The sequence below is a fragment of the Nannobrachium achirus genome (assembly GCF_963921795.1).
Source record: "Nannobrachium achirus genome assembly, chromosome: 24".
NCBI lineage: Eukaryota > Metazoa > Chordata > Actinopteri > Myctophiformes > Myctophidae > Nannobrachium > Nannobrachium achirus.
The window spans coordinates 38,633,246-38,705,334 of NC_137831.1; the positions used below are offsets into that span (position 1 = coordinate 38,633,246).

General features: G+C 40.9%; 2 protein-coding genes across 2 annotated transcripts; one reads left to right on the plus strand and one right to left on the minus strand.

The window, feature by feature from the left end:
- Positions 1–20,735: 20,735 nt before the first annotated feature.
- LOC308280274 (zinc finger protein 775-like) lies at positions 20,736–32,689 on the minus strand (the record flags this gene model as incomplete). The annotated part of the gene is made up of 5 exons (XM_080720534.1): positions 32,649–32,689; positions 27,358–27,492; positions 26,981–27,061; positions 25,761–25,871; positions 20,736–20,770 (listed from the first exon to the last, which is right to left on the minus strand). Exons 2-5 carry the CDS (start codon positions 27,464–27,466, stop codon positions 20,736–20,738), a joined length of 336 nt encoding a protein of 111 aa, XP_080576660.1. The 5' UTR covers positions 27,467–27,492; positions 32,649–32,689.
- Positions 32,690–36,591: 3,902 nt separating this feature from the next.
- On the plus strand, positions 36,592–49,073 carry rrp36 (ribosomal RNA processing 36; the record flags this gene model as incomplete). Its single annotated transcript, XM_080720535.1, has 8 exons — positions 36,592–36,603; positions 37,670–37,946; positions 40,082–40,223; positions 41,592–41,658; positions 43,436–43,540; positions 44,717–44,791; positions 46,211–46,328; positions 47,185–49,073. 8 exons carry the CDS (start codon positions 36,592–36,594, stop codon positions 47,349–47,351), a joined length of 963 nt encoding a protein of 320 aa, XP_080576661.1. The 3' UTR covers positions 47,352–49,073.
- Positions 49,074–72,089: the final 23,016 nt, after the last annotated feature.

A 72,089-nucleotide genomic window follows, 5' to 3' on the forward strand; every position in this document is an offset into this window, starting at 1 on the left:
ACCAATCAGATTTCTTAGTAGTCGGAACTACCAGTTCTATAATCTAAGCTTCGGGAGCCTTTTGGCAGAGCCCTGCAACGGGTCGGGGCCCCGTGGGTACCCGATGGGTACCCGTGTTTGACGGGCGGAGACGGGCGGAATATATACTATTATAGATATGCGGGTACGGGGACGGTGCGCGACTAAACACGGGCGGATGACGGGCGGGCCTAAATGTTATAAGAGCGCACACAGTGAGCAGCAGGACAGAACCACGGCATGCTTACAGCAGCACTGTTTCCACCTAAACGTCAAGTCACACACATGGAGCGACTGCCGGCTGGAGCGCACACAGTCAGTGAGGAGGACACACAACTGAATAAAGTGGGCGCGCGCGAGTGAACTGCTTGCCTAGCGCGATATAGTTGCCCAAACTAATATGATTTGGGCTTTAGCCTACATCTCATTAAACCTTAATATGTTTGATTGAAACCTTTATTTATTCTCGAAAAGAGCATTGAGGTTCACCCTCATTTGCAATGCTGACGAGATTACAATACAAAAATCAACAATTAAGACATACAAATACACAACGACAACAAAAAATAAAATAAAACATCATAAGGAAATAGTAGGTTAAAAACAATTGCATACTGAGGTAGGGAGATTTAAAAGCATGTTATTAAATTGACCATACGATATTGGAGCATTAATTTTTAGCATGCATTGTAGATTGTTCCATGAAACAGGAGCATCAACACAGAAAGCTGTTTTCCCTAGTTCTGACTGAACAGGTGGAACCTTAAGTGAAAGCCAGTCACTTGAGCGAGTCCGGTAAGTTATTGTTTTCCAGTCAAGTAATAAAGTGATATAAGGTGGTAACTTCCCATCAATAGCTTTAAAAATAAACTGGTGCCAGTGCCTTGTTCTTCTCTCAGCAAGGGATGGCCAGCCTACGCTCTCATAGAGGGTACAGTGATGGGTATAGTAGCCTTCACCAGTGATAAATCTAAGTGCTGAATGGTATACTGTGTCAAGGGGTAAAAGGGTAGTAGGGGCAGCATTTCTATAGATAACATCCCCATAATCTAATACTGACATAAAGACAGCTTCCACAACCCTTTTCCTGCAGATCATTGGGAAGTTTACTTTATTTCTATATAGGAATCCAATTTTCTGTCTTAGTTTGGTTGAAAGTTCTGAGATGTGATGATTAAATGTAAGTTTATCATCTAGCCAAATACCCAGATATTTATATTCTGCAACTCTATCAATGGAGGATCTACTTAGAGTATCAATATGAAGACAGTCGGTATTTATATTTTTGGCTCTTGAAAATAGCATAAATTTAGTCTTGCTTGAGTTTAGAACTAGTTTAAGTGAGATGAGAGCATCTTGCAGGGCGTTAAAAGCATTTTGTAATTTTTCCATTGCTACTTCAACCGAATTGGCTATACAGTAAATAACAGTATCATCTGCATATAAATGGGATTTACAATCTTTTAATTTGTATACTATATTATTTATATAAATAGTAAAAAGGACTGGACCCAGGACTGAACCTTGGGGCACACCTTTAGTGACTTGCAAAAATTCAGATTGGGAATCCCCTCCTCTAACACATTGGCGCCTCCCTGTCAAGTAATCACTAAACCAACGATGGGCATTAATATCGAGGCCAATATTTTTCAATTTCTCCATAAGAAGTCCATGATCCACAGTGTCGAATGCCTTAGAAAGGTCAACAAATATAGCAGCACAGTGCTGTTTATTATCTAATGCTGTGGCAATATCATTTTTCACTAAGGTGACTGCTGAAATAGTGCTGTGATTTGGTCTGAAGCCTGATTGTTGTGGGCTTAAAATAGAGAATTTTGAAAGAAATGGTTTGAGTTGGTTATTTACTAGGGATTCCAATATTTTAGCCAGACAGGGTAATTTTGATATTGGCCTATAATTGTTAACGTCCTCCCTATCACCCCCTTTGAACAGAGGGGTCACATGAGCTGTTTTCCATAAGCTAGGGAAAACACCTTGATAAATTGAAAGATTAAAAATATGGACAAGAGGCACTGTAATAATTGGGGCAGCTAATTTGATAAAAAATGGATCCAGGTTATCCTCACCTGGTGAACTTTTTGCATTCATTGATGTAAACCTAAAAGTCTGAGGGACTGTGTTTGTTTTATGTCATGATGATGGGCGCAAGGAAGGATGACTTGCCTGCATGCAATCAACTTTTCCAATTAAACCACATCCATTGCTGCGATCAGAAAGGTGCATGATTGTATAATATCCACGTGATTCCACGACTATTAGGAGTTCCGATCCCTTTTTTATTATCGTCACATGGGTCCGGTTTGGTTTAGATTAGCTCGGGCTGTTTATCATCATAACAGTAGCCTAAGAGATGTGCCCGTCTTTTACACAAGACCGTGATTGGAAATAAAGGATGGTTATTTTTCCCTAAAATCCAAAGGTAGGCGGATGGCCTTGAGCAGACTATAAACATCCTAAATGGCAGTAAAACAGTTGTGCTATTGCTTGTCATCATTGGTTAATCAGTAATCAGTTCAAAATGTTTCTGCCTTGTGAGTGGATGATTGCTGGGTATACGGTATAAGTCATTTAATTATGTTTTAGTCAGTGAAGCTGTGTACACCAGAGAGAGCACATATCAGTCTTTGACCATTACATGCTGTATTTATTTGTTAGGAAATCGACAAGAATATATCCTACTATAAATGCACAAACTCTGTCTGTCCATCCAGTAAAGACTATGATTAAAACTAGATCAAAAATGTATGTCAAAATCAACACTGCTTCACTCCCTGATTAATAATTTCCCTGAGCCCATGAATGACTTTTTTACATTATTGGCAATGATGATGTGATGTGTAGGCCTCTATCCTGTTTTAACAGCTCTGTTAAAATGTATTATAACTCGTTATAGTTACACAAGACGATCTAGACCATCAGGGATACTCAAATAGCTGAACCTGTGGGCCACATAACCACATTACAAAAATGTCAGTTGATAAAATGACAAGATGAATGATACTAACAAATGAAACTATTTTCTGGCAAATTAAACATGTGGCATTGCATTTGCATGAGCTGCTAAAATGAAAGTGAAAGCATCCATCCATTTTGGGTTTAATTGCTGGTTCCCGGTTTGGGTCTGAGGCTGAATGTCATCAAATTGTGGTCCGTGGCTCATGGAAAAAAAGGTTGAAAACCACTGTTCCAGTTTGGTATGTAAACATTGAATATTGTATTACTTAGAGGACGATTTTTCCACGTTTCAACCCATCTTCTCACTAAAGTTCATAATAAAATAGCACAATTTGTTTCTACTAGGTCCAAGTCTCTTTGGAGAGCTGTGGGAAGATCAGAAAACCATCATCTTGTGACATCATCGTTTGACAGATTTCTTTTTTATATACTTTTTAAAAAGAAAATAGATTTTCATTATCGCAACAATGAACATTGCAACTTGTCATGAATTAGAAAGCCTGCATTTTCTATTAGCTTGGATTCCCATCGATGATGTCACAAGATGATGGGTTTCTGACCTGCCCACGGCCCTCCTCTGTGACACAGTAGAAAGTAAAAAAAGTAGAAGAATATGCTATTTTATCATGAACATTAGTGAGGACCAATTATATGAAGATAGGTTGAAAAGTAGTGAAGTCGTCCTTTAAAGCCATACTGTGTAAGATGCCCAACTAGTGGTCATTAGCCCTATAGCAAACCGCGGTCGCGTCCGCGTCTTTCGGACGTTTTTCGTACCTTCAGACCCCCGCGTCTGCCTCCACCTCGCTGAGATCTATCTTTTAAGGGGTCCCTTGTTCCTGTGCGTTCAGTAATTCCAGAGATACGGACTCCTTCACGGCTTCACCCTGCCTGGTAGGCGAAATTACCTAGAGAAGGGATGGTACAAACGGGCGACAACAAATATGGCTGCCATAGCGACCCCACTTCAAGATGCGCTGTGATTGGCCGGCAGTTGTATAACCCTCGCTGTGATTGGCCGGTAGTGTGATGACGCAATTTTGGCGCGAGATCCGGTCCACGGCAAGGATCTCAGTTTACATACAGAGAAGGCTTTACAGGCTGAAATTCACGGCGCGGATCTTCTAAAACTTTTGTGATTTAATAGTTAGGAGAATTTTAAGATTTGTTTTATAAAAAAAGTTACATAGTACAACTTTAAGTAATGTCATGGTACATTATATATAGGCTATTATGGCTTCATTTGTGATGTGTTGTTTAATTAAATAGTTATTATTTATACTTCAATGGTTTCCTATGGAAATAAGCTTAGTCTTTTCTAGGATCTCCTTTTAGTAGACCGTGTACCAGTGAACTGTACCGTCATGAAAATGTACCTTTTCCTATGCAAACTTCTAATAAAGTCTTCAATCAATCAATCAATCAATCAATCAATTTCTCTACATGTCTTCATATATTATGCACTAGTATCATACAAGGGTGTCACACGTAAGTAGTGAAATGAGCAGATCTATAAGCACAGCTATTTTCACTATTTATTTCAACTCATTCAGTGTCACCAAATGTTGTATTATTTCTGTAGCCACTGCCAGGGTTATTATTTGTTTTTACTTTATTACCATTACCATCTGTCCTGGATCGAGCCGCTTGACCTTTATGACCCGCTTCTCCTGCTCGACTGGCTTTTAAATTTCCAAAAGTTCTGTTTCTGTGACCTTTCTGATTGGTGTTGGTTTAGTTTTTCTTATTTTAATTTTTCTGATTCGTGTCGGTTTAACTTTTGTTATTTTAATTTTTGCATTTTTTATCTGCTTTTTTAGGAAGAGCTCTCTAAACCCTGTCACCACTATTATGACATCCCATAAAATGCCAACTGAGAATGAAAACATGTACAGGTTTTTGTTGCAGAATCGTGTGTCTGCAGTGCTGTCTGTGATGGTGTTGTTGTTGGTGGTGGTGGTGGTGATGTTGGTGGTTGATGTTGGGTGGAAGCAGGGTTTGTAGATTCCGAAGGTCAATACATTTACTGTGGGGCAAAAAATAAGGAATTGTCACAATGATGAAATACAGCTTAGCTTGCATTTATAAAGCATTTAGCTGTTTGATCTGGGTTACAATATCTAGGTGTTATATGGGGGCAGAGAACAAGTGCGGTGAATGACATCATACGACTTCATGTCATTCGTTGATATGTGGGTTCCCTGCATGACCTTGACGACTTAGTGCCAATGGTCCAAGCCGCCATGTGACGTCTTTGACGAGTTCCTTATTTTAACCCTGGATGGCTTATGGATCACCTATTATTTCCAGGGTAACTGGAAGGTCACCTGACACGTTGATGACGAGACCGGAACAAAATGAATGAATGTGTATGGGGAAAGGGGCCGGGCGCAAGCTCAACGCGGAAGAGGCTATCTTTGGAGTGGATCATTGCGAGTAGACAGGAATTACTGTCCAATTCCAGGACACTCCAGTGCGCATATTTTGCGGGCTCCCACAAGCAAATCGGAGCAACACAGAATATTTTCAAAGGTTAGTGAAAATCTCTCAGACACTGAAAGGGCCACACATTCTCACAATAGAAATAAACTCTTGAGTTGTTTTGTGTTTTATGCTTTTGACAGAAATGTATAAATTATTTCCATGTATATCGATTGTTTTCAATAACAACGTGAATCAAAAGCTGATAGAGAGTGTTTATAAAGAGGGGGTATCGATTCGTGGCCAGAATAATTATTATAACAAAGTATTCATTCTACGCCAACAGCGGCTCCAGAAAATTGTGACTGGGGGGGCTATGGAGGAGCTGGCTTTTTTAGACGTCAATGGTGAGCTCCAACACCGTCCTAAGACGCGTCCTACGATGGGGACGGGAGGACGGTAGGACAAGACGGGAGGACGAGAGTACAAGACGGGAGGACGGTAGGACAAGACGGGAGGACGGTAGGACAAGACGGGAGGATGGTAGGACAAGACGGGAGGATGGTAGGACAAGACGGGAGGACGAGAGTACAAGACGGGAGGATGGTAGGACAAGACGGGAGGACGAGAGTACAAGACGGGAGGACGGTAGGACAAGACGGGAGGATGGTAGGACAAGACGGGAGGATGGTAGGACAAGACGGGAGGATGGTAGGACAAGACGGGAGGATGGGAGTACAAGACGGGAGGATGGTAGGACAAGACGGGAGGATGGTAGGACAAGACGGGAGGATGGTAGGACAAGACGGGAGGATGGTAGGACAAGACGGGAGGATGGTAGGACAAGACGGGAGGACGAGAGTACAAGACGGGAGGATGGTAGGACAAGACGGGAGGACGAGAGTACAAGACGGGAGGATGGTAGGACAAGACGGGAGGACGAGAGTACAAGACGGGAGGATGGTAGGACAAGACGGGAGGATGGTAGGACAAGACGGGAGGATGGTAGGACAAGACGGGAGGACGGGAGTACAAGACGGGAGGATGGTAGGACAAGACGGGAGGATGGTAGGACAAGACGGGAGGACGAGAGTACAAGACGGGAGGATGGTAGGACAAGACGGGAGGACGAGAGTACAAGACGGGAGGATGGTAGGACAGGACGGGAGGATGGTAGGACAAGACGGGAGGATGGTAGGACAAGACGGGAGAATGGTAGGACAAGACGGGAGGATGGTAGGACAAGACGGGAGGATGGTAGGACAAGACGGGAGGTCGGGAGTACAAGACGGGAGGGCGGGCACACAAGATGGCAAGACGAGAGGACAGGACGGCAAGACGCGCCGTTTTTCTTTTCCGGCCGTAGCGCGTCCGGGGAGCAACCCATGAACATGTGGGAGATACCCACGCATCCGTCTCTTCGCCCTCTTTTTAGAGCAGGGGCTAAGGAATTTTGTCAACAAACAATAAGGAATAATACCAATATACAACAAACAAAACTCTCTCGCTTAGGGTATGGATAACTGAACAGACCTGATTATGGGCAGATGCCAGGTCCAAAAAAGCCCCCTCTAGCCCTCCCCTAGGCCCCCCTGGAGCCGCCCCTGCACGCCAATGCATATCATCTGAAACTGTAGCAGGGTGAACAAGCTCCTTTGGACATTGACTGATCCTCTATCCAAACTACTGCTAGAATTATTGAATGCTTTAACCAGTGAAAAACAGCAGATATACAAGCTGCTATTTTTGAAAAATCGTGAAAATTAGAATTTTGACCCGATTCTATAAGTGTCTTTTGAATCCTTCTAAGACTTTTTGAAAAACCTATGTTTCCATGTCAGCAATCTGGCCAGCCATCGTCAAAGAAAAGGTCCTTTTCACTTAACTGGAGCTCAGTTAGTCTCTTCTTGAGAGACTACTATGTCAGTGGTTCTCAGACCTTTTCATGTGAAGGACCCCCAAAATGATATGTATTTGGCCACGGACCCCCATCTCAAAATATCTAGTTCCAGGGACCCCCCAGAAGGAAATTTGAGTTACAAATGTTCGCTTTGAAAATACATAGTCAAAGATTTGCACACATTTTCACGGCTTTTTCAAAAATAGCAGATCTACAAGCTCGCAGTACTGCACTCGGTGCCGCGCTGTGAGCTTGTATATCTGCTATTTTTCACTGGTTAAAGCATTCAATAATTCTATGCCTAAATGGGTTAACAGATCACACATGAGTCGATAATACTTACTAGAGATGAGTACAGTGATTACATTGGCCGCCAGCACATACGCCATGTTGGTCATGTAGGTTGAACAACAGTCTGAACATTGTTTCATCAGGAGCACAAGCAGCAGGACCAACACAGCACAGCCAAAGATGCAATGCATGACGGGAAGGGCAGGCTGAGCAGTGCAGTCATAAATGTAACCTCTACCTGTATGGAAATTAGGGATAGACCGATTATCGAAACGGGCGATTATCAAATTCGATATTCATATAATTTATTAATATCGAAAAATATCGATACCGAAAAAGAAAGGATTTTATTTATAATAAAAATAGCTAAAAACTATTCAAGATTCCAATGAAAAATAGCAGACCTACAAGCTCAAAATGTGTTGCACTGTGACGCGTTTTGAGCTTGTAGATTGGCTATTTTTGCTTTGTTTAACTGTATATGCAATGTGGCCCTCTGGAGGGAGTCAGTGAGTGTGAAAATATAGTGGCCTCTCCATCATCAAAGTTGCCCACCCCTGTTCAAAGGTGATGCGGCGACTAGATGTGAGCCTCTAGAACAATTAGAATGAGAAAAATATATAAATGAATTAACCACCTAACCACCATTTAAAATTGGGGGATTTACGTTATTTTGTTTACTTAAAATGCACACCGGTTCTTTGATGACAACAAATCGATATCGAAATCGAACATGAAAATCCCATATCGGTCGACCCCTAATGGAAATATGAAATTGAAAATATGATCATCCCAAGCAGTGTTGATATTAAAAATAAAATGTTTCGAGACTTTTTTGAAATTGTATTATTTACTGTTATTTTTACTTATAGTAAGTAAGAATATAATTCTTTGGTTTTGGATCCTCAACATTGTAGAAGCAATAATAAACGATAAGTGGGTTAAATTGCTATTCGGGTAACAATCATTGCTATAGAGTGTTGTTCAGTAACAGGGGTCTCCCTGTCTCTACAGCTCTTTAGTAAACATGGGATACCAATTTTACCCAATCAGGGGAGTGAAGTGAACTCATGCACAGGATACAGGATAAACAAGTGAAAATCTAAGTGATGACACAAATACATTAGTAGAAAGAAATTATAATGAACCCACCTGAAACTACTGTACTGTATTTTGTGTGTATTAAAGAGATGGAAAGAAGGGGAGACCCCTGTTACAGTACAGTGCAAAAATAACCTTTTACATTAGTTAATTCATTAGAGGTGGACTAATATTTGACCAGGAGTATAGGCCTACTGTATACTTTGACTTGAATTGAGGACAAAGGACCCCAATGGAAACAAACCATAGGCTTTCTTGGGTGTAAAATCCCTTTAGCAGACTTTGTATTGAACTGTACGTTCAATACTGACAGACAGACAGACAGACAGACAGCTAGACAGGCACACACACACACACACACACACACACACACAGGGTATAGCTGCTCAAATTCACCGCTCCAGTTCGAACCGATCGTTTGAATTTCTTTTGCAATCAATCAATCAATCGCTCACTCACTCACTCAAGTATTGGGTTGTGTACTTCACAACTGGGTTTGCTTGTCTACAAAACAGACTAACATGGAAGCAGGCCTACATCAAACATACTGTACGCAACTATGCACATTAAATGCACTCGCTTTAAACTATGGGTTAGTGGAGTTTATAATCAGGAAGGGAAGGATTTGTCCAGCACTTTGTACCACCAGGGAGCCAAAATGGCGCACTCTCACCCATGAAGAAATGGACCAAACACATTGGACTGCTCCAGACGATCAGGAAGACTTTGGAATCACAGACAAGAGAAAGAGAAGAGAAAATGATTAAAGTCAGCATAAAGTGAGGTAAAGTTTGGTAGGTTTGGCTTCTTAACATGAATACAACTTTTCTACAACTTTAGGAGGTCCACTGTTATCGTTCCTCACACAAGTAAAACTAGACAACTTACTAATAATAACTAGAAGTTCAGCTAGGCCCCCACTGCGTAGTTGTGTACATGTAGTGAGTAAGACAGGTGTTGGTTTGAGAGTATGAATGATGCATGTGGACAATTGAGTATAAATGCATATGGGCAGTTGATGATGGAAATAAGGTATCATTTGTTGTTGGATGTCATGGTTTATTGTCATGTTATACACCGCCCACTATGTTATATCCATTACTGTCAGAAAAGCCTGTAGGGTTCAGTATAGGGATGTAATGATTAAGTTTGACTTTGTACCATACTAGTATAAGATGCCTCAGGCTCAGGGCGAAAAGCGACCTCGCCCTTCTAACCAGTGTGGCTGGTTCTCCATATACAGTATGGGCATAAAAGGTATTGTATGTGGCCGATGTGGCCTCCATACGTATATGGGCATTACCATATGAAGTCCTGTTAGGGGAACCACAACAACAGAATCCCTTTTATGCCCATATATGGGGATCCCTGTCTGTAGAACCAGCCACACTGGTTAGACTAACATGTATAGTTTATAGGTTAGACTGACATGTTTATATTGGCATTCACAGATATGGGCTTAATATTGATGACATCAGGGATCTCCATATATGGACATAAAAGGGATCTTGTTAGTGTGGTTACCCTGACACCACAGTGATGTCAGAGCGTGATAGTCAATCAACAATAAAAGATCAAACCAAGATTTACCCAGACAGCATGTCCGTGTATTTGCCATAAAATCACTGTTTACTTATTTATATCCACAATAAAAAATATCCCTTCAAAAACCTGCACTATCCACAAATTTCATACAGAAAATAGCGAATCATTTACTGTATAGATTTTAAAATGTTTAATTGTTGAATCATATCATATTGCCATGAATGAACCAACATTATCCTTGTATTGTATCATCAACCATGTACCATGTACCATGTATCGTCGTGATGCATATGGTATCGCTGTTAAACTGTATCGTTACACCCCTAGTACAATGTGTCGGGAGGGATAATAGGCATAACAATTGGGTTGGGAGAAATACATTAAAAAAAGAAGATTTACAAGTAATACATATTGCATACCTAAGCACTTGTAAACATAGATATTTGTAATTGAAGCAAATGAAAATCTGTTGAATTATCCTGCTTCTTACCTTTGATATAAAGGATATAATCTTCCAAACATCCTACAAAGGAAGATAAAAGACAAATTAGATTTGTGTGTTCATGATACACTGCACCTACACATACTGTTTGTCGTTTGTCTTTTACCAATACGGCATAAAATTGACTTCCTACTATCTATCTAATAACATCCTAAATTATTATTTCACTTATACATTATAAAACATGCACGCACGCACACTGTTATTACTTTTTATAATCATAATAGCTCAAATCTGTTTGTCGGTTTGTATTGTCCTTTGACCAAAAGCGGTTCAGAACAATTAGTCGCAAAGCAATGGCATTCTGAAAGCACTTGGCAGTTGGTCAAATTTGTGTGATATCGAAAAGCAATTGCTCTGTGTCTTCACATCAAGACTCATCTTATAAGACAAAAACATTGATACAGTATTCTGTCTTACCTCTGTCCATATTGCTTTTAGTTACTGCACAGGTTTCAAAGCTTTGTGAGAGAAACAGTCTAAACACACACTGGTCCACTGTGCTGACTTTATGCTCAAGCTTTCACTTTCACTGCAGGTGAGAGAGAGAGGGTGGTCCTAGTTCTAACCCAATTAGACCTGGAACACATTATATAGTTCCATATATAATACATCCAAGCCCTAACACAATTGATGGATTAAACATTGATCATTAAAATAAACATGGCTTAGTGCTTTGATGGCATTTTACAGTAGAGAGGATTCCAGAGCATTGCACACTATGCATTCAAATGATACACATTTTAGAAAGTTAATTTCTAATTTAAGCCAATGTTATTACTATTGCCTTCCTCGCACTTGTGCTCACCACTCAATTCTGTAGGGTCACCTTTTCAAAATGTCTCATTTCAAGTAATGTCCTTATCAATTGCTATATCTTTAAATGCCATACCTTTAAATGTCTTATTTCTCCAATTCATATTAAAAACTGTTAGAAGACGTCAACTCAAACAAATCTGATCTTACCCAAGTGATTTCACTGATGAATATATATATATATATATATATATATATATATATATATATATATATATATATATTATTTTTTATGAGGTATAGACTACCATTAAAATTGACTCAAAACCTTGGTAAATGTTCTTTATGATCTTGTTTTACCACTCTTATCTTTTGTAGCCTATCTCTTGTACTTTTCTCTGTCTGTACTTTTGCACTCTGTAAAGCACACGTGAATCCCCAACCCACCAGGGTTCAATTATAGGTTCTTTTAAAGGAGCACTTGCTTTCAGTGGAGATGACGGAGGCGTGCCGTCTCAGGCGACTATGAGCCACTTGCTTGGTGCCAGACTCTATCACACACACTTCGTCACCACTACCACCAGGGGGTGGTGTTGAATGCAGTCTGGTTTATTTAACCAGGCAAAGGTAAGGGGGGGTGATAATGAGGATCAATGCCTCTGCTTTTGATTATTGATATCCCCCTATTTTAATTTTACTACATAATACAGCATTGTTGTGGCCGTAGGTCGCAGTTTACTATGAAAACCGGCACTTCTTGTCTGTCAGTCAGACCGTCTGTACGTCCGTACGTCCGTACGTCCGTCCGAAACGCCTCAATGTCTATAGCTGTTCTGACATAAAATTGTTGACTGTCAAGACTGCTGACTATCATCGTCTGGATATCCATGCCCATATATGGAGATCCCTGATCAATAATAAGCCCATATCTGGGAATTCCCATATATCAAGCCCATGCTATTTTCACTATTTCTGCCTCTAATATTTGACAGTTTGGCCAATGTTTAATTTGTCATTTTAGAGGTATTAAAAGTCCTTCAATTGTCACTTTAGAAATGTGCTGATAGATACCCTCAATACACCTACCGGTACACTTTAAGTTGACACCTCAGTATCTATAGCTATAGTTCTGACATCACATTGGTGACTGTCAAAACAGCTGATTATCATCACTTGGATATCCATGCCCATTTATGGAGATCCCTGATGTCATCAATAATAAGGCCAGCACGCGCCCATTGTGTGCGACCTCGCCCTTAGGGTGTCTTACTAGTATTATACACGTACATCAGTTCATCAATATGCAGTCGTTCCAGAAGAGTGCAGTTGGTGCATATTGTCACTGTCTGGCCAAAACCTCTTAACTCCATTTTTGACATAAATCAGGGCTATTGAACACCCTTTACATGATCGGAGTGTTGGTTAAAATAATATTGAACCAATGGAAAGTAGTAAAAAGCGCTTGGGACAAAACCTCCAACTCCACACTTTCTGCCAAACGAGCTAACTCCACCCGATTGGCCCTGTCTTTTTTTCATAAATATGTGCTATTGAACACCCTTTATGTCTGTGTGTTGGTTAGAATAATATTGAACCAATGAAAAGTAGTAAAAAGCCCTTCGGTCAAAACCTCCTAACTTCACTTGAACTCAGTTTCCTAATTTTGGAGTTAGGAGGTTTCGGCCCGACAGCAGAGATAATATCTAACTGTTTAGGTAATGTGCATATCTAATCGAATGTGCAAAAGGGACAAGCATAATAGCAGTAGATACATACATTTAAGTAATTCTCCAAAAAGCACAAGCAAAGTTCACACTTTCAATACTTCAGGTAAGCAACTTAACAAAAATAAATAACTTTGACATCACATATCTGGCTGTAGTCTGTCATTCCTTCTAATTGTATTTTTTATATTCATTAAATTATGGAAGTTATATCATTCGATCTACTACATGAACATTTTCTTCAGTAGAGCAGAGAGGAGCAGACATAAGCAGACTGAACCAGAAAACAGTTATGGTTTAGAAGATTGTTTATTAAAAATACAAAATAAAAATAAAATAATGTAGCTCACGGGCAAAGCAAGGCAGAAAGGATGCCCCAAACAGGCAATAAATGATCATGAAACATGTCAATAAGAAAACATGCTGGTTGTAACTAAACTATTCATTGTATTTCTATCTATCAAATCAAACAAGCCATTAACTTGTTAATACATAATGGAAATGTTTGCAAGCAACTCAACACTCAACATATTATTGGGATACGATAATGTATCTGCAAAATGAAAATGCATGAGCCAAAAAAAGAAAAAGGAGAAATTAAGAATGAATTAGGTGTTTAAACTACCTGGGCAGCACCTCTGCAGACCACTGGTAGGTGCTGAGGCCCACAACGTTGAGAATAGATGCCAAAAAACAGTGTGTTTGAAACATTTTAGTTCGAGAGCCCCCCCCCCCCCACCCCCTCAAAACTTTTGTTACACAGCTAAAATTGATTTCAAAAACAAAGATGAATATATATTTTAAAACCATGTCTATATAACCAAATTTGAAATCCAATATATAGGAAGAGAATATTCCTCCATCACTACTCTCCAGTGTGAATGCTTTGGTGTCGTTTAAGAGTAGACGTTTGTGCAAAGCATTTCCCACACTGGTCACAGCTGTAAGGCTTCTCTCCAGTGTGATTGGTCTGGTGTGATTTGAGCTCCCACTTTGTAATGAACCTTTTCCCACACTGGTCACAGCAGTAAGGCTTATCTCCCGTGTGAATACTTTGGTGTCTTTTCAAATTCTTAATTGAAGTGAAGCTATTGCCACATTGTTCACAGCTGTAAGGCTTCTCTCCAGTGTGAGTTTTTTGGTGGCATAAAAGATGGCTCACAAAAACAAAGTCTTTCCCACATTCTTCACAACAATAAGGTTTCTTTCCAGTGTGGAGGTACTGATGGGTTTTCAACACATCACGACGAGCAAAAACCATCCCACACGTTACACAGCCGAAAGGCTTCTCTCCAGTGTGTATTTTCATGTGACCTGCAAGGCTACTGGTGCTTGTGAAGCTTTTCCCACATTGATCACAGCTGAAAGGCTTCTCTCCAGTGTGAGTTCTCTTGTGGACTGCAAGGTGAGATATCACGCTGAAGCTTTTCCCACATTGGAGACAGATGTATGGCTTCGCTCCAGTGTGAATTCTCTGGTGTAATAGAAGGCTACCACTTGTGGTGAATCCCTTTCCACACTGGTCACAACAATAAGGCTTCTCTCCACTGTGTATTCTTTTGTGTACTTTGAGATATGACTTTGAAGTGAAACATTTCCCACACTGGTCACAGCAGTAGGGTTTCTCATCAGTGTGAATTCGTTGGTGTACTTGAAGGTGAGGTAGTTGAGTGAAGCTTTTCCCACATTGGTCACAGCAGTAAGGCTTCTCTCCAGTATGGAGTCTCTGGTGTTTTTGGAAATTCGACCTGTCAGTGAAACCTTTCCCACACTGGTCACAGCAGTAAGGCTTCTGTCCAGTGTGTATTCTTTCGTGTATTTTGAGATGAGTATATTGTGTGAAGCTTTTCCCACATTGGTCACAACAATATGGTTTTTCTCCAGTATGGGTGTAATTATGTGTCTTTAAATATGCACGTCTGGAAAAACACTTCCCACATTTTTCACATCCGAAAGGCTTCGCTCCGGTGTGAATTTTTTGGTGACTTTTGAGATGACTAATTGTGGTGCAGCTCTTCCCACACTGGTCACAGCAGTAAGGCTTTTCTCCTGTGTGAATTCTCATGTGTATTTTGAGATCACCACTTTTAGTGAACCTTTTCCCACATTGTTCACAGCAGTATGGCTTCTCGCCAGTGTGCATTCTCTGGTGTATTTTGAGATGAGTCGGTGTAATGAAGCTTTTCCCACACTGGTCACAGCAGTGACGTCTTGGTTTAACCGAGGATGGGGCAGGACAGGTATCTGAGAAAATGTAGACATGATAGAGTCGGCTTCGTGCATGCATCAGGCAATTCAAGGCAAAAATAACGTTAACCCACTATTTTCCTATCATCATTTGCATAAAAGATTGAAGCAGACCTTTTACTACAATCACTTGCATTGTTAAGAGAGGCAGAAGATATTTCATGATTTGCATCAAGCAATGACACTGTTTTGGCCAATATTTGTATATTGTTCCTGTAATGTTCCTTATATGCAATAAAAACTGCAATGGGAGCTCAATTGTTTGTCTCTTATTTCAAATCATGAAAATAATATTCTACTTTATCACAAATAATTGTAAATCAAAAATTCAAGATTTGGGGATATCTGTTTCTATAATTTATAGTTTTCTTCCAAACAACAATTGTTGTGTTGACAATTTGCTCGCTATGTCTAGGCCTGTCACAATTATTACATAATGGTCTAATCGCAATTATTTGATTATAATCGTCATAATCGTTTCCATGTTGAAAACTGTTCGTACATTTTCACACATTTCAAAAAAATAGTGGAAATAGCAGATCTACAAGCTCACTACACATCGCGGTGAGTCACGTTGTGAGCTTGTAGATCGACTATTTCCACCATCAATGTTTTTTTCAAAGTATAAAGTTGTGAAACATGTCAGTAATTTCTTTGTATATTTAGGTTATGCGTCATATCTGCCACATGCAAATTAAAGCCTAAAAGCCGAACAGAAATGTAATTGTCAACGACAAAAACACAATTAAATCCTTAATTGCAATTATTTGAGTGACAATTAATCGTTGTCTTCCTGTCTTCATTTCAAAATAATAGTCAAAACAAAAAACAGGAAAGTGCGCTCCTCTGAGCTCAGGTCAAAAAAAACATTCCCCAAAAAAGGACCCCACTTTGAGAACCAATGCTCTATACTTTGAATCAAGCCTTCAATACTTTGAATCAAGAATGACCTCAGAAGTTAAATGAAAACCCCTTTCTACCATGCATCAATTTTTCTTTTTCTAAAAACAAAGAATGTTGGAGCTTACACAAAAAATATTTTACCCACTTCCGTGATGTGTAACAAAAAATTGATTCTCGAAATAGAAATAGTATGAAACTTACCGAGGTCCTGTTTAATAGAAACAGCCCTGGCTGGGTCTGGAGAGTTCATCTTCACCTGAAGTCTGGACTCCATAGACTGGTCTGAAATGAAGGAATTGAAAATGACAGGCCAGTTCAGGATGAATTAACACGTTTTAGCCAATCATTAACTCTTCCTTACTAGACTTTCCTAATATTCTTCAAGCAGACAGTAGGGAGTGTGTGTACAGTCACTTAAAGCCTAACGTATAGTTGTATACGCCCCAAATACCCTAGATTTACAAGCTTACATTGCGTCATCATAGTTTTGGCCCAGAAGTTCTTCTCTGTCCCCTAGTGGTGGAAAAAAGTAGTACTGTATACATACCTATCCTGTACAACTTTACTACAGGCTGTAGCTTTGCATCAAGCAGTCCAGGTCCCTGGTCCATCTCTTGCTGTTCCTCTGACGTCGTTGAATATGTTCTGGAGGCCATCTTTCACGTTACAGTAGATCTCTGGTCTGTGGAAGACACCAGGAAAAAAAAAAATAATTAAGGTGTCCTTCAGTTTAGTCATGATTGATTTGAACAAATTGATGACATAATAATCGCAGATGTAAAAGCGGACGACAGCTGTAGCTTGTTGGCTATTGTCTTTACCAGTGTAAATGCTTTACCCCAGGGGTCTTCAACGTTTTCAGTCCAAGGACCGCTTAGTTTAGAGAGAGATGAAGCAGGGACCCCCACAACCTGTTAATATAGTTTCATCTTTTGACAGCACAATCATCAGTGTATTTTGGATTCATGTCAATTTGTGTTTTCAGATATTTAACCACTTGAACCGTCAATACTTAGTAAACTTGACCTTTTACTCTGTACTCTGCTCTTTCCCCCCACTACACGAAAGCTCTTTGCCGAAAATAGCCGATCTGCGAGCTCGAATATGGATGCTGGGGTTGAAATGGTTAATATAAAAACAGAAAAAAAGGTTTCTATCACACAAAAGATTTGGAGGACCCCCTGTAGTCACTCTGAGGACCCCCTAGGGGTCCCAGACCCCCTGTTGAAGACCCCTGCTTTACCCTACTGCCAGTGCCTACTGTAATGGAAATGTGAAAAGCTGCAGCATTGTAGAATGAATACAGGAAATTGAGGCTGGGGGTTCAAGCCCAGGGGGTCCCAGGAACAATGAGTTAAATACACATTAGCATCAGTTTCACAACTTTGACGGCTTTTGATTTGAAAATAGACGACCTGCAAGCTTGTAGATCAGCAATTTTTTCCTTAATCTCAAAGTTTGCAGTGTAAATAATCCGTAAGGCTTTCTTGGATCTCCTTTTAGTTGACCATGTACCTGTCCTGTACGAGTGAACTGTACTGTCATTAAACTGTACTCCTATGCAAACTTATCATTTTTGTATTATGTTTTATTGTGAATAGAATCACAATGTGACCTTACCTTGCACACAGTTCTTTGACAAACAATTAAAAACTTCCACAAAATTAGGGAGAGAGATTAGTCGGCCTAGAGGGTGTGGAGAGTCGGCCCTGGTGCTCTGGAGGTACCGGAGGCTGGGCAGATCTCCCCTGCCCCTGTCCTTTGAAAAATCCTCCCGCACAAAGTGGGAACACCCTCCATCACGGAGGTATAGAGGCCGCTGCTGGGTGGCGGACCCCCCAGGAGGGTGTCCCAAGTCGGGTTGAGGGTCGGGCACGTCGGCCCTGGTGCTCTGGGGGGTCCGGGGACCCCCGCCGGTCCCTGGGCAAGCCTCCCGGTTTCCCTCCTTTGAAATTCTCTGGGGCGGTAAAAGCAAGGACTAGCATTAGCTGCTAGTCCTTGCTTTAGCTGCTAATGCTAGTCCTGTGTGTGTGTGTGATTATTGTGTAACTCCGTGGTTTGATTGATTGATTATTTTATTAGACAAAAAGGCAGGAGGAGGCTAAAGAAAGAACAAAGAAAAATAATCTACGAACAGTAAAACGCAAAGCAGTATAATAATCACACACACACAGGACTAGCATTAGCAGCTATGCTAACACAACACGCGATAAAGGCAGCGTGTTGTTGTGAGACACAATATAAAAAGTCAATTAAACTTTAACTTTGTGACAACAAAGCCGTGACAACAACCAGCAGATCAACACAAGCCATTCTTACCCAAGAGTAAAGTTAAACAACAACTGCTGCTGCTGCATCCACTCAGATTCCACAGTGCCGTTGAGTCAGAGTCAGATACTCTGTTTACATTGGACACCAACGCTGAAACATCAAAGTTGATGTTAGCATCAAGCTAGCTTTAAAAACGCTCCTTGCTTTAGCTCCGAGTCTGAGAATAGAATGTTTTCCTCCTGAGGCTCTCTGAATGTCCTCTCTCTCTCCACTCCACTCCAGAGGATTTTTCTCAACTTTCAACTACGCGATAGAGGTGGGACGTTCGCGAACGAATCGAGTCTTTTGAACGGCTCTTTGAAATGAACGATAGGATTCGGTTTACAGTAGGGAGCCGTTCCTTTCTAAATGAACTGTGGTGGGAAAAGTACTCAATTTCTTTACTTATTAAAGTAAAAAATATCAATACTGCAATAAAGTAGAAGTTTGGAATGTTAACGTACTTGAGTAAAAGTAAAAAAGTATTGGTATCAAAAATATTAGAATGTACTCATTATGCAGCAGAATGTCTTGTTTCACAGGTTTTTCAATGAGTAAAACGTTGAAAAATTATTTGAAAATAGCAGATCTACAAGCTCACAATGCGTCGCAACCAGGGTTGTCAACATTGGACTGTCAGAATCCAGGAGATTTATTTTGGGGGGGTAAGAAATGACCCCCCAGACCCAAACCGGGGTCTGGGGGGTCCTCTCCCCAAAACGTATTAATAGATATATTTTCCTGTGTTCTGTTGAATTTTGTGCATGTTTGATACATTTATCAGGCTTACTTTACTAGCATGTGTACAATTTCAGCCTAATATGCCAAATGTAGGTGTACAGATCTGATGACAGAAGCAAAGTAAGACATCTTTAATAATGACGTCTCATCTGTAAGTCATTACTTAAGTGAATATCTATATGATCTTGCTAAAGAGCAAATGCAGTTGTAGTTTTCTGTTAATTATTAAATGAAGCTATAGAAGATATTTCATATAATGTGACTTTCACATGGAATACAAATAATAAAATACCAAGACATGACATGAAACCCTTATGGGTTTATTTTTGTGTCGTGTACACATAATGGTTTAAATTAGCACTGAGGAACTTACTTTTTAATGTTGAAATGTGAGAGCTCAAAGACTGCCACATATCTAGGGTCACGAGAAAGTGTGTGTGTGCGTGCGTGTGCGTGCGTGCGTGCATGCTCCAAATGTGTGCGTGTGCGCGTGCATGTATGCGTCTATTTATACGGCCTAACCCTAACCCTAGCAGATAGTAGCCTAGTGCAGGTGGCTTTACTGAGGAGTTAATAATTGGCAGGGTTAGGGGTTTCTAGATGAGGTGAAAGGCTATAAATACGTTTTTTCACACCTTTAGAGCATAATATACCGGTATGTGGCCATAATATGAATATGGGACAAAAAATAAATCTTTATTACTTTATGCATCAAGTGAAAATGTGCTGCACAATGATATAGGGAAGAACTTCTGAATAAATATGAATCTTCCATGACCTAAATGTTCTAGTTAATGGGAGAAACTGCAGATGTTAAGTGTTCTAGATAAGGTTTAACACAGTTAGGCCTATGTGTTTTTCATTAGCTTTTTTGGCTGCTTATTCTGTAATTATGTGATTCAAGCTGACATATGAACTACAGTATACAACCTCACTGGATGACATTGAAAGGAACCAAACTGACCCACTACAGTAACTAACTTATTAATCACCTTACAGTACAAAAACAAAAGAAAAAAAATCACCAACAAATGATAAATAACCTAACCCAATTCACCACGTAAGTGATAAATATCCTAACCCAACTCACCAACTAACTGATAAAATAAAAGACTAAAATAATGGGCTTTACAATTCCTTCACAGCAAAATCCAGAGTGTTTATATACATACTGTAAACTGTGAAAAGTGTTTCAGAGTTGTATTGACACACTGTACATGTAATGTGTTATGAAGAATGATACTCCTTTACCTTTCAAATGAGAGTGGAGTTGTTTGATGAGGATGAACGTACCGGTATGTCAGGTAGCTGATGTTGTCTGAGGGTGAATGACTCCTATATTGAACAGAGGAGAGGAAAGGAGAGGATAGGAGCACGGGAGGGAGCATGAGAAGGCAACCGGATTTGGTGTGTGTTTTACCAAGGTTAGGGTTAGGTTTAGACAGCTGTTAAAGAGGAGAGCTTTGATCTCACCGCAGACTGGAAGTGGCGTCGCTGGAGCCTGGTGACATACCTAACAAGCCTCTGCTGCTCTTCAGCCTCATTGTAACCGAGGCATTTTTACTCGCTGGTAGGTAGACTAAATCACATATTTTTACCCCTTTTAACGCATTCACGGGCCTCTCAAAGTTTGGCAACATTATTATTTCACGTACTCGGCTCTAGTTAATGTTTAATGTAAGAAAATGTACTTTATTGACTTTTAAATTGTTATTGACTTAAATTAACCTGGAGAGGCCTGTGAATGTGTTAAAAGGGGGGAAAAGACATGATTTAGTCTACTTACCAGCGAGTGAAGATGCCTCGGTTACAATAAAGGTGGACAAGGCTGAAGAGCAGCAAGAATATCATCAGACTCCAGTACGCTAAATAGTGACGTCACGTCCACTTTCCACGCTTACAATGGGAGTCGACGTAAGTGTCAGAACTCTCTCTCTCTCTCTCTATGGGTCTGGGTTTAGGCATATAGTGCAAAAACGACAATCAAATCCAACATCTGGCCAATCACAGCAGGGTTTGCCTAGAACTGACGTGGGATCCATAATAACGCCTCACGGTACAAATAAAAGCCTGAAGATGACCAGTGTTCCTAAAGCAGTGGTTCTCAAACTTGGGGTCGGGACCCCAAGTGGGTCCCCATTTAATTTTGTGGGGTCCCCAGATGATTAGCTTAATGGTGTTTTCTCACTCAATGGTAAACAAACCAACACACAGTAGACTATAAGTGTATACAGGGTATCTGCACATTTCTAAAGTGACAATTTAAGGACTTTCGAGACCGTTTTAATACCAAACTGTCAAATATTAAGTAAGGGTTAGTATTTATCTACACATTAATGTAATACCTACAATTCCAAGTGCTTGACAGAGTGGGGGTCCCCAGTTCAAATATGTTTATTTTGGGGGTCACAGCCTAAAAAGGTTTGAGAACCCCTGTCCTAATGCATCTAATGCATCTGCAAGTACAGATCTAGGGTCAGATTTACTGAAAGCCAAACCAGATTCCGAATCAGCAGCCAGGGAATTTAGTAAATGATCAGACTTTTTTCGTGATATGGCAAAATGATCGCACATTTGGGCAATTTTGGAATCATTAATCGTACATCGTACAGAGGGCAAAATGATAGCACAAATACAATAATTATCATACATCTGGCAACACTGATTGATTGATTGATTATTTCTTTAGACAAAAATGGAGAACAGTATAGTCAATGCAATTAAAATGTAGTACAGTACAAGTACAGTTAAACACCCTGCCTAAAAGGAACATCCCAAATAAGACTTTAATTCATGGACGTAATAAATAGCAAGCAAAGAAATATGTACAGGATCGGGGAAACAAGGGGGTGGGGCTAAGGTAAGGGGGGGTGATGAGGATCAATGCCTCTGCTTTTGATTATTGATATCCCCCTATTTTAATTTGACTACATAATACAGCATTGTTGTGACCGTAGGTCGCAGTTTACTATGAAAACCGGCACATCTTGTCTGTCAGTCAGTCCGTCTGTCCATCTGTCCGTAACGCCTCAATGTCTATAGCTGTTCTGACATAAAATTGTTGACAGTCAAGACTGCTGACTATCATCACCTGGATATCTATGCCCATATATGGAGATCCCTGATCAATAATAAGCCCATATCTGGAAATTCCCATGCAATTTACCATATATGGATGCTCCATTTATGGCCAAGACAGAATTCGTTTGCAAATCAAGACTGCTGACTATCATCACCTGGATCTCCGTATATGAAGATCACGACACTGACCTCATCAAACCCTGGATATCCATACATGGATATGGATACATCATCACCTAGATCAGTGGTTCTCAACCTTTTCAGGTCACGTCCCCCAAAATCATCACATTTTAACTGGGGGCCCCCACCTTGACAAGCACTAAGAGTTGAGGCATTACACTTTGTATAACACAGTTCTATTGTGAAAATAGCAGATCTACATGCTCACAACGCCTCATATTGCTGCTATTTTCACTATTTCTGCCTCTAATATTTGAGAGTTTGGCCAATGTTTAATTTTTCATTTTAGAGGTATTAAAAAGTCCTTAAATTGTCACTTTAGAAATGTGCAGATACCCTCAATACACTTAAACTTTAAGTTGACACCTCAGTATCTATAGCTGTTCTGACATCACATTGTTGACTATCAAAACAGCTGATTATCATCACCTGGATATCCATGCCCATTTATGGAGATCCCTGATGTCATCAAGAAGGCCAGCACGTGCCCATTGTGTGCGACCTTCGCCCTTAGGGCGTCTTACTAGTATTAGACACGTACATCAATCAGTTCATCAATATGCAGTCGTTCCAGAAGAGTGCAGTTGGTGCATATTGTCACTGTCTGGCCAAAACCTCTTAACTCCATTTTTGAGGTTTTTGACATAAATCAGGGCTATTGAACACCCTTTACATGATCTGAGTGTTGGTTAAAATAATATTGAACCAATGGAAAGTAGTTAAAAGTGCTTGGGACAAAACCTCCAACTCCACACTTTCTGCCAAACGAGCTAACTCCACCCGATTGGCCCTCTCTTTTTTCATAAATATGTGCTATTGAACACCCTTTACCCCTGTGTGTTGTTTAAAATAATATTGAACCAATGAAAAGTAGTAAAAAGCCCTTCGGTCAAAACCTCCTAACTCCACTTGAACTCATTTTCCCGAAAATTTAAATTTTGGAGTTAGGTTTCGGCCCGACAGCAGAGATAATATCTAACTGTTTAGGTAATGTGCATATCTAATCGAATGTGCAAAAGGGACAAGCATAATAGCAATAGATACATACATTTAAGTAATCTTCCAAAAAGCACATGGAAAGTTCACACTTTCAATACTCAATGCTTCAGGTAAGCAACTTAACAAAAATAAAGAACTTTGACATCACATATCTGGCTGTAGTCTGTCATTCCTTCTAATTGTATTTTTTATATTCATTAAATTATGGAAGTTATATCATGCGATATACTACATGAACATTTTCTTCAGTAGAGCAGAGAGGAGCAGACATAAGCAGACTGAACCAGAAAACAGTTATGGTTTAGAAGATTGTTTATAAAAAATACAAAATAAAAATAAAATAATGTAGCTCACAGGCAAGGCAAAAAAGATGCCCCAAACAGACAATAAATGATTATGAAACATGTTAATAAGAAAACATGCTGGTTGTAAGGAAACTATTCATTTTATTTCTATCTATCAAATCAAACAAGCCATTAACTTGTTAATACATAATGGAAATGTTTGCAAGCAACTGGGATACAATAGTTTATCTGCAAAATGAAAATGCATGAGCCAAAAAAAGAAAAATAAGAAATTAAGAATGAATTAGGTGTTGAGGTGCTGAGGCCCACAACGTTGATAATGGCTGCCAAAAAACAGTGTGTTTGAAACATTTTAGTTCGAGAGCCCCCCCTCAAAACTTTAGTTACACAGCTAAAATACATTTCAAAAACAAAGATGAATATATATTTTAAAACCATGTATATATAACCAAATTTGAAATCTAATATACAGGAAGAGATATTCCTGCATCACTACTCTACAGTGTGAATACTTTGGTGTCGTTTAAGAGTAGACGTTTGTGCAAAGCATTTCCCACACTGGTCACAGCTGTAAGGCTTCTCTCCAGTGTGAATGGTCTGGTGTGATTTGAGCTCCCACTTTGTAATGAACCTTTTCCCACACTGGTCACAGCAGTAAGGCTTATCTCCCGTGTGAATACTTTGGTGTCTTTTCAAATTCTTAATTGAAGTGAAGCTATTGCCACATTGTTCACAGCTGTAAGGCTTCTCTCCAGTGTGAGTTTTTTGGTGGCATAAAAGATGGCTCACAAAAACAAAGTCTTTCCCACATTCTTCACAACAATAAGGTTTCTTTCCAGTGTGGAGGTACTGATGGGTTTTCAACACATCACGACGAGCAAAAACCATCCCACACGTTACACAGCCGAAAGGCTTCTCTCCAGTGTGTATTTTCATGTGACCTGCAAGCTGACTGGTGCTTGTGAAGCTTTTCCCACATTGATCACAGCTGAAAGGCTTCTCTCCAGTGTGAGTTCTCTTGTGGACTGCAAGGTGAGATATCACGCTGAAGCTTTTCCCACATTGGAGACAGATGTATGGCTTCGCTCCAGTGTGAATTCTCTGGTGTAATAGAAGGCTACCACTTGTGGTGAATCCCTTTCCACACTGGTCACAACAATAAGGCTTCTCTCCACTGTGTATTCTTTTGTGTACTTTGAGATATGACTTTGAAGCAAAACATTTCCCACACTGGTCACAGCAGTAGGGTTTCTCATCAGTGTGAATTCGTTGGTGTACTTGAAGGTGAGGTAGTTGAGTGAAGCTTTTCCCACATTGGTCACAGCAGTAAGGCTTCTCTCCAGTATGGAGTCTCTGGTGTTTTTGGAAATTTGACTTGTCATTGAAACTTTTCCCACACTGGTCACAGCAGTAAGGCTTCTGTCCAGTGTGTATTCTTTCGTGTATTTTGAGATGAGTATTTTGGGTGAAGCTTTTCCCACATTGGTCACAACAATATGGTTTTTCTCCAGTATGGGTGTAATTATGTGTCTTTAAATATGCACGTGAGGTAAAACACTTCCCACATTTTTCACATCCGAAAGGCTTTGCTCCGGTGTGAATTTGTTGGTGACTTTTGAGATGACCACTTGTAGTGCAGCTCTTCCCACACTGGTCACAGCAGTAAAGCTTTTCTCCTGTGTGAATTCTCATGTGTGTTTTGAGACTACAACTTGTAGCGAAGCTTTTCCCACATTGTTCACAGCAGTATGGCTTCTCGCCAGTGTGCATTCTCTGATGTATTTTGAGACTAGTCGGTGTAATGAAGCTTTTCCCACACTGGTCACAGCAGTGACGTCTTGGTTTAACCGAGGACGGGGCAGGACAGGTATCTGAGAAAATGTAGACATGATAGAGTCGGCTTTGTGCATGCATCAGGCAATTCAAGGCAAAAATAACGTCAACCCACTATTTTCCTATCATCGTTTGCGTAAAAGATTGAAGCAGACCTTTTACTACAATCACTTGCATTGTTAAGAGAGGTCAGAAGATATTTCATGATTTGCATCAAGCAATGACACTGTTTTGGTGCAGCCAATATTTGTATATTGTTTCTGTAATGTTCCTTATATGCAATAAAAACTGCAATGGGAGCTCAATTGTTTGTCTCTTATTTCAAATCATGAAAATAATATTCTACTTTATCACAAATAATTGTAAATCAAAAATTCAAGATTTGGGGATATCTGTTTCTATAATTTCTTTCTTCCAAACAACAATTGTTGTGTTGACAATTTGCTCGCTATGTCTAGGCCTGTCACAATTATTACATAATGGTCTAATCGCAATTATTTGGTTATAATCGTCATAATCGTTTCCATGTTGAAAACTGTTCATACATTTTCACACATTTCAAAAAAATAGTGGAAATAGCGGATCTACAAGCTCACTACACATCGCGGTGAGTCACGTTGTGAGCTTGTAGATCGACTATTTCCACTATCAATGTTTTTTTTTTTCAAAGTATAAAGTTGTGAAACATGTCAGTAATTTCTTTGTATATTTAGGTTATGCGTCATATCTGCCATGTGCAAATTAAAGCCTAAAAGCCGAACAGAAATGTAATTGTCAACGACAAAAACACAATTAAATCCTTAATCGCAATTATTTGAGTGACAATTAATCGTTGTCTTCATGTCTTCATTTCAAAATAATAGTCAAAACAAAAAATAGGAAAGTGCGCTCCTCTGAGCTCAGGTCAAAAAAACATTCCCCAAAAAAGGACCCCACTTTGAGAACCAATGCTCCATACTTTGAATCAAGCCTTCAATACTTTGAATCAAGAATTACCTCAGTTAAATGAAAACCCCTTTCTACCATGCATTATTTTTTCTTTTTCTAAAAACAAAGAATGTTGGAGCTTACACAAAAACTATTTTACCCACTTCCGTGATGTGTAACAATAAATTGATTCTCGAAATAGAAATAGTATGAAACTTACCGAGGTCCTGTTTAATAGAAACAGCCCTGGCTGGGTCTGGAGAGTTCATCTTCACCAGAAGTCTGGACTCCATAGACTGGTCTGAAATGAAGGAATTGAAAATGACAGGCCAGTTCAGGATGAATTAACACGTTTTAGCCGTTCATTAACTCAACTCTTCCTTACTAGAATTTCCTAATATTCTTCAAGTAGACAGTAGGGAGTGTGTGTAATGTCACTTAAAGCCTAACGTATAGTTGTATACGCCCCAAATACCCTAGATTTACAAGCTTACATTGCGTCATCATAGTTTTGGCCCAGAAGTTCTTCTCTGTCCCCTAGTGGCGGAAAGAAAAACACTTCTGGGAACTCAGATTTGAGTAGTACTGTATACATACCTATCCTGTACAACTTTACAACAGGCTGTAGCTTTGCATCAAGCAGTCCAGGTCCCTGGTCCATCTCTTGCTGTTCCACTGACGTCGTTGAATATGTTCTGGAGGCCATCTTTCACGTTACAGTAGATCTCTGGTCTGTGGAAGACACCAGGAAAAATGTTTAATTAAGGTGTCATTCAGTTTTTATAAGATCACAGACATCATTAGTCATGATGTCTGTGTCCCTATCTTGATTTGAACAAATTGAAAACATAATCGCAGATGTAAAAGCGGACAACAGCTGTAGCTTGTAGATTGGCTATTGTCTTTACCAGTGTAAATGCTTTACCCCAGGGGTCTTCAACATTTTCAGTCCAAGGACCCCTTAAGGCCCGTACAGACTGGGCCGAACCCGGGACCGATTCCCCGGGGCCGATTGTCGGGATGATCCCCCGGGGAAATCGTTCGGTCGGCCCCGGAATCGGTCTTGGGTTTGAACAGTACCCCGACACGATCGGATTATGTTAATTAGCTTTTTATGACCTCGGGACTCGTCGGGAGCGCTCCCGATAATATCAAAAAAGCTTGATATTCTCGGGTCATCGGGTAGGAATCCTTTACTATTATTGTCGTCTGAATGAGCGCACGGGATTGCTTCAGATTATATGAAGCCAGCTCCTCCCTAGGCTGCGCAGAGTGTAGGCTATTCTGTCACCTCACAATAGAACAGCCTACACTTTTATTATTATTATTAGCCTACTTACTTTTTACTTTAGCCTACTTTCTCCCTAAAATGTTGTAATCACTTGTTCAAAAACGTTATAGCCTATAGCGTTCTTTTTTTTTTTCTTTTTGGAGCTGTGTGGAACACAAGCTCCCCTATACGTGGCCGTGTGTGTAGGTATGTGGGTGGGTATGTATGTGGGTCTGATTGTAGCCTGTATGTACCCTACGTGGCCGTGTGTGTAGGTATGTGGGTGGGTATGTATGTGGGTCTGATTGTAGCCTGTATGTACCCTGGGTGACCAGAGAGGTGCTGTTGAGTCTAGCCTGCCCTGAGCATCAACTGCATACACACACACACACACACACACACACACACACACACACACACACACACACACACACACACACACACACACACACACACACACACACACACACAGCTCCACTTCGAACAGAGGTTCGATTTTTTGCTCCACTTCGAACAGAGGTTCGATTTTTTTCTTCTGCGCAGTCATTTGGCGACAAGGCAGTGTATACTGTAGCCTATTCTATCACCTCACGAAAGCCTTTCCCCACGACAACACATGGGGATATATAATATATTTTTTATATTTATAAAAGATAATAATATATTGGGCTATCATCTTGGAGTTCGCTGTGAAATCATCTTTTCTCCGACTGCACGGGAGTTGCAATGTAGAAAGTTGGCTGGTAGGTGGGCTTATTCCATGTCGTCTCTCCACTGAAGTAGCGTTCGCAAAGTGAACCCTTTCATCATTATCCATATTACCATATAGTTTGAGAACCGCTGCCCCTTTCAAAATAATATAACAGGCTAATAGGTCTATCTGACTGGCATCACACTGACTCATCCTTCAACAAGTTTCAGTGTATGAAAAATAGCCGATCTGCAAGCTCACAACGGAGGAGAGGGAGAGAGCTATAGGAGGAGAAATCACAATAATATATCCCGGGTTAATTTGCGTGTTTCTTCCCCTTTTAATTAATTGTATTATGTAATCACGATGTAGCGCATCGTTCAAGTTCAAACTCTCTCACGCAACATGTACTCAAAGTCAGAGACATTCCATTGCATTCCTTCTTTTTTTTTTTGGAGCGGTGAAAGCGCTCCCAATAGACAGGTATGTCCGTGGGTATGTGGGTGGGTGGCTGGCTGGCTGGCTGGCTGGCTGGCCGTGTCCGTCCGTAGTCTGGCAATACCTTGAGTGGCCACACATGTTAAAGGAGGGGCGCTGTTGTGCAGGCACAAACACACATACAAACACACACACACACACACACACACACATACAGATTCACCGCTCCACTTCGAACCGAGGTTTGATTTTTACTTTTACGCGCGGGCTGCGGGCACATCATTGCGCCTCTCCACGTGCTGTCAGTTTGTTCATTGGTCCTCAAAGAGCACCGCCAGTCCTTGGGGAGTTCCAGGGGGTCCCCAGCTAAATGATATTGAGGAACCTAGGCCTATTAGTCCCTATTCTATGCTTGGATGAGGTGGTGGGACAGTAAAAAAAGCGAGAGGTTAAACTTTTTTTTTTCTGCGACTGCACGCCCACAACAGCGAGGTTTGGACATTCATACCGTAATTGCCGGACTATAAGCCGCGGCTTTTTTCCCATTTTTTGAACCCTGCGGCTTATACAAAGGTGCGGCTTATATAACGATTTTTACAGCTAACGGCCAGTTTGTTAGTTTTACAATGGTTTTTAACAAGGATTTATATATTGATTTATACAGCTAACGTCCACCAGGGGCGCTCTAGCAGGAAGCAAGAAGGACCCCTGCGGCGTATAGTCAGGTGCGGCTTATATATGTATAGATTTGTTTTCTTTTCTAAATTTAACTGGTGCGGCTTATATTCAGGTGCGGCTTATAGTCCAGCAATTACGTTATTGCTATTAGCTGATTAAGCTCATGTCTGTTTAATGTCTGGCTGGTTGCCGTTAAAATGCTGGTTGATGCTATATGCAACATTATTATTCATATAATGTCATCATACTCAAAGTCAGAGAGACATACATTCCTTGGGATTTTTTTTTTCTTTTTTACTACGTGCGGTCTTTTTTCTTGTTTTGTTTGGTGTTGTACGACCACAACTCATTAACACCACGCAATTTAGGCTATTGTTCAAAAAAGTTTATCATTCCCACGTAATATTACAGTGCACACAGGATTATTTGGTCATCAAAATGCGCAGCATGGTTATGTTCCCAAAATAACAGATCTGTTCTCTGTAGACGCAGCCATGGCACAGTGCATTGTGAGCTTGTATCTGCTTTTTTGGCTATCAACGAACGTGAAGATGGATATTACATGACTCAGCCTAATATATTAGTAAATTAAAAGGGTTCTAAGTCGACCTATACAAGTGCTACTCTGACAGTGTTGGTTGAAGGCGCTTAAGGTGGGACAGTCACAGACCGAGTTCAAGTTTAACTTGGCCTATTGAGTGCGGAGAAAGGCTCACTTTGATGTAATGGGCAATTTCCTATATTGAACATGCACACCTGCAAGCATTCTCAATGATGAGAAGCTTGGCCACTTTTGAGAGCGGACCACCACCTGGAACTGATGCGCTAATTATTTATCTGGCCTAGTTTCGCGCAATGATGTAATGATTAATTTGAGCTCCATATAAATGAGTTCCAACCTGCATCTTCGAGGTGGCTTTTGATGGCGTTTCACCTCGCTATTTTTTTTGATTTTCACCTTCAACAGATTGGCAGCACTGCGGGACGCATTGCATATGCAAACAGAAGGTAATAAAATGTATTTGGGAGCATAGCCTAATTTGTGTCTCATAAAAAACAATATATATTTTATAGTTGAAGGTCAAATAGACGTTATACACAGTAGTATGGTCGTCAATGTGCGAGCCCATGGCACCTTCCGCGACCCCACGTTGGGTCGGGACACATAGTTTGAGAACCGAGGCTGGAGCCTTGTTTCTTTATTCAATCAACTGCCAGAAAAAATAAAATAAAACTTTTTCCCCACTCAACTCTGGCCCGAGATCGCTAGGGGTGGTCATCCAGGATATCTGGCTCATTTGTAATGGTCTGAGATATTTCACTTGGCACAGCGGGATATACTTTGAAATGAACACCGATAAACCCCCGGGGCCGAGATCTGATCTGATGCAACATCGCATCTCGTGTGAGAGGCCTCTTAGTTTAGAGAGAGATGAAGCAGGGACCCCCCATAACCTGTTAATAGACTCCATATAGTTTCATCTTTTGACAGCACAATCATCAGTGTATTTTGGATTCATGTCAATTTATGTTTTCAGATATTTAACCACTTGAACCGTCAATACTTAGTAAACTTGACCTTTTACTCTGTACTCTGCTCTTTCCCCCCACTACACGAAAGCTCTTTGCCGAAAATGGGCCGATCTGCAAGCTCGAATATGGATGCTGGGGTTGAAATGGTTAATATAAAAACAGAGAAAAAGGTTTCTATCACACAAAGATTTGGAGGACCCCCTGTAGTAACTCTGAGGACCCCCTAGGGGTCCCGGACCCCCTGTTGAAGACCCCTGCTTTACCCTACTGCCAGTGCCTACTGTAATGGAAATGTGAAAAGCTGCAGCATTGTAGAATGAATGCAGGAAATTGAGGGTGGGGGTTCCAGCCCAGGGGGTCCCAGGAACAATGAGTTAAATACACATTAGCATCTAAATCAGTTTCACAACTTTGACGGCTTTTGATTTGAAAATTGAAAATAGACGACCTGCAAGCTTGTAGATCAGCTATTTTTTCCTTCATCTTAAAGTTTCCAGTGTAAATAATCTGTAAGGCTTTCTTGGATCTCCTTTTAGTTGACCATGTACTGTCCTGTACGAGTGAACTGTACTGTCATGAAACTGTACTCCCCCCTTTTTTTTGTTTTAATTGTGAGTAGAATCACAATGTGACCTCACCTTACCTTGCACACAGTTCTTTGACAAACAATTAAAAACTTCCACAAAATTAGGGAGAGAGATGTTGATGTATTGATGTAGGGTAGGCTATTATCTTGCTTATTGTATTGATGTATTACCTTACCTTGCTTGTTGTAAATCACTCTGCTAAAGGCCTAAATTATAAATTGAGGAATAAATGGAAAATCCGGAAAATGGTGTAGCAGAATAAATTAAAAACAATAATATTCCCGTAAACGCTGTAAACTGTCATTAAATTACAGCCTATTGTGCCTATCATAGCTTCACAACTTTATTCTAAAACGAGGCCGGAAAATAAACTAATACAAAAATAAAAATAATAAGACAACAAGCTTACAAGCAAGCTGCATCGCGATGCATCTAGAATCGATTTCCCACACCTTTACGTTTTACAGGCATATGACCGTCCTGTATTCAGGGCTACGTTTTACTGTTCGTAGATTATTTTTCTTTGTTCTTTCTAATAAAATAATAAACCACGGAGTTACACAATAATCACACACAGGACTAACATTAGCAGCTGTGCTAAACACAATAGGCGATAACGGCAGCGCGTTGTTGTGAGACAATTACAATTTAACTTGACAACAACCAGCAGATCAACACAAGTCATTCTTACCTGAAATAAAGAGTAGACCTACAGTTCAGCAACAACTGCTGCTGCATCCACGGTCTGGGGATCTTGACCAAAGTTGAGCATCAAGCTTTAAACGCTCCTTGCTTTAGCTCCGAGTCTGAGAATAGAATGTTTTCCTGATCCTGATGCTGCAGTGCTGAGTCTTTGAATGTCCTCAAAGAGATTCTAGAATCTCTTTGATGTCCTCTCCACTCCAAAGGATTTTTCTCAACTTGAACTTTCAACTATGCGACCCCATCGGTTGTGAGGTGTACTGCACTCTGATAACATTTTTTTAATGGCAACTGATTGGATTAAATGCTTCTTATTAAACAATACGGAATATACATGCAAGTATTCGTAAGCGTACTATATTGTGACATTCGTCAGCCTTTTCTAAGCAAATTATTTTTGAAAATGTAACGTTTTTATGGACGTAAGTGGCAAATTGGATAATTGCTCCTCACCAGGTTGAACCTCTTACATGACGGGCGTGAGATACAACCGTCATGTTTCAGTGATATATCGGCGTTGACGTCCTGCATCTAAAACAGCAGACCTACAAGCTCACAACGCGTCACGGCGCAACGCGTTGTGATCTTGTACGTCTGCTATTTTAGACGCAGGACGCAGTCAGTCAGTCAGTCAGGAGGAGGAGGCGCACAACGAACCAGGACCGCACAAAATTGTCTTTCTTAAATCCCATGGTCCGGAGGGACGTCTGTTAGATTGGCTGTCTGCGATTGGCTCTCACAGACTGGTTGTCAAGGGACTACCCAATCGCATGGATGGGATCGGATCTTCTATTCTAGACGATGGGATCTAGGCATCGCTCGCCCCCACGCATGGGGGGTTTCCAACGATTCGTCTCCGCCATCTACTGGTTGAAAACAATCACTGCGTTTGACAAATGACATTATATATGTAATTTAGTAATTTAATTGGATAGATTTACATTATAAATATTAGACATTTGACAGGTTTTGATTTCAAATGATTGGAATATATTGACTTTTTTCCACATAATTAAGACAGAAGAGAAGGGAAGAGAACAGCAATTGAAACTGGCCTGCCGCCTCTTTTAATGAACACTAGCTGTTTTTTTAGTAGGCCTACTATTTTGAATCCCTTGCTGCTATTCCTTCCAAAACGGGACTGCAACATCCTGCAGTCATACAAGCTTCAAAAAGTGTTTTGCTACACAATTCCCTTGCCGATTTCGGAAATGACATATTTGGTTTAAGCTAGGCTTGGTTTTCCAAGATGCAATATAGATATTTAGTTTTTAATTGTTTTTATTTTGACACTTGCTTTGACAACGTAAACATATATTTGCACATGTCAATAAAGCAAGCTCTTTCAATGAATTGAAATGAATTCAATTCAATTCAATTCAATTCAATTGAATGTGTTCCAAAATCAACCTTTTGATACAAGTTTGATGATCTCTGATAAACACTTTGTGTGCTCAAACTTTATTTGTCTGTCATTCCACGTTATATGAGTTTAAAAAGGACCCCAATTGGGGTTGAAGGGTTTAATCCGTTTAGTTGACATTGTACCAGTGAACTGTAGGCCTACTGTCATGAAACGGTACCTTTTTTCCTATGCAAACTTGTAATAAAGTCTTCAAACTTGGTTATTTATAGATGTACACATCTTGCACCACGTTAACCTGCAGGCAGGGGGCAGTAGAGCGGCGGATAGAGGCTATGCTCACCAAGGAATATCTACAAGGAACAGACAACACCCGGAAGTTGGCACGCCGGGTGGCCACTTTTGGGTGGCGGAAGTGACGAAGTGCTCATAGACGCTAATGTTAATTTTGGGTGGCCAAAGTGTCATGGCGGCGTCCCATGGAGCCTGAAATGACGAAAATGACGTTGGTGTCCGTTCCTTCTTTGATCTTCCTTGATGCTCACCCGGAAGTGAAATGAGTGGACATCAACAACATGTCATGAGTCCACGAGGATAACAACATTAAACCAGCAGACATACTTTATACCACAATATAACAGCAGGTAAGATCATTATGTATTATTATTCATTATGACGAGTTATTGATTGCCACCAGCACCAGTCTGTGGTGCTGAAAAGGAAAGGATAACGAGAAGTGTTGTGTCGTTTAATATCTTATTTGGAAAGTGTGGTGCGTGAGTTTACTACTGCGGTTCGGAATCAAAGCGTAAATAAAACCGTTGATGACTATGATGAGGTGTGTTGGAGATTGATCAAACATGTTTAATTTCAAGAACCTGCATACAGATCATGTTGAGACGGTCATTTTAAAAGTAAAAAAAAGCAGTGTGGGCACTCCGACCAGTCCTGGTTTGCACTGTACTTGTTGAGTTCCATCTACATTCTACCTCAACTCTTTACCAAAAATAGCGGCTCTACAAGCTCACAACAAGTCACAACGTGACGCGTTGTGTACTTGTAGATCGGGGTGAGCCTTTCCTCCCTCCAGAATAGGGATATTTGGGGTTCGGGTGGTTAAACCTCAAGTGTAAAGTTCTTTTCAGTGAGTTCTGAATTGATGGAAAACGGATGTTTCTCCGTGACATAGCCCAGTGGTTGTCAACCTGTGGGGTCCCCAAATTATTTTGGGGGGTCCCCAGATGATTAACTTAATGTGCAATATTGTTTTCTCACTTAACAGTAAACAAACCAACATAAAGTGTATTGAGGGTGTCTGCACATTTCTAAAGAGACAATTTAAGGACTTAATACCTCACATGCTCACAACGCCTCGCGTTGGGAGGATGTAGATCTGCCATTTTCACAATAGAACCGTGTAGTGCTCGTCAGGTTGGGAGGCCTGAAAAGGTTGGTGAACCACTGACATAGCCTACCGTATCTCAGGTGGAAAGATGTGCATATTTACGTTGCATAATATGATATGAGATTCTAAAATATAACAGTGTAATCCATCCAGGGGTGCCGTTGATGAAAAGGTTATTTACAGACGTGACCTGAGTCAGAAAAAGTTAGAAAACCCCCTGGTTTAGAAGGCATTTGTAGAATCTGCCTCTCTGGTCTTAATGGGTTATTTATTGTGTGTTCCAGTGATGGCCTCTGTAGGCCAGAAGAGGAAGTATAAGGAGCCAGCAGCGTCCATCATGGACAGAGATGAAGATGATGATGATGATGATGGAGACTCTGATGACTCTGAGATGGACAGAAACTTTTCCCTGTTGAGTCAGAAGAGAAGCACAGCAGCCGTCACTGTGGACCACGAAGAGGAAGACAGCGCTGAGGAGGAAGAGGAGGAGGTAACGCTGTTAAATAGCTCTACATTCTGATAGTGCTATATAAACTCAGCACAAAAAGAAAGGAAACTTGACTTCGGTCCATTATATCTCCCCTTTAATAATAGCCATTTGTATTGTGTTTTATATAATTTTTATTGTTGATTCGTCACCTTTACAACAAGGTACAGATTACAACAAGGTACAGATTACTGTGGGAGAGTGCAATCATTCAATGAAAAGGTGAACACCAAAAGAACGGTATTGCAGGCCTGCCAGGCCATTTTGACCATTTTTGGGAGGGGCGCTACCCACACGTTTGGCTCTGTTTGCTCATTCCACTTATGCCAGATCCTTACAGTCTGTTCCTTGTTGTAAAGGTGACAAATCAACAATAACAATATCAAACACAATACCATTTGGCATAATTAAAGGGGAGATATAATGGACCGAATGTTGGCAAATCTTCGGTTGGCGCTACCCACATGTTTGGCTGTGGTGCTCATTCCACTAATGCCTGATGCTTACAAACTGTATCTCCTTGTAAAGGTGATGAATCAACGATAAAAGTTGTATAAAACACAATACAAATTGGTATAATTAAAGAGGAGATATAATGGACCGAAGTCAAGTTTCCTTTCTTTTTGTGCCGAGTTTAATTATCTCTATATTCTGAGGGTATCACTTGCCTACCCTCAATGACCATACATGTAATTTAGATAGCACTTTTGTTATAGACCGATGTCAGGCCATTTCCCACATCTATAGCATCCTATCGAAGCTATAGTGTGTTTAGCTTCCATGTACAGATTACTGAGCTTTTGATTTTTGATTGATTTTACTGAATAGGTTCTTCAGGCATCTCATATTATCAGACACCTGAAGAAGGTCTGTGTGACCGAAACGTTGCTTAAATAATAAAAGGGTCATAATTGTGCGAGTGCAGACAATGTGCGGGTCATTTTTGTTTTATATTACGTTGACCCCAATAGAGCTGTCAGAATGAAATTAGTTTTTCGACTACAATTCGAATATTAAAGAAATGGATTAGAGTCGAATACTTAAATTACTATTCGAATGTAAAAAGGAAAAAAAAAGCCTGACCTTCCATTGCGAAAACAAAGGCTTTCATCATGTCACAAATTAAGTAAAGTAACGTTCAAGAAACTTATGACAACAGCGAAAGTTTAATGTAATAGCTGTCCGTCAGTAATGTAGAGGAGCTTTCTTCAATTCTCTACTCCTCTCCTCCTCTCTCTGTCGTACTGGTGGTTCTGGGAGGCGACGCTGGACACGCAGCATGTTAGAAAGCTAGCTAACAAACGATTTAGCTGCTAGCCACGCCTCCGCCGAACTACAAGCCCACGACCCGTCGATGATGCAATATGGTGAGGGCTTGTAGGTTAGCGTTTTTCCCAGCCTGTTATTATAGTGTCTGAATAGGTAAACATATGTGTTTATTATTGTACAAGACTTGTACATTATTTAATATTATATATATTATATAAAATATTTGACTATTTTCGAAAATGTATAACAATAAATGAATGAAATTCGAAAGGGATTATAGAGGGAAACTGACAGCCCTAGACCCCAGCCTACGCAGCCGTCTCTCAGGGCTGAATGAATGAACAGGGGCGAATTTGAGCGTCCAACATTAACGTCGGCAGTGGAGCACCCTTCATTAATTAAAACGGGAGCGTTCCCAGCGTAGCCGGGGGGGTAAGACTTTGGTTAATTTGTTTGACATCTGGAATGTGGTGGTGATGTTGCCAGGCCTACGGAGAGGAGGAGGGGGAGGAGGAGGCTGGTGGCAGTGATGAAGAGGAGGCTGGAGAGGAGGAGGAGGAGCAGGCTGGTGGCAGTGATGAAGAGGAGGTAGGAGAGGAGGAGGAAGAGGAGCAGGTAGAGGGCGAGGCAGAGGAGGACGCTGACAGCTCTGAGGAGGAGGAGGAGGAGGAAGAAGATGATGATGATGATGATGATGACGATCCTAGATCTGCTGGCGTCAGGGCCAGGGGACAACAGCACTCTGAGGATAACATTAAGAAAGGTGCGTCACACACACAGTACAATCTTCAGGGCAGGAACGTGCTGGCCATTGGGAAAAGCGGGACAACTCCCGAACGGCCGTTTCATTCCCGGTCGTAGGAAAAAATTAAAATGTCGGCCGTTGTTCCATTTTGGGGGCTGGGCTGCCAACAAAGTAAATTGTCACTGTCGGGCAGAAACCTTGTATCTCCAAGTTTCAAATGTATACATTTTTGCGCAAAGCCCTGCTTCATCATACAAGGCCGTTGCACAAAAGTAGTGACAACAGCAGATCTACGAGGCGTTGTGTGCTTGTAGATCGGCTGTTTTCACTAGTTTAAATCATTTTTAAAATGATGAATACAAAACACGGTTTTGGACATACAAGGTTTCCACCCAACAACGACGTAATATAACTCATGTACAGTAATTAGCCCACTGGCTTGTCACTTGTCATGATCTGAAATGGCAAATCTTTGAGTAGCAGCTGCGCTGATCTCTATCTAGCGCGCAATGAGGGCCTCTCCATCTCTTTTTCCCGGGCTAAATCAGGGGCCCAGCATGTCCCTGCCTCAGGGCCCTGTCTTGCAAATCCTCCGCAAATCGGCGGCGCATAGTCTGTCACGCCCAGCGGTCGTGTTGAATAATTCAGTGTTTCTCAAACCTGAAAAAAATAGATTTGTGTATAGTTGAAATAAAAAATCTCAAATATCAAGATTTTCAGACATTTTCGAAAATAGCAGATTCAACATTGTCGATGATATTGGGAGCGACTCAGCATTCATGTTAAAAAATTATAATTAGATTAACCACATTAACTATATAGTTGCAGCGGGCAAGTGCCCGTTGGCACCAGCCAATTTGCAGAGCTGGGAGGCACCAAAAAAAAAACTTTGCTATCCTACCTACCTCTGGTAGGATGTATGTGGCTTGCAGCTTAACGGAAATATACAGAATATACCCTATATATTATTGTCAACTGGAGATATACAGAATATTGTGCAGCATAAGTATGTTATGTTATACAGTATATGCGTAGTGCAAATAGAAGTAAATATCATGACAGAGAAGAAGCTCAGTGTGTGGTTTACTTCAAATGAAGGCACGGCCACACATTAGGCTCGTTACGATTGGAATGATGCTGCCTATTAGCGGCATATCTTGCCGTTCCTTTGAACTTTGGCACTTGAGTGGCTAATGGGAGTGATACAAAGTGCTGTTCTTCCGGTTTTTAGGTCTGTCCCATCGGTCAGTGCCTATCACTATGGGGTGACAGTTCAACAGTGCTGAACCATGAACCTGTATTCAAGCCATGTGCACGTGACCCCACAACGGCCGCACAATGACGGTCGTCGTGCTTGTAGATCGGCTATTTTTGGCAAAGAGGTTTGGTGTAGAGGGGAAAAAGAGCAGACTAAGTACAGAGTGAAAGGTCAAGGCCTAGAATTATTGAATGCTTTAACCAGTGAAAAATACAAGCTCACAGTGCAGCACCGAGTGCCGCGCTGCGAGCTTGTAGATCTGCTTTTTTTTTTTTTTTAAGTTGTGAAAATGTGTGCAAATCTTTGAATATATGTATTTTTTAAGCGAAAGTTTGTAAATCACATTTTGCTTCTGGGTGGTCCCTGGAACTAAATATTTTGAGATGGGGGTCCACGGCCAAATAAATATCATTTTGGGGGTCCTTCACATGAAAAGGTTTGAGAACCACTGACATAGTAGTCTCTCAAGAACAGACTAACTGAGCTCCAGTTAAGTGAAAAGGACCTTTTCTTTAATGATGGCTGGCCAGATTGCTGACATAGAATCATAGGTTTTTCAAAAGACACTTATAGAATCGGGTCAAAATTCAAATTTTCACGATTTTTCAAAAATATCAGATCTACAAGCTCGCAATGAGCTTGTATATTTTTCAGTAGTTAAAGCATAAAATAATGATACACAATAATGTCTAGTGTGTACCCGTTCTAAATGGGTACAATGGGTAAGTATTGACTGTACACATAGTTAAATCTGAAAACAAATTGACAAATTGACTCCAAAATCCAATGAAACTTATATGGAATCTATGAAAAGGTTGTGGGGGTCCCTGCTTCATCTCTCTATCAACTAAGGGGAACGTTGAAGACCCCTGTTTTTACTGTGTGACCCCTGCAGAGCTGTCCACCATGTCCTTCGAGGACATCATGAAGTTGCAGAACAAGGTAGGAACCAAGGTGTACAACCAGATCGCCTACGGAACCGAGGACACGGACACGCCTCCCACCAGGAAGAGAATCAAGCGCCTCAACAAGAACAGGTCCGTATGCTGAACTTATCTAGCCTCGCAAGCCATCCCGAGCTACGTCATCACCAATGTGCTTCCTTTCTCGGTCTGGTGTCCCTCCCATCGAGTCTCTTTATGAGAATTTACGTTCTAATTTCTAATCAAAAGGCTGCATTTCGAGCGAACCCGCCTCACACCGCTCCTGATTGGTCGGGCGGCTGCTACAGCTCTCACATTTTGTAAACAAACATGGCGGTCCCCATGTCCGACGCGAGTTCACAAATCACAAATAAAAGCTGAATTAAGCTAAGTTTTATCTGAAATCAACGTCAACTCACAACTTAAAAACGAACAGCAGTTTCCACCTTTGGAATTTCTGTCTGGAAAAGACGTATTTGATGTTCTCCCGACGATGTTTTGATGCGCTGATGACTACTGACTGGACCTGTCAGTCAAAGTGAGTAACTACGTCATTGCGTAATGCGTTGTCTATGGAGAACTCCCAGACTCTCCCCTGGGAGAGTCTGGCCAGACCCTGGGAGAGTCTGGCTGATGCGAGGCTAGAACTTATCTGCAGCCTTGCTTCTCAAACCATTTATGGACCCCCCACCCCACCCTGTCCAGCAATTGGAGTTGTAAGAGTTGAGGAGGCATTACATTTTGTTTAACACGGCTCTATTGTGAAAATAGCAGATCGACATGCTCACAACGCCTCGCAAACGTGAGGCGCTGTGAGCATGTTTTGAGCACATTTTGAGCTTTGAATAATCCCGAAAAGTAATAGTTTTGGACGTAGGAGGTGAGGTTTCCAGTCCACCCGACAGAAACAAGGGCTCTGTCATGTACTTTTTTCAGTTAATCGAATAATCGAGAAAAGCATCTGTTAGTTTCTTTGGTAAATGTTTTGAATTGAAAACATTTTAAAATAACCCAAGTACCCCCTTCCCCTCACTACAGGATTTTGGCATTTTGCTTAGAAAAAATGACATCAAAATTCCAGTTCTCATGCCAATATGTTCAAAATAAAAGAAACAGCATAATGCCAAATAAACATTGCTTTCTATTCAATAATAGTTGCACTAGTCGAGGTATTTGGTAATTTGGTTTAGCAATTTACAGAAGGGCAGGTTCACACAAAGTCTGTGAATGTTTTATCAATGACTATAATACTAAAATACATATTCCCATTTTCTCGCGTACCCGTACCCCCTACAGTACCACCACGTACCCCTAGGGGTACACGTACCCCCATTTGAGAAACACTGCCCTGTGTACCAACAAACACTACCTGGGCGGGCAGTGTTGTTGCCTTGCCACACCGCTGCAATGTTATGTGTGCATTCACCTCTGTTGTGTCGTTGTTGTGTGTTCATGTGTTGTGTTATGTACTTTCCTGTCCAGGCCCATGGAGATCACCTCTAAGAGACGAACACGCTTCCTCAGACAAGTTGTCCCTGTGAAGAAAACAGTGAGTGTTTTACCGTGCATTGAGTCAGTGTATTCACCAGAAATCATTGAGTGTATTCACATGTCTTGGGTGTATTCACCACCACTGATACGATTTGGATATAGTCTCTGTAGTTGGGGCATTCATTTATCAAAAAATGTATAAAAAGATGACATTATGGATAGCTATGATATATACAGAACAAAGATAGACCATGCAAATGATTATTTGTCACACCCTATATGCAAACAAAAGTAATGGATGGACGTTTTATTTTCCCAAGTTGTAAAAAGTGTTCACATCCGGTATAAGTTTCGAATGGATAAAGCCTTGCCCTGGAAGAGAGGTCATGGGTCAAGGTGGGCCCCAATCTGAAGTGTGTTTGACCCTTTAAGAATGGGTACACATTATTGTGTATCATTATGTTATGCTTTAACTATTGAAAAATCACACCCGTGTGAAGTGGAGCTGTGTGTGTGTGTGTGTGTGTGTGTGTGTGTGTGTGTGTGTGTGTGTGTGTGTGTGTGTGTGTGTGTGTGTGTTTGTGTGTGTGTGTGTGTGTGTGTGTGTGTGTGTGTGTGGATCATGTGTACCGATTTTTGTGACATTTGAAGAAAATACGTAGGAAAAGGAGCAAAAAGTGTGTTTTGGAGAAAATTCAAGATGGCGGAAAATCTATCATGGCGCAAATGGGCGTGGCCTATATGGGGAGATGCGTCATGGCCCAAGGAATCCAGGGAAAAAATATTTTTAATTTTCCGACCTACGGTTCAAGAGTTACAGGCCAAAACGTAAAGTGGGGTGTTATGGTGCCACCATGCGGCCAAATGACACAATTATTTTTTTATTTAATCCTTGAAATCATTATGAACCTCCTCCAAGTCTTGAAACTCTAGCCCCTATGGTTTGCGAGAGACAAATAATTGAATGTGAGTTTTTGCGATTCCCATTATAAGTCAATGGGGAAAATTAATTCACTAATAAATTAATATCAATTAAACTATTGAACCTTTCTCTTAGCGATTTGACAAATGGCGCGAGTGTGTGGTGGCAAAACTGTGGGACTAGTAGCGTGCCGAAGTTTAGGAAGTTCAGGCTACATACACACACACAGACACACAGACAGACCCACACAGCCACGTATAGGGAGCCTGTGTTCCACACAGCTCCAAAAAGTGTCTTTTGAATCCTTCTAAGGTTTTTTGAAAAACCTATGTTTCTATGTCAGCAATCTGACAGCCATCGTCAAAGAAAATGTCCTTTTCACTTAACTGGAGCTCAGTTAGTCTGTTCTTGAGAGACTACTATGTCAGTGGTTCTCAAACCTTTTCATGTGAAGGACCCCCACAATGATATTTATTTGGTTACAGACCCCCCATCTCAAAATATTTAGTTCCAGGGACCCCCCAGAAGCAAAATTTGAGTTGCAAACGTTCGCTTTGAAAATGCCTGTATTCAAAGATTTGCACACATTTTCACGACTTAAAAAAAATAAATAGCAGATCTACAAGCTCGCAGCGCGGCACTCGGTGCTGCGCTGTGAGCTTGTATATCTGCTATTTTTCACTGGTTAAAGCATTCAATAATTCTAGGCCTAAATGGGTTAACCACAACACTCTCCAGTTGGAGGGTCAGCAGGGATTGGCCAAATCACTGCCCCTCTCCAGGCATCCAGCTTAATAATAACAACGTATTATGTGTACAGTTGTGTCCGTATACAGCTGATTATAGACCAGGTATAATAATGTTAATCCATGCTTGTTTTTTTTTATTTTTATTCTTTTTCCCCTTCTCTCAGGTGTCCAGAGATCCACGGTTCGACGACCTGTCAGGAGAATACAAACCTGAGATCTTCGAGAAAACCTACAAGTTCATCAACGACATCAGACTCAGAGAGAAAGGGGTGAGGAAACAGAGAACGCGGCCGTCTTTAACCCTGCAAGGCCCAGCGTTGCTTTTTGGCATAATTGTTTAAATAATTTTTAAAAAAAAACGTTATAATGAGTTTTCCTGTTCTTTTTTCACATTAACATCACCATTAAATCCTATTGTTTAGTATTACAATGCCATTGGCCACGATATTTGCATATAAATACCCAACACAGAGAGTGACATTCACACCTCCCAGAGAAGTTGAAATTCCAGTGTCTGGACGAACAACATCTCACTTTTTAACTGAAGCTATTCCTCACAAAAACATAAGTAAAATGCCTGTAATATATTTTTTCGTGATCATTAGAATGTCTAGAACATGTACATGTGTTATTATTGTGAAAAATATCAACAAAATGCAAATTAGAGCATGATTTATGATTTATGGCTATAACATCTTACAAAAACATTATTAATTTTTTAACATTACATTTTCCTGTGATTAGGACTCCTACAACACCACCTGATTTTATTTTTTTTGGCCAGTAGAAATTAATTTGGGTCTTGCAGGGTTAATTGCATTTTTAACACTTCTCTTCTGGGGGTCCCTGGCACTAAACATGTTCAGATAAGCCCCTTTTCTACTGGCCCAACGCCACACCACTCCACACCACGCCGCCCACTTGTGACAGGTTTTCCACTACAAGGACCTGGGTAGAGTGGTGTGAAAGTGGTACTAAACGTGGTACTAAAAAGTATCCAATCTAGAGTAGGTCTGAGCTGGGCCAAACGGGGCCAAACACTTCATAATGACTGATCACTCACTGACTTTTCATTTAGACCATCAGGATATAGTTGTAATAGGCTACATGATAATAGATTCTATTGTGTTATAACCACTATTATAATCTATTATGGTGTATTGTAATTATCATAGTAATACATTCATACTTTATAGTGTGTTACAAATGTATATTGTATTATAATCACAGTTAAAAGGGTCAATTTGTTTCTTACCGGTAGGGGTAGTTTTGTGTAATGGAAAATGTAGATATTTGTATGTGGTTCGATGTGGTGTTGTGTGGTGCTAAAGCTGCAGTCGAAAAGGGGCTATAGAAGCCCAAATACACATCATATGGATGGTCCTTGGCTCGAAAAAGGTTTTCGCCCCCTTCACTTTGATTGTGATGATGTGTTTGATCTACAGGAGGTGAAAAAACAGCTGAAGAAGTCCAAGGACAGCGAGAAGAGGGAGAAACTCAAGGGCCTGCTGAAGCGAATGGTGAGCTTCTCTTGGCTGCCACTATGGGGGATACCAAACTCATCCAATCGAGAGGGAGAGAACCCATGAATCAACTTCTATTTTATAGCCTTCCAGTTTTGTATTCTCATTTGTCGCAGTTTACTATCAGAACCGTCACAGCTTGTCCTTGTCTGTCCGGAAGTCCGGACTGGTAACGCCTGACACTGTGGTTACCCTGACACATCACTGTGATTATCACAGGTGACATCACAGTGATGTCAGATACCCAGAGCAGGGATCACCATATATGGGCATAAACATCACTGGCTATTGGTTACCATGGTAACACGCTAAGACGATCCTGGGCGTCTTAACCAGGGGCATAGTTCTGCTGATTTAAAATGACTCCAATAGGGAAGTAAAACTTCCTATGATTGGCCGCCAGTTGCGCTGTTTTCCCCCCCGGCCGATCGCAAAAAGAATTGTGCCCCAGTGGATCCCATTCATTTTCCCCTTTCGTTTTCTAACCTTAATTAACATTTTCATGAATACTGTATGGTTCCTATCGCTAGTTAAAAATTGCCTTTCAATCACCATCATATTCGTTTTGTCGAAATGTGGTCCAATTTATTTTAACTCATTAAGAGCCCCAGAAATTAACGGATTAAAATATCCAGAGTGCCCCCCCCCCCCCCCCCCCCCCCCCCGGGCTCCATAAACGGCCGTTGTCTTATTTTGAAGGCCAGAAGTCCATAGCTTAAACACTTCCGGTCTGACGTCATCGCGTCCTTCACCGGAATCGGGCATTGTTTACGTGGTGTTGTGTAATGGCGGAACGGAGCTTTTCAACACGTGTAACATAAGCGAGCATCTATTGCCATCTGCGCTTTGAAAGTGTTGTTTTGAGATAATGGACATTAAAGATGAGATCCCCCGTCTGCCTCAATGTTATGGGATTACTATTTTGTGCTCGTGGATCCGTGATGATGAGAAATCAGCGACGGAGATCAGCTCGGGACCTTCCGCCATTGTACTCGGTAGGATAACCGCCGTTACAGTAATATATTACTTTTCACGAGACATCTCGGGAATGGCACTCGAGATACTCGAGTATATTTCACGAGTATTCTCGGGAATGGCACTAAATCGGTTAAAATAAATGATAAAGTTGCGGGGGGGGGGCGTGGCCAACTAAACTGATACCAGCCGGCTGTGTTCTTCTTCGTGTGCTATTTTTCGGGAGGCTCCGACCACATTCTCCCATGTATCCCTGCGGTTGCACGTGACCGTTGGCAGCCAATAGCATCTCTGATGCCTTTACAATTCTATGATGGCGACACCCATTCCAAGGGGTAGAAAGGGCCATTTGCGCTGCATAGAAACCAATGGCTTCGCATCGTCCATATTTTTCTACAGTCTATGGCCTTAACACTGCTGCTGTTGTGTTCTCTAATACAGGACAACCAGGACAAAGCCAGGAAACGCCAGGAGCAGCAGAGGGAGAAGGACCTGGAGTTCAAGAAGAGGCAGAGAGAGCTGGCTGAGCAAGGCCTGCAACCTTTCTACCTGAAGAAATGTAACTATCATTACCATTACCATATCGTCGTTGTCGGGCGGAAACCTTGTAGGTCCAAAACTGTTCCTTTTTGTATTATTATTTTAAAAACAAGTTAAAGTAGTGAAAATAGCAGTGAAAATAGCCTATCTACAAGCTCTGATAGATCTGCTATTTTCCCTACTTTTGTGCAATACTCTTGTATGACGAATTAGGGGTTTAATTTACCAAAGAACCTACTATTTTGGAACTTGGAGATACAAGGTTTCTACAACCCCGCTACCTCAAGAAATGTTTATTTTTGGACGATATCTTATAACATTGGTGTTTCGATGTGAAACTGAAAAGGCCATCACTGAATGTATTCAGTGATAATGAAAGTGGCCGGGGTTAGGGTTAGGGTCATCTTGTCCCAACGTGGAAATGTTTAGTTTTTTATCGATTTGTTTTTACACCATTATAATGTTCTCATTTTGATCATTAGACCCAATCACTGAATATCGGTAGGCCTCTCCAGCTTCAGGATATGTATGATACTGATTTACTACGAGACTGTGGCATTTTATGAGTTCAGTAGTGGTTCTCAAAACTTGTATTTTGACCATCATAACTAAACATCATAACATAACTACGGCCATACTCTACCCTGATTGGTTGAGGACTGGCTGGCCACCTCTGAAAACCGAATCTAGCTATGCTCGTAACACGGGCTATGCGGTGGAAGTCCTTGTAATGGTCAGCACACATTCTAGTGAGGAGAATAAATGAAAAATGTACCAATTATATTTTTATTTGAAAGAAATACAATCACTGAATATACCTTTAATTGTGGACAGCCCTACAAACACGTGTCGTACTTTCTCATTTCCCTGTGCAGCTGACAAGAAGAAGTTGGAGCTGGCGGACAAGTACAACGAGCTGAAGAGGAGCGGCAAGCTGGAGAACTTCCTGAGCAAGAAGAGGAAGAGGAACGCCACCAAGGACCGCCGGAAGCTGCCTCCCAAGCAGCCAGGGGCGTCACAAGGAGGGGGAAAGTGGGACTGAGTCACTAGGGCCCAAGGTGGAGGGGCCTTAATTATTATTGTATGCTTTAACTATTGAAAAATAGCAGATATACAACCTCACAGCCGCGCTGCGAGCTTGTACATCTGCTATTTTTGAAACGTTGTGAAAATGTGTGCAAATCTTTGAATATGTTTTTTTTTTTTTCTTTTTTAAGCGAACATTTGTAACTCAAATTTAGATTCTGGGCGGTCCCTGGAACAAAATATCTTGAGATGGGGGTCTGTGGCCAAACATTTTCATGTTAAGAACCCCCAAATTGACATTGTATTTGGCCGCAGACCCCCCATCTAAAAATAGGAAATTTAAGGGGCGCGTTTTTACTACGGCGACGTGAGGCGGGACTACGGCTGTTATGACGTAATCGCCGTAGCGGTCAAAAGTGTTGGGGTCCCACCCCTTTCGCTGAACGATTTGGTTCGCGTGGCGACGCGACCACGCAGCAGGCGCTGTAGCCGCTACGTGGAAAGGTAGACTCTGCCGTAGTAGAGACGGCCGCGACGGCGGCATGTTGATCTATCGAGCACTAATCATTTCCGGTTGCCGCTGAGTGCAAAGCTTAAATAGCCTAATATCTTGCCAGGAGGGACAAGCTTTGTGTTCAAGTTTGTCCAAATGTTTCTCATCTTTAACATTTTATGAAAACAGCCGATCTACAAGTGTCTCATCACTAGCTTGTAGATCGACTTTTTTCAAATAAATAGCCTGTTGCTGGGGACTCCCTGGAACCCCCTCAAGATCCCCCACTTTGAGAACCACTGACCTTACAGTACAGGGATAGTTGGTCCGAAGCCCCCCAGTGGACTATAGGCCCCCATCCAGCTTGTAGATCTGTCATTTTCTCTTAATTTCTGCCCCAGATTATTTTTGTGCTTACTTTCTGCTCCAGAAACGGAAAGGGAGGCATTTGCTTTTTTTAAATATAAATTAGAGCTATTTAACAGGGACTGTTAAATCATGATGACGTTATGATAACATCCTCCGGTGACGTTCAGAACTCGGCCAGATCACAGCCCATATGGGGATGATCATGACGTCATTAACAGGACGTCATATGGACTTTTTTTGTTTGACAGGATTATTGTTATTGTTTGTAATGTTAGTTGAAATATGAGCATTTAAGGTTTATTGTCTGGGACATATCTGACTAATTATATTTATATGGCCTCGATCGAACCCTCTCTTTAGACTAATCCAAGGCGCCTGTTTTCGTGGGCAGGATTTATGCTGGTTGAAATCAGGTGATATTCTAGGCCAAATCTGGTTCGACTTGATCTGGCCCCAATGGAGACGTCACTGATTGGTCCAGGTCCTGACCGTGCTTGCTGGGTTGTCAAAAAAGAAGAAAAAACGCTCCTTTTGGTGTGACCACATCCTTAACGTTGGTCTAGTGCAGGGTCCCCCAATAGGCGGCCCGCGGGCCATTTGCGGCCCGCGGGGGGCTACTGTCGAGCCCCCACCAACCCCAGTAATAATGGTGGTATAAGAGCAGCAGCAACACTAGTATATCGTCGTTATCGGGTGGAAACCTTGTATGTCCAAAACCTTTTGTTTTGTATTTATCATCTAAAAAATGTACTAAACTAGTGAAAACAGCCGGTGTGTATGATAAAGTCACAGTCGCATTGAAGTTCTGACTGTTCCTTTCTTGGTCTTCAAGCATTGAAGTTCTGACTATTCCTTTCTTGGTCTTCAAGACTTGACTAAAAGCCTCAAATGTAAATAAAGTTAGTTTTCTTTGTTTCTGGCTGTTCATGAACTCATTAATTTACAATGTCGTCTTTTACAATAAGCAAGGTAAACATGAGGTAATATATAAGACATCATAGAGATAGTAATCTAGGATCATAACTCATAAACCTATCATCAATCTAATCAATCTAAACAGTAACGTATTATATCAAAACATAAATAATATGTACTTTGAAACCATACAAACTGTAGCATGCCATGTCAACAAAATGAATCAGGCATCTGTCTACATAACGGGTACATGTACTGAATTACAATTGCAAACATGTTTGCTTTTACATAAACCTCATCAATGTTAGGGCAAGCACTACTGGCTACAATTCATACCACTGATCTCATATCTGTGTAGACATCTATTATTTTTTTTTTTTCTCCTATTCCCCATCATTTATTTTCCCCCAAGTTTTAGTTTAGTTTAGTTTATTTGATCACTCACATTTTTACAAGTCATACATCCACTTTCATTGTTACATGTGATCAAAAGGAATAGGCTGAAGCTGAAAGCTTGTAGAAGCCTATCCTACTTAAGGAGTAGAATAGTGATTGGTTATAGGAATGTTTGAAATTCAAGGCTACATCGGCCTCAGCAGATATGAGAGAATGGGGGAAAAAATATTAAATGGAGATAAAGGAAACATAATAATTTAGAAGTGTTTAAGATTTAAGGATACATCAGCCTAGCAGATAAGAGAAAATTAAGAAAAGGAAAAAAAAGAGGAAACATAATTAAACAATGTCTTTACTATGTTTGATTCATTTGCTGCCATTTAGTTGGTGTATGCCAATGATATTCCATCTACATTTTTGAATGTCTCCTGAAAATGACATTTTCAGAATATCAAGGCAGAGGAGGATTTCAGATATATATAATGTCCTCCCAGGTTCTCTTGGTTGATCAGATAACATAGTGTAAGTTACAAAGCTGCCATATTCTGCCTCCCATGTGCCCCATTCACAGTATTTGATATTCATCTAATTTAAGTTAACAGAATTTACAGAAAGTGATGTCTGAGTTGCAGCGCCACCTGCCTGTAGGTTCTATTTTTGAGCTGTCTTGAAGGAGAATTGGGATTTACACTCCTTTAAGGCTGTTGTTGGTAGGGCATTTTTGGTGCATAGCAGGAGAATGAATTTTTGAGTTTGCACAAAATCCCATGGGTTGAACGTGATTAGCCTGATTTAAGGCCTTTGAGGTCCTACGGTACCATGCTTGCGTGGACTGTAGTCGTAGCTTTGAATGAGTGCTCCTTCCAGAGTCTTCAATGTAACGATCCTGTACAAAAGAAACTTTGAAAGTTTGATACCAATTCAAGGAGAAATCAAGGAAACATGACAATCATTGAGTCCTCAATGAGATGTGGTTGAGTTGGCAGCCTTATTGGCTCTGTCTCGACTCTTTTCTTATGCAACAGCTATTTCTTTTTTCTTTTCTTGAGAAATCATGACAATATATTTGAATACCTGTATATCAATCTGGGAACCCATCGTCAAAGAAGAAAGGGCGACACCTATCGGTCTGTCTCTCTTCCTTTCTGAGGCTGTCTCGAGAGATTACCTGTATATTGACCCGATTCTATAAATGTCTCCTAACTCCTAACAGGTTTCTGAAAAAAAAAAAAAAAAACTATGTGTCTGTCAGCCAAACTTTTTCATGTCAAGGACCCCAAAAAGTATATGTATTTATTATATTTAGTTCCAGGGACCCCCAGAGGCAAAGTTTTAGCTGCACATGTTCGTTTTAAAAATACACATTCATGGAACTACCCACTCTGTCTCTCACACACACACGCACATGCGTAAGCGCGCACGCACACACACACACACACACACACACACACACACACACACACACACACACACACACACACACACACACACACACACACACCAAAGCCCACTCCCACAACATCCCTCCCCCTCCCCCTCTCCTCTCCTCTGTTCAACAGAAGAGTCCTTCTAGTCTCTCGAGAGCAGACTGAGCTCGAGTTCCAACTGAGCTCCAGCTAAAATGACAAAGCGACCGTTTCTTTCACATGGTTAGCCAGATTGTTCAGCCTCAGACAACTTTCTGACATATATTCATCCTTCATCAAACAACAACAACTTGAAAGGTAAAGGAACCATTCTTAATTTCTTTGTAACATTACGCATCCAGAGATGAATACAACTTGGAAACACTTTGACAGTTAAAGTAACACTCTGGATTTTGCTGTGAAGGAATCCTAAACCTGTTATTTTCTCATTTTGTTGCCGGGGAGTAATTTATTCTACTATTACATAAATGAAAGAAGTTAAAGAGCCAGTTGACCTCTGGGACAACCAGATCTTATTTTATTGTTGTTTGGGACAAGATCAACACAATCCTGAGATATTTTTGTGTTCAATCTGTGTTTGAGATATTTTAGTATTTCAGCATGAATGATGATGCATTTTGCATCATATGAGTCATCATGCAGCATCATATGATGCAAAATGCATCATCATTCATGCTGAAACACTAAAACATCTCAAAACACAGATTCAACACAAAAAATAACTCAGGATTGTGTTGATCTTGTCCCAAACAATTTAACAATAAAATAAGACCTGGTTGTCCCAGAGGCGAACTGGCCCTTTAAGGCAAATATCTTTGTGTATTTCTTGATTGATTGAATTCTTTATTAACAGTTTGCAAATACAAGCACAGGAGGACAGTACAGTGCAACATGGTCTGCTTTTAAACACAAGAAAGTATATGGCCTGTAAACCACCAACTTCCGTAATCCAGAAATAAATGAGAATGTTTTCTGGAAGTGGGCGGTTTACAAGGCTAATGGCTTGTTTCCTTTTGGTGTGTGTGTGTGTGTGTGTGTGTGTGTGTGTGTGTGTGTGTGTGTGTGTGTGTGTGTGTGTGTGTGTGTGTGTGTGTGTGTGTGTGTGTGTGTGTGTGTGTGTGTGTGTGTGTGTGTGTGCGTGTGTGCGCGCGCGTGTGCGTGCGTGTGTGATCTACTGGCCCAACACCATGTTCTATAGATCTATGGAGTCATCATATGTTTTACAGATCTACAGGCCCATCCTTTATGTTCTATAGATCTATTGAGTCATCCATACGTCTTCAGATCTACAGGGCCATCCACATGTTCTATAGATCTATGGAGTCATCCACATGTTTACAGATCTCATCTCAGGGATTTGCACTCATTTAAGACCTGCGGTAGGGCGTTCCATATGTTGGAAGTATAGCAGGAGAACACATTAGCCTTTTTTAGTGTTAAACATTGTAGAAAATGCTGTAAAGTGCCATTAGCCTACTATTGTTGTTTTGCTAGTACATACAATACAATATTTGATACAATACATAAGCTACTACATTATTTATCAAAGACCTTAGTCCAGATACTTAGGAAAGCACCCTTTGTGCTATAATTGTAGTTTGGAACATGCAAGAGGAGACTAACAAAGACAATAGCCTACCCTACAAACAGTAAAAAGTAGAGGGGTGGGAAAATCTATTCTAAGACGCATCGTGATGCAGCTTGCTTGTTGTCTTATTAGTTTATGTTGATTTTCGGGCTTCATTAATAAAGTTGTGAAGCTAGGCCTACATTTACTACTAGGCACAGTAGGCTGCAATTTAATTACAGTGTACAGCAGGGACGTGCTGGGCCCCTGATTCAGCCCGGGAAAAAGAGTTGGAGAGGCCCTCATTGCGCGTGCTGCTGCTACTCAAAGATTTGCCATTTCAGATCATGACAAGTGACAAGCCAGTGGGCCAATTACTGTACATGAATTATATTTTGTCGTTGTCGGGTGGAAGCCTTGTATGTCCAAAACCGTTTGTTTTGTATTTATCATTTTAAAAATTATTTAAACTAGTGAAAACAGCCGATCTACAAGCACACAGTGCTTGTAGATCTGCTGTTTTCACTACTTTTGTGCAACGGCTTTATATGATGAAGAAAACATTTATACATTTGTCTGCCCGACAGTGACGATTTACTTTGTTGGCCGCACAGCCCCCAAAATGGAACGAAGGCCGACATTTTATTTTTTATTTTTTCCAAATGGCCGGCCTGGACCGGCCGGGAATTAACCGGCCGTTCGGGAGTTGTCCCGCTTTTCCCAATGGCCAGCACGTCCCTGGTGTACAGCGTCTTACTGGGGGATTATTGGTTTGAACTTATTCAACCAGCCTTCAAAGTTACTGCTACACCATTTTCAGGATTTTCCTTTGCTATCCCTCTTTCCCTATTATTTTGTGGAAGATTTTAATTGTTTGTCAAAGAACTGTGTGTGAGGTAAGGTAAGGTCACATTGTGATTCTACAGCAAGATCTTTATTATGTCATATTTTCTCAAACGTTTTAATGTCAAGGACCCCCAGGTGCCAGAGACCTCAATACAAGATTCTCATCGGGAATATTCCCAATGTAAAGAAGAAGAAAAGCTGATCTACAAGCACTGCATCTCGATGCGTTGTGAGCTTGCAGATCATCTATTTTCAAATGTCTGTTAAATTTGTGAAACTGATTTAGATGCTAATGTGTATTTAACTCATTGTTCTTGGGACCCCCTGGGCTGGAATCCCCACCCTCAATTTCCTGCATTCATTCTACAATGCTGCAGCTTTTTTCACATTTCCATTACAGTAAGCAGTAGGGTAAAGCATTTACACTGGTAAAGAAAAATCTTTACCAGTGTAAATGCTTTACCCTACTGCCTACTGTAATGGAAATACAAGCTACAGCTGTTGTTAGCTTTTACATCTGCGATTATGTTTTCAAATCAAGATAGGGACACAGACACCAGGACTAATGTGTTTAGTGATCTTATACAAACTGAATGACGCCTTAATAAATAAATAAATCCTGGTGTTCCACAGACCAGAGATCTACTCTAACGTGAAAGATGGCCTCCAGAACATATTCAACGATGTCAGAGGAACAGCAAGTGATGGACCAGGGACCTGGACTGCTTGTTGCAAAGCTACAGCCTGTAGTAAAGTTGTACAGGATAGGTATGTACTACGGGTGCGTGGTGTTTTTCCGATGGCCTTAAAGTCCGAGAGACTTAAAGTCTGAAAGGCTGTTCAACTAGGAGGAGAGGCAGCTGTAGACTGAGGATGACGACGCTCGCAACACACACACACACACACACACACACACACACTGTATGTATGTATGTGTGTGTGTGCTTGTGTGTGTGTCGCTCTGTCTCAAAAAGCAAAACGGGAGAGAGTGCACGCGAGAGAGGTTGCATCTGTCCAAAAGCAAAAAGGTCTCATCTCACAGTGCACTGTCTCTACCTTCTTCATACTTTGAGGTGAGGACAATAAGAAAGCACAGGCTTATGTTTTCATTCACAACTGCTTGGCTGAAGATCCATTCTATAGCCTCTATGTCATTTTATTGGCTCTGTTCATACCAGCACTGACTGGACTGGAGTGAGTGAGAGCTTAATTGAAATGACCTACATTACAATGTACACATGCAGTGAACTTGAAATATATAATTAATTATTTGGCAGAATAAGCCAAGGTGTGTAAAGATTCTAATCTATAAACATTGTTTTAATGAGATTTGGCCTTATATATTGATATGTGCTCAGATTTGGCTATTTGCTGACTTTTAGGCTAATTCATTAATTATTTTAATCATGCCAACCTCTGCACATGAGGGGGGGACCGGACCCCTCTGCCGTCGGATTTTCAGGCCGTCGGAATATAGAGATTTAGCCATGTACTACTACAGTCGTCAGGACAAAGCGTCTCAATCTCTTTAATTAAGAGATTAATAAGAGCTAATAATAACGACACCTAAATACTATATTATTTACAGTAAAACTCCCTAAATCGGGAGATAAGCGACCGTCAGGTCCATACACAAACTTTAGAAGGCAATGGTAGCCAATCGGGGGAATATGGGAAATGGGACAGATCCATGTTGAGATACCGTGTACCGCTTTGCGTGATTTCAGGGCAAAATCTGTAGAAATACTGTATTATAGACCTTGGCGTGCCGTTTGTTATTATTAAACTAAACAGCTTAACTCAATTTGCAACTTGCTCATAAAAATGGCCCATCTACAAGCTAGAGTACTCAAATGTAGTAGGGTATTGCCTAAAATCTATGCTAATTAGTCGAAAAAAATAAAAGATAATTTTTTATACTCTATGATAGAGTTCTCAAATTTTTCTTGGACCCGACCCATCGTTTTCGGGCCAAGTAAGGCCTAAAATATAAACGAATTAGGGCCGGGTCTTAATTTTCAGGCCCATTAAGAACTACAAGCTTTGGTGCGGTGCAATGTAAGCATGTAAAACTAGGGTATTTGGGAGTGTACAATTATAGGTTAGGCTTTAAGTGACTGTACACACACTCCCTACTGTCTGTTAGGAAACTATTTGGAAAGTCTTGTAAGGAAGAGTTGAGTTAATGATTGGCTAAAATGTGTTAATTCATCCTGAACTGGCCTGTCATTTTTCAATTCCTTCATTTCAGACCCGTCTATAGAGTCCAGACTTAAGGTGAAGATGAACTCTTCAGACCCATCCAGGGCTGTTTCCATTAAAAAGGACCTCGGTAAGTTTCATACTCTTTCAATTTGGAGAATCAATTTATTGTCACACACGGAAGTGGGTAAAATTGTTTTTGTGCAAGCTCCAACATTCATTGTTTTTAGAAAAAGGGTTAGGGTCTACTCAAGCTTTTGTGAGCAAAACAAAAGTAAACGGCATGATTCAAAGTATAGAGTAAGGATCTTCAACAGGGGGTCAGGGACCCATAGGGAGTCCTCAGAGTTACTACAGGGGGTCCTCCAAATCTTTTTGTGATTGTTTTTCCCCGAGGCGAGGCATTGTGAGCTTGTAGATCGGCTATTTTAGGCAAAGTACAGAGTGAAAAGTAAAGTTTATTAAGCATTGACGGTTCAAGAATCCAAAATACACTGATGATTGTGCTATCATTGTGCTGTCAAAAGATGGAATCTATTAACAGGTAGTGGGGGTCCCTGCTTCATCTCTCTCAACTAAGGGGTCCTTCGACTGAAAACGTTGAAGACCCCTGGTATAGAGCATTGGTTCTCAAAGTGGGGTCCTCTTTTCAGGAATGTTTTTTGAAACTCTTTTCAAATAATAATTATTAAAAACAGAATGTAGGACACAACATTAAGACACCCATAAAAATGTGTCCATTACCCACAAATGGGTCCCAACCCAGTTTGGGAACCAGTGACCTAGGTAACCCGGCATGGAAGAGACCTTAGCTCTGGTCCATAGCGTTAGAGGAGCGTTCTCCCTAACGCTATGTTCCTCTACCTCTGCTCCGGCTTGGCAAAACCAGAAGACCATCTTGTCTGGTCCGAAAATAACAAAACCAGTTAAGCTACACAAAGATATATGTGGGGAGTTGAAAGCGTACTCTACTTAGTGGATGCAGTCTGGGCCCCCTACCACACGCTTAAAATACATTTCTAGGGTGAAATTTCTAGGGACAAAAAAACTATTTGTCGTCGTCATCACGGCGCCAACTCACTACTGCTGTGCAGGTCAGAGGACCGCATTAACAGAGCATTAGTCTCATTGGGTGTTTAATCAGCTCTGCGACGTTGGAAGCGCTGTTTCATACAAATGTCAGTCTTCAACCAGGAAGAGTGTCTCCATCCAGTGGAATATTTTTAATTTTGCCGAAATGTATTTTAAGCATGTGGTGGGGGGCCCAGACTGCGAGTAAGCTTTCAACTCCCCTCATATACCTTTGGTTTGGTGTGTAGCGAACAGTTTTTGTTATTTTCGGAACAGACTTTCGGCTTTTACCAAGCCGGAGCGGAGGTAGAGGAACATAGCGACAGCGTTGGAGAGAACACTCCAACGCTATGGACCTCAGCTCAGGGGAGTGCACTGTTATTTTTTGTTTTGACTATTATTTTGAAATGAAGATATAACTAGGGCCGCCAAGATTCAGACATTTACATGGTGGCACTATAACAGGCCGATTTGTGGTTTTACCTATAACTCCACCGATCAGTTTCAAACTTTGTAAGCACACTCCCTAGAGGCTAAGGATAAACCTTTGCCCTGCATTTTTCACATCAGCCTTTTATAGCGCCACCTTTGGGCAGACATATGTAAAACACATTTTTGGATATTACTCCTTGAGATTTTATGCAAAAATCACGCAAATCGGTACACAGTATCTCTATAGTCATGTGATCAAGTCCGATCAGTCTGATATTTCATATTCCATCCTGATTGGCTAATATTAGCTTCCAAATTTTGCAGGATTGCTCCGCTTTTGAACAAAATGCCTCAAATCATCAACGCAGCTTGCGATTACCGTGAAATTTGCCACACATATTCCCACTAGGTCATGGAACAAATGCTACCTTTTTCACATTGGCCTGTTATAGCGCCACCATTAGGTAGACTTTAGCAAAACACATTTTTGGAACACAATGCTTCAAATCATGCATGCATCGTCCGATTGCCATGAAAGATCTAAGGTGAAGAACATATGCCACCCTTTTTACATTGGCCTATTATACAGTAGCACCACCAGGACGCACACCCTGGTGGAGACCTGCTCGGAAGAGCACTGCTTCTAGTTTATGTTGAATTTGCTGAAACATCATTTTTGGAGGGAAAAAACAACAAACATGATATGCTCAGTCACTTTACTGCACCTGAGATGTTCCTTTTTACCGACACTAAGTTTAAAATAAGAATTGAATACACAGAACATCAATACGAAGCAACTGAAAAACACGTTATTTCAAATAGACAATTGGAGAGACAATGGATGGAGAGACAAGATTCTTGTCCAACCAAGAAATAGCAACCAATGGGTGTGAATAGGGGCACAACCATGGGCGGGACTAGAAAAAAGGGTCCATTGAGCTCCCATTGCAGTTTTTATTGCAAATAAGGAACATTACACAGGAGCAATATACAAATATTGGCTGCATCAAAACAATGTCTTTGCTTGAGGCAAAAAATATTCTAGTTCCATTCCATTGTAACAGAAAACAGTGCACTGATAAAGTGGGGAACTAAGAAAAATCCAAGGCAGCTCCGTTCAGTTCAAGGTAGAAAAACAAATGTATTCAGCTCATGGCAGCATTAAAAGAAAAGACCAACGCGTTTCGGCCTCGTTTGGCCTTCATCAGGGTCCGCTGCGGACCCTGATAAAGGCCAAACGAGGCTGCCTTGGATTTTTCTTAGTTCCCCACTTTATCAGTGCACTGTTTTCTGTTACAATGGAATGGAACTAGAATCTTTTTTGCCTCAATATCTACATACCCTCTCCAAAGAGCACCTGTTTTCAGCCTATTGTACTACTCACGGACCCACGCAGCACTTCTTCTACTTTTATTCCAATGTCTTTGCTTGTTGCAATTCATGAAATATCCTCTGCCTCTCTGGCAGAATACAAGTAAGTGTAGTAAAAAGTGATTCAATCTTTTACACCAGGGGTCTTCAACAGGGGGTCCGGGAACCCTAGGGGTCTACTACAGGGCGTCCTCCAAATCTTTGAGTGATAGAAACTTTGAGTGATAGAATTGCAGATCGGCTATTTTCGGCAAATACGTTTGGTGTAGAGGGGAAAAAGAGCAGACTAAGTACAGAGTGAAAATTTGAGTTTTTTTTAATGTATTGACGGTTCAAGTGGTGAAATATCTGAAAACACAAATTGACATGAATCCAAAATACAATGATGATTGTGCTGTCAAACGATTAAACTAAATGGAATCTATGAAAAAGTTGTGGGGGTCCCTGCTTCATCTCCTCATCAGTTTGGGGGTCCCTGGCCTGAAAACATTGAAGACCCCTGTTTTACACAAACCATTATAGGAAAATAGTGGGTTAAATGGAATTGCCCGATGTATGCATAAAATCAACTCTATCATTTCTTCATTTTCTATCTCAGATACCTGTCCTGCCCCGTCCTCGGTTAAACCAAGACGTCACTGCTGTGACCAGTGTGGTGCGAGCTTCATTTCACAGTCTCATCTCAAAATACACCAGAGAATTCACACTGGTGAGAAGCCATACTGCTGTGAACAATGTGGGAAAAGGTTCACTACAAGTGATACTCTCAAAACACACATGAGAATTCACACGGGAGAAAAGCTTTACTGCTGTGACCAGTGTGGGAGAAGCTTCGCTCAAAAGTCTAGTCTAAAATCACATCAAAGGATTCACAATGGCGAGAAACCCTACAGCTGTGACCAATGTGGGAAAAGTTTCGCTCACAGGCCTCATCTAAAAAGACATCAAAGGATTCACAATGGCGAGAAACCTTACAGCTGTGACCAATGTGGGAAAAGCTTCAGTTGCATTGGTAACCTCAGTAGACACCAGAAAATTCACACAGGAGAAAAACCTTACTGTTGTGACCAGTGTGGGCGTTGCTTCGCTCTAAAGTCACATCTCAAACAACACCAGAGAACTCACACTGGAGAGAAGCCTTACCCCTGTGATCAATGTGAGAAAAGCTTTGCTGCAATGTCCACTCTCAGAAGTCACAAAATAATTCACACTGGAGCGAAGCCTTTTGACTGTAAACAATGTGGGAAACGTTTTAATGTTCGTAACAATCTTAAAGCTCATCAGCGCATCCATACTGGAGAGAAACCTTACAGCTGTGACCAGTGTGGGAAAAGCTTTACTCAATTAAGTCAACTCAACCAACACCAAAGATGTCACACTGGAGAAAAGCCTTTTAGCTGTCCCCAGTGTGGGAGAAGCTTCACTACAATGTTTGGTTATAAAGTACACCAGAGGATTCACACTGGTGAAAAGCCTTACAGCTGTGACCAGTGTGGGAAAAGATTCTCTACAAAGTCTTACCTTGTGACACACACGAGACAGCACTTTGGAATGAAGCCTTTTGGCTGTGCACAATGTGGGAGGTTTTTCACTATGCTTGCCAGTTTAAAAAAACACCAGCTCATCCATACTGGAGGAGAAAAAAAACCTTATGGCTGTGACAAATGTGGGAAAAGGTTCGTTGGACGGACAAATCTCACAGAACACCAGAGAATTCACACCGGTGAAAAACCTTATTGCTGTGACCAATGTGGGAAAAGATGCGCTACAAGAGGTAATCTAAATAAGCACCAGAGAATGCACACTGGAGAGAAGCCTTACTGCTGTGACCAATGTGGGAAAAAGTTTGTGAGAATCACAAATCTGAAAGTACACCAGAGAATTCATTCTGGACAGAAGCCTTACAGCTGTGACCAATGTGGGAAAAGGTTCAACAGAACCTCTGATCTCAAAATACACCAGAGAATTCACAGTGGAGAGAGACCTTTCTGTTGTGAACAATGTGGAAAAAGCTTTACTGCGTTGTCTAACCTTTTGGTACACAAAAGAATTCATACTGGAGAGAAGCCTTTTGGCTGTGAAAAATGTGGAAAGTATTTTACTGTATATGGAACATTAAAAAACCATCAGTCTTTCTACTGTAAATCGTTAAAGACCGCCCCAATTAAATAAGGGGGACTATCTATCTGTCTGTCTGTCTGTCCCTCAATCAAGTGGGCAATGTTGATGATGGAGATGGCCTCTATATTTCCACACTTACTCCAGAAGGCCACATTCTATATACTGTCGGGCAGAAACCTTTTATCTCCATATTCTAACTTTTTTCGTAAATTAATACCCTACTTCGTCATCGTCATTGTCACACAAAAGTAGCAAAAAATAGCCAATCTGCAAGCTCAAAATTTGTCGCAGTGCAACACATTTTGATCTTAGAATGCTTTTAATTATACTTATGTTAACATTATGAACTTAAATACATGTATATATATATTTGATAAAAAGACAATATTTTGATACTAGTCATAGCTACTAATATAGACTGAAGTAATCAAAGCGGGTCATGTTTGCATTTTTGGAATATTAACCTGCAGGCCACATTAAGTGAAGGTGGGGTGGCCGCATTTGGCCCCCGGGCTGCCAATTGCCCATGTAAGAGTCTATTTCATACAAAAGGCCTACACCTAGGGACCTTTACCTTCAAGTAGGTGTGCAAAAGGACTTATTTTTAGACGTCAACTTATAGCGTGAGAAAAAGAAAGTGAATACGGTAAATTAGGAAACAGAATCAACATTTACAGTATCCCTTTACCAAAGCTGGGCTATGTTTGATAATGTTTTGGATAAGTGTGCAGCATATTGTTTTAATGTGTAATTATGCTTGTGAAAATACCTGAGAGATACAGAGTTGTTCCGATGCCTATACCAGATATGGAAAAGCTGCCGATACTGCCTAAAACGTTGGTATCAGTGATAGCACATAATTTATCAGATGAAGATAGTGTATGTAATTTACAGTAATGACTTATATTGTATTCCAAATGCTTCCCTTAATGTTGCCCTACTACTTTATATGAAAATGTTTAAAGTGCTCATCAGCTCATGACATACAAGTTCTATATCCTTTTTTTTTTCATTTGGTTCTATCTGTACACTCTCAGAGTTACAGACCTGTAAAGTCCCTACCAGAGTGTAGTCCGTGGTGATGGTTTATCACCGTGGTGTAGTCTTTTTTAAGTCAGAAAACTACAACATCATGTCATTAGCCGCGGTGAAGAGACATCACAGCGGACCTAGACATCTCTCCTCTGTTTTTACTTTCAGACATCTCCCCATCACTCTGTTCACTGATTGGTCGATCTAGATCAATCAGTGTGCCCCCTGGTTTTAGAGGCATGGTGATATGACTTCACCGTGAGTCTGTGACTATGATGGCCATCAAATTTTTAGGTGATAGTTTATCACCTAAAAGTTGAGGTGATAGCTCTTCACCTCAGACTCTGATAAGGGCTTAAAGCGTCTATCAGAGTCCAGAGTGAAGAGCTATTCACTTCACCGTGGTGCAGTTTTCTAGCTATCACCTAAAAATACATAACAAAGCCCAAGTGATAGCTAGGAAACTACAACGCGGTGAAGTGAATAGCTCTTCACCCTGGACTCTGATAGAGGCTTAAGGGTCCACTTGGAACCCTCAAACTAAAGCACCCTGAGAGTCCCTAGACGCCACTTTGAGAAACACTGTCCTAGATTATTATTATATATTTTTTAAATTACATACTCGTCTTGTATTGTTATGGGTATCAGAATTGTTATCGGTAATACCTCTAATACAGACACTTGGAAGTAATTTTGTCACTTGTTTTATCATTGTATCTTTATTTCTTTAATACCGTTCATTATTACATAGTTGTAATCAAGTTATAACAATAAAACATTTTAATACTGTTTGTGACATCCCTGTCAAGTTCATGATATGCTGATATAGAAACCCAGTGACATCTAACGCGCTCTAGTGAATGGCTAGTCCTTCTTGTTCCTTTTGCCAAATCTGAACCCGGGAGAGACTGCTTTCAGCATTGGTGCACCGGATTCTTGGAACCTCTTGCAACAAGATCTTAAACTGAATACCCCGGCGTCTATTGGCCATTGATTCCAGATGGAGAGACAAATGCATCAATGGGGGGGTGACTTTATTATAATAAAATTATTGTTAGGAATGTGACAAAAAAATAAAGAAAAATCAAGTCTCCATGGGAGGAGTAATGGATAGAATTCTGGGGGTGAACTACTCCTTTAACCGTGCATTACCCGCATGCAATGTGTACTCTCTCTGCATCATTGTAAAATGAGGGTCTCCCTCAATGATCTCTCTGAATTTTTAAAATAAATGTTGAATTAATAGATGAGTGTTTAAATTGCGACAGGAATGTTCCTTAATCCTTGCTTCTGATTGGCTGATTCTCGTGATAAAATGCCCTATAATCTATTCTATACCTTGGAGCAGCTTGTATCAGTCACACAGGTGAGTTATTTGTGATTCAGCATATCCATAGGAGAACGAGGAAAGGGCATTGCTGAGTTTTCTTACAAGTAGTAAGTTCAGTCACTTATCTACTTATCTACTTGCTCTGGTAGCGTTAGAAGGAGTTCTCCTTATAATGCTGTCAGCAACCATCCGGTGCGCCCGCAGGAAAGCTTGACCCCTCACGTGCTACTTAAAGCATATTTATTTTTTGTATTATTTTACTTTATAGTAAAGTCTGAGACGCCAACTTTGATTGGCTCCCACATGTTTCCCAAGATAAATCTGCCATGTCCCTATAGCCAAAAATGTTCCATATGGCAGGTTCTAACTGTGTGCCAAAAGTAATGCTTCTTTCATAAAGTGCACGATTCCATCAACATACTGCCCGAAATGCCCGGACTATCTGTGTGTGTGTCACTGATGATGACACTTTGATGAAGGATCTTACGTACAGTAGCTATACAGATCCATCTAAAAAATATATATTGTGTAAAAGTTAATGTCCATATCTTTTTATGAAACTTTAATTTATTCTAGATCCATTGCACATTCATTGAATAATTCCTAACCTTTTTTTGTTGAAATTTAGAATTTTTATGGCCTACACCTAATGAATAACAGTATAACTCCATCTTTGCATAATAGCTTTTTTACTTTGAGGTCCGGCTTATTACATTATGTCAAAACAGAAAATACAACTTACAAGGAAATAATTGATTGATAATAATTGATTGACCATTTGACCCCAGGGGTACATTTATTGTAGGCTAATCAAATTATTAGCTTAGGAATGCAACAAAAAGTATTCTTGAACTCAAGTCTCCATAGCATGAGTGATCAATAGCAAAAAATAAAAAAGTCATTTTGGGGGTGAACTACTCCTTTAATATAAAGTGTTGATTAAGTATGTGTGTATGTCACATATATACTGCTTCATCAGTTATTAGGAAGCAGGAAGTCTAAACAGTTAAAATGATAACTAGCTGGATCCTTAAAAGGTTTCCTAATGGTTCGCCTTGTTACAAATGTATCATCATGTATAACGTTATGATATAGATTACTAACGTGAATGAGTGAATGTAATGCGTAATCTCTGTAAGCGCCTTGGGTAAGGGCCCTATTTATGCACCATTTACATTAAGAACTTGAATGAGCCTCAGGGAGAGGCTTTCAGTCAACAAACTGAACATCTGTGCTGCCCCCTGCTGATTGGCATGGTAACATAATTATATTGTATTACTCTAAAACGGCCTGAGTTGTTAGTGTTTACTGTTGATAATTTTTATGTCTGATTTCTGACTGTTATGACGTTTTGCATAGTATTATTTGTCTGTCATTTAATGTCTCAATGAATTGAGTACAAATGACCACAATGGACACAAGCCATAGTGCTTTCTTGGGTTTAAAATCCTCTCAGCAGACCTTGTATTACAAACTGTATTTTCTTGTGCTTTTTTTCTTCTGCAAACTGCTAATAAAGTATTCAATTAATCACTCAATCAATCAATCAATCAATCAATCAATCAAAGTCCCAAAAATAGATCATATGACAGACACTATGGGTGCTTTTCTGACACCCACCGCTAGATGGCGCCGCGGTAGCGCTGGAGTGACAAGGTCAACAGAGCAGCAAAGTCACAGTAGGCTTCAGGCACACACACACACACACACACACACACACACACACACACACACACACACACACACACACACACACACACACACACGATTATAGTAAAGTTACCTCCATTGTTTCCTGATGTGGTCCCCATCAGTTATTTGGGAATGCGAAAATAATAATAAAATAAAATATTATTGAACTCAAGTATCCATGGTGTGAGTAATCAATACAATAAATGTAGGTAGGCATTGTAGTTTCTACTTTTTCTTTCTAGTTCATTTTGTAGTTTATCTCCAGGACGATGATCTTTGATACGCTGTCAGCTGTTGCCCCTGACAACCGATGAGGAGCCAACATTGATTGATTGATTGAAGACTTTATTAGAAGTTTGCATAGGAAAAGGTACAGTTTCATGACGGTACAGTTCACTGGTACAAGGTCTACTAAAAGGAGATCCATGAAAAGACTAAGCTTATTTCCACTGTAACCTCGCATCACCAGCAGGGTTGTCAACATTGGACTGTCAGAATCCAGGAGATTTATTTTTGAGGGGTGCGCGGAACTCCCCAACCGGGGTCTAGGGGGTCCTCTCCCCAAAACTTATTAATAGATATATTTTCCTGTGTTCTGGTGAATTTTGTGCATGTTTGATACTTTTATCAGGCTTGCTTTACTAGCATGGGTACAATTTCAGCCTTTAAATGCCAAATGTTGGTGTACAGATTTGATGACTGAAGCAAAGGGACATCTTTAATAATGATTTCTCATCTTTAAGTCATTACTTAAGTGAATATCTGTATGGTCTTTCTTGCATGCATTGCCCCCACCCCTAAAGCGGGGGGTCTGGGGGTCCTCCCCCCGAATTTTTTTAACATAGTAGATGTCATTTCCTGTGTTCTGGTGAATTTTGGGGGTTTGATACAAAATCCAGGAGAAATCCAGGAGATTTGCCAATCCAGGAGACTCCCAGGAGAGGGGTTCAAAATCCAGGAGACTCCTGGGAGATCCAGGAGAGTTGACAAGCCTGATCACCAGGCTTATTTCCACTGGAAACCATTGAAACATGGGAGCCAATCACAGCGCGAGCGTCTCTTCCGGCTATGGGATGCAAAGAGGCAAGTGCACGCTGTGTTGTTGATGGTGATGATGATGTGCATGGTGGTCACGTGATAGAAGAAGTTTGGAACTGGAGGAGAGAAATCAGCTGCGTGTTTGTCTGTTGGCTGACAAGACTAACAAACAAACTAACAAACAGTCAGAAACAAACGGTAAAACTAATTCTATGCACGGATTGTGTTCATTTGTAGATGTCACACTACTTTTGAAGAGCTGCAAACAGGTGGTATCATCATTGCAGGTCGTTAGTCATCATGTTTGTTTGTGTACACACAATGACTTCCATGATATATACATGCATGATTGTTGTTGGATGGACCACATGCAGTGGTGGAAAAAGTACTCACTAAAAGTATCAATACTGCAATGTATACTGCAAAGTAAAAGTGTGCAATTCAAAATGTAGGCCTACTTGAGTAAAAGTACAAATGTATATTTACATCAAAATGTACTCAAATAACAAAAGTAAAAGTAATCATTATGTTTTCAAATGTATACAAATATTTTGAAGTATGTTTCGTAATAATAATCTAAATCTACAAAGTAACCATTAACTGAAGTTTTCAAATAAATGTACTGGAGTAAAAAAAAATACAATATTTGCCTCTGAGTTGTAGTGGAGTAGAAGTAAAAGTATTGAAAATTGGAAATACTTTAGTAAAGTAAAAGTACCATAACTTTGTACTTAAGTACAGTACTTGAGTAAATGTACTTAGTTACTTTAATTACACCAGTGCATGTACCTCCAAATGATATGATGTGCAGGCGATCTGGGACCCTAACCCACCATACACTAAAAGAGGTTTAATTGAACTAAATTGAGATTCTGCAATTGTGTAGATTGAACAATTGTGTGGACTGTGGATTGATGTGAATAGAACAAACAAATAGTAGATTCAAGTATAGATTGGGATTGATTTAACTTTAAATAAATGTGTAGATTGAGATTAATTTAACTCAAGTGTATGAGCATTATTTAACAGAGTTAGTCATGTCAGAATTATTACATAATCGTCGCAATAATCGCAATTATTTGACATAATCTCAATTATTTTGTCATAATGGTCACAATCGTTTCCATGTTGAATAATGTTCATATGTTCAAAAATAATGGAAATGGCAGATCTACAAGCTCACAACGCGTCGCATCACTATCAATGTTCGTTTTTAAGTATAAAGTTGTCAGATATGTCAGTCATTTCTTTGTATAGTATTTGGGTTATGTGTCATATCTGCCATGTGCAACTTCAAAGCCTACAAGCCAATTGTCAACGACAAAAAACACAATTAAATTGTTAATCGCAATTATTTGAATTATGTGAATCCTTATGTAAAATGTCATAATCGTGACCCTACTGAGAGTGTAAAAGTATAGCTCATTTAGCTTCCCCTTGGCCATTCAAGACTACGTACTGAGTAGACAGAGTAATCGATGGGTGGAAAAAAGTGTATGTTGTCTGCCTGTATAGCTTTTGTGTTTATATATTTGTGTGTTTTGATTCCATTTGTACACTCAGAGTTAAAGGAGTAGTTCACCCCCCAAATGACTTTTTTTTAATTGATTACTCATGCCATGGAGAGTAGAGTTCAATAATATTTTTTGGTTTTTGTCACATTCCTAAGTCAAAAATTTGATTCGAGTAAATTTACCCCCATTGATTCCGGATGGGGACCCGTTTCGATACGGGTCCCCATCCGGAATCAATGGGGGTAAATTTATTGTTATCACATTTTTGTCTTAGGAATGCGACAAAAAACTAAAAATATTATTGAACTCTAGTCTCCATGGCGTGACTAATCAATAGAAAAAAAGTCATTTTGGGGGTGAACTACTCCTTTAAGGGTCGATTTGGAACAACAATAATAGTACAACAATGGAGTCAAATGTAATGCAGTCTCTTCTCTCCAGCAGCAAGGCCATAACAACGGGTGGACGATGGAGCGCGAGCCGGCAAGCGGTCGCCCGGACCAGCCGGAGGGCGGGCCTGGCGGGGGGAACCACGGGCGCGGGGTGGCACAAGCTAGCACCTACAGGGGGCTTTACTGCACCCTGCCCACCTTCGCCGGCGCAGCCCCTGCAAACCCGGAGCCCTCCGAGCGACCCCCAGCGGAGGAGAGGGACGTGGTGCGACGAGGGTACCTGAGGGGGTCGGAGCAGCCCGTCAGGACGTATTTCGTGCTGAGGGAGGGGAGTCACACGGGGCCCGGCCGGCTGGAGAGCTACGCGAGCGAGGAGGAGTTTGCCGCGGCGCGGGCGTCCGCCAGTCACACCCTGCCGCTTGGATCCAGTAGTAGAAGGTGGGGCTTTTTGAACCTAGGAATGAAATTGACGTCTGACAAATGCTGACAAGTTCTGTGTCTTCTTGTGCCTTTTTGGAAATGTTCTCACGTTCTGAAGCAGGCCTTTGTAATGATTTTTACTTACTAGCAACCCCTCTTTCATATTCATTCCCAAATCATTTTGAGTGGGTCCCCAGATGATTGGCTTAATATAAAAAAAAAAATGTTTTCGCTCAACAGCAAACAAACCAACATACAGTATAAGTGAGTACAGGGTATCTGCACATTTAAGTGACAATGTAATGACCTTTAAGACCTTTTTAATACCAAATTAACCACATTTTTTAATATTAGGTGAAAAAGAGTCAATCTCAACATTTTGACATTGTATTTCAGCTATTTTCACGATATGTACCCCAGTTGGCCAGTTCAAATTTGATTATTTTGGGGAGGGGTCGCAGCCTGAAAAGTTAGTGACCCTGTGTAACGGAAAACACTAACGGAAAATGTCTTCCATGTGTCGCAGGGTGATCGTTTACTTGTGCCATTGCCTGGGAGTGACCAAGAATGACAACTGCCTGAACGGCCACACGGTGACGCTGTACGCCAGGGGTCAGACGGTGGTTCTGGTGGCGGAGGACCAGGACGACCAGTGCAAGTGGTACCTGGACATCAAGAGGCTGGTTAGTCAGGGGCAGGGGTGAGATGAAATGTGCTCGCGTGGGCCCGGCGAGCCCACACTTATTTTGCTGCACGCACGCGCGCCTCATATGCACACACTAATTAACAATAAAAACAGCGTGCGCGCATGACGTCATGAATTTAGAGGACCCACACTTCTAAAATCCATATCACGCCACTGGTCAGGGGGTATTTAAAGATGGGTTGCCATGATTCTTTTCTCTCCTAAAACATTATCATCAGGTTTTGTGATATTACTAGGAGGAAGATTTCTTTCCAAAAAAGTGTACAGAAAGTTTTAAAATGTTTTTTATGTGTCAGTTCATTAAGTATGCCTGGTTGTCAGGTGGGTGGCGACCCAGCTGAAGTTAGCCACACCCACAGTGTTGGGTGTTGGGTGTGTATGGTAAAAGGGGAGGGGGTAGGTTTATGATGGCATTAAAGGAGTAGTTCACCCCTCAATAATATTTTTAGTTTTTTGTCGCACTCCTAAGACAATAATTTGATTACAATGAATTTACCCCCATTGATTCCGGATCGGGAATCAATGGGGTAAATTTACTATAATCAATGTTTTGTCTTACAGTACATTTTTTTTACAGTATTCTGATAATATCCCCTGATTAGGTGGAGGAGGAGAGGATAGGCGGGCAACGGGAGCCTGGAGATGGAGGCGAGATGCCCAGTGGCCACCAGGGGGAGTCGTTTGATAGAGAGGATGATGGCTACTGCACCCTGGCCTCTGACACCTTCTTCAAAGAGGTACAGGACTCGTCTCTTGTCTCTCTCTGTCTGTTCTCCTGATGGTTTTCAACCTGTGGTTTTCAACCTGTGGGTAAATGGTGCATTTATATGGTGCCTTTATTCATGGCGCTTTACAGAGATTGTGCATTACATTCACCCATTAACACACATTCATACACCGATGGTGGAGGAAACCATGCAAGGCACCGACCTGCTCACCGGGAGAAACTAGGGGTTCAGAGTCTCGCTCAAGGACACTTCGACAATAACTCTGGGGGAGCCCGGGGGAGCTGGGAACTCAAATGTTGAGTTCCCTGCTGAAACAGTCCCACTGTTGCAGCTAGGGGTGGGCGATATGGAAAAATTCTATATCACGATATTTTTCCAAGCAGTATCACGATACACAATCTTATCACAATTCTTTTTCATGTTGTTTTTTTATGGTTATTTTTCAAGTTACTTAACACTACAACCACCTACAAGGTAACAAAAGCTAAAAGAAACAAGATCATTTTGGGAGGTCTAAATTGACCCTTACAAGTATGTAACTCCGACAGTATACAAATGAAACCAAATGGACCCGACATACAAGGTTTCCACCCGACAACGATGATATGCTATACATATAAGGTGCTGGGAGTGAAAATTATAATGTAGGGGTGCCTCGGATTAAAAAAATATTTATGGGGTGCCCTGAGACAAAAACGTTTGGGAACCCCTGATCTACACAACGCGATCACAACGATATTTTAGAAAATATTTGACATGGAACATGGAAACGATCATGACAAAATAATTGTGATTATGTCAAATAATTGCAACTAGACGATTATGTAATATTTGTGACAGGCCTAATTTCCACACAACAGCTCTAAACTACATAAACTGCATAGTTGAATGTTGAAAATGAGTGGTATTTCCCCCCTTTAAGGTGTGGTCCACCAGCGTGAAGCCGTGCGGTCTGGGTCTGTCCATGTGCATGGCGGGGGACGCCTGCCTCTGCCTCTCTGCCAGCTCCATCGTCCTCCTGGCGGGCAATGCGGCGGCGGGCGGCGACGCGCCCTCCGTCACGCTGCCCCTGAGGAGCGTGCGGAACTTCGGCCACAACGGCGGCCTCTTCTTCCTGGAGGTGGGCGGCCTGGCGCCGTTCGGACCCGGCAAGATCTGGCTGGAGGCCAGGGAGCGAGGTAACGAAGCGGCGAGAATAGGGCTGTCACAGTTATTACATAATCGTCTAAACTCGATTATTTGACGTAATCGCGATTATTTATCATAATAGTCATAATCGTTCCCATGTTGAACATTGTTCATATATTAAAAAAACATGTCAAAAATAGTGGAAATAGCCGATCTACAAGCTCACAGCGCGTCGCGATGCGACGCGTTGTGTGCTTGTAGATCGGCTATTTCCACTATTAGTGTTCTTTTTTTAAGTGTAAAGTTCAGTGTCAAATATGTCAGTAATTTCTATGTATATATTTAGGTTATCTACCATGTGCAACTTCAGTTCAAAGCCTAAAATCCAAACAGAAATGTAATTGTCAAAGACAAAAATACAATTAAATCGCTATTTGAGTGACAATTAATCGTCATGTAAAATGTCATAATCGTGACAGCCCTAGGCGAGAAGATGAGACGGTTGGGGGGGGATATTTGCTTGTCCCCCCCCCCTTCTCCCTTTCTTATGTGGAAAATATTGTTACGATGGGGAATGTGCACAAAAACAAATTTCACCCACTTCTTTACTTCAATAAAGCTGATTCTGATCTGCAATTATGCAGCTGCTGTATCGCTAACTTTTTTTTTCTTATTTTTTTTTCTTCAGAAATATCGTTTGAATAGGGCTTTGTTTTTTCAAAGAAATTGCCGGATCATTGTTTCTAAAAATACATATTTAGCCACTTGTACGCATGCCCCACCCACTGAAATCAAAATACCAAAATAGCCAAAACAATAGAAAGCAGTAAATGAAAACATTTTAACACTCATCTCTTCTTTTCTCTAATTACAATCTAAAATATGAAGCCTTGTTGTAAAAAAACAAAGTTGTCTTTTAAAACACATCTACTGCCTCTTAATCTGAAGGTTGCTTGGTGCCTCGGTGCCACGTGGTTTCCTCCATAGGCCGCCGCTATTATTTTGAAGGGCTGGAAGGGGGTTGTTTTTGTTTTTTTGGATTATCACTTGACGGCAACGATTACGTCATCTAGTCACATGACAGTGTGGGACAAGAAGAGGGAAGATGGCTGCGCCCTGCCTTTTGCCTTGTTTACATTTAGATCTGCTGCAAAATGTCTCAAAATGGCTATTTTGTTTAAATGAAGTTTCTTTATGGGCCTCTCCATTGACTTAACATTGAGGAGCTTCACTTCGCGTGCACGCCCAACGTGCGTTGTAAACAAATCGCCGACATTACCGATGCGAGCGGGACCGGAGCGACATTAAGTAAGTAATAATATCTTTACTGTATATACAGTAAGATTCACAGTCCTCACCGTCAACGGCGCCATGGTATTAACCCTTTCAATGACGGTGAGGACTGTCAACGGCGGCGAAAAAGTTAAGCGGTAAATCAAATAGGGCTTCAGTGGTTAAAAATAAGAACACATTACACCCTTTACACTTTGGCCTCTTATAGAACCACCAGGAGGCATGTGCTCGGAAGAGCACTGCTTCTATTTTATTTTTATTTTGTATTATT